Here is a 72089-nt window from a genome sequence, read left to right on the forward strand (position 1 = left end):
GGGATGCATATAACAGGCACTGTTGTTAAAAGCATGAGACAGACCCACAGCAGAAGGCTTGTATTAAATATTGACAGAACAGCCAGAAGTAGACAAATATCACAGCTGCCAAATATGAAAGGTGCTATGTTTGGTTGCTATCTCTGGTTTTTGCTTGTCTTTGTTTGTTTTATTTTTTTAAGTCCCTCCAAATTACTCCTTATAGGTACAGAAATAAACTTGGACTAGCTGCTCTGACCTGAAGACCATTTCATACACTGCAAAAGATTTAATCCTGTGTCAGTACTGGAGCTATGAGGTTGGAATTTTGTATGGCCCAGAATTCTCCTCCAGGCATCTTCTGCTATGCATAGGCCAATGACTGATTATTCATGAGTGGAGAATTTGTTCATTCTTTCCAGAAAATACTCTATCTGTTTCTCACTGCAAAGCTGATCAAATTTTTCATAGATATGATGCTTGTAAATGGACAATTGAAACTCTTCCTGTAGATGCAAACATGATCATGTAAGGTAGTGTATAGTTAGGACAGCAGAGATTTTTCTACAGATTTTAAGATAATCAACAGCAAATGATCTTGTCGAGCCTAGCATGGTCATTGCACTGGTTCTGCTGGGATGGAATTAACTTTTCTCACAGCAGTCCATACAGTGCTCTTCTTTGCAGCTGTAGCTGGAACAGCTATGATATCACACCAATGTTTTGTCTGTCACTGAGTGATGCTGGCATTGCATCAAGATTCTCCCCTACCCTACTCTACCTCTCCTGAAAGGCCAGCAGGCTGGAAGTAGATCTTGAAGGTCTTTTCCAACCTGAGCAATTCTATGATGATTCTATGATGATGATTCTATGTGGGGAGGGGACATCAACAGGGAAATTGAATTAAACTAACTAAAGGCATATTTCATAATATATGACATCATGTTCAGTGGAAGAATAAAAATTGAGGGACTCTTGTATGAAAGTTTTGGTCTTTTCAAGCAACTGCTATGCATATTGAGGCCAAGTTTCCCAAGGAGTGGTAGTGCATTGTTTTCTGATTGGAAGTAGAGAATTTTGCTTTCTCACTGCCTTTGTTTTTTTGTTTGTTTGCTTGTTTGTTTGTTTGTTGTTGTTGTTGTTGTTTCTCTCCTTTTGGTTAAATGGTGTCCTTATCTCAACTCATGAGCGTTTATTCATCATATGTTCTCCCCCTGTTACTTGAAGGAAGGGGACTGAGGCAGCTTATCTGTATATAAGTGTGAAACCACCATAGGCATGTGGAAACATGGGACAGCAGCACAGACTGACACAAGAATTCTGAAAAAGAATAGTTCTGGGAATCTGACACAAACCAATTAAAGATGCCATTGCAAAGCTCATCACAACAGAAACTCAACATATCCATCTGAGCAGTGACTGGCCTTCCACTTAGAAATACCTGTTTCTTCAAGAATTCAATAAAAAAATGTTATTTATGACTCTGCACCGAATGTATGTACAGCAGTACCTTTCTGTCGGCAAAGAAAAGCTCTATTGGTATTCTGCTTTCTTTGTTTCATAATTTGAATAAAACTTACTTTCAAGAGATCTTGAGTTTCTAGTGCAGCATGGCTTAAGCTGTTAAGATCTCATGTCTCTCTGGACAACCTGTTCCACTGCCCTGGAATTTGCAAAGAAGGGCTTCTTGATGTTTACACAGAATTGATTATGTTTCAGTTTGTGCCCATTACCTCTTGTCTTGGCAGTGGGCACCACTGAAAAGAGCTTGACTCCATCTTTGCACCCTTCCTTCAGGTATTTATAAATCCCCCTCAGCCGTCTCTTTTCCCAGCTGAACAGACCCGGTTCTCTCAGCTTTTCCTCATAAGAAGTGCTGTAGTTCTTTGATCATCTCGATAGCCCCACCTAAACTTTTTCTAGAATGCCCATGTCCCTCTTGTACCGAGGAGCCCACAGCTGAAAACAGTACTCCAGGTGAGACCTCACCAGTGCTGACGGCAGGGTAAGGATTGATCCTGAGATGTAGTGTTTTATTTGTAGAGGTTTGCATGATGCTGTGTTTTGGCTTTTGATGAAAATAGTGCAGAGCAGCACTTATACAGAATAGAGGACTTCTCTGTTTCCCATGTTGCCCTGCCAGTAAGGAGGCTAAGAATGAACAAGAAGATGGGAGTGGACACAGCCAGTTCACTTGATCCAATCTGGCCAAAGCGCTATTACATACCTTATACCCCATCATGATCAATAATAAAATCTGGGTGAAAGAAGGAGGAAGGGAAGAATGTTTGGAATGACATTTTTCTTCCCAATAAGCTGTTACGTGTGAAGAGCCCTACTTTCTTGACAACAGTCGAATATCTGGAAGGTAGCAAATTAATTCCTTGTTTTGCTTTGCTTTGATTGTGTGTGCAGCTTTTCCTTTACCTAGTGAAATGTTTCCATCTCAACCCACGAGTTCTCTCACTTTCACCTTTCCAATTCTCTCCTTCATCCCATCTGTGAAGAGTGAATGAGTGGCTATTATTGTACTGAGCTGCCTGCTGGGGATAAACCACAACACAGTGATACTTCATCTAAATTAGCCAAGAATACCATTATCCATCTTAGCAGCAAGGGCACACTGCTACTCATGTTCAACTTGGTATCTACTGGGACTACCAAGTCTTTTACTGGAGAGCTGCTTTCCAGCTAGGCAGTCACCAGAGTGCATCAGTGCCTAGAGGCATTCCTCCTGAGGTTCAGGACTTTCCATTCTCGTTATTCAACTTCATGAGATCCCTGTCAATCCACTTCTCCAACCCCTCAAGATCAATATGGATGTCAGCATGGTTCTTTAGTGAATCATGCACTCCACTCAGTTTTGTTTATCTACTGTAGGAAACCTGCTTTAGCAAGGGGATTGAGCTAGCTGATCTGCAGAGGTCCCTTCTAGCCCCTACAATTCTGTGATTATTTCATCCAATTTACTCAGATGACATTCTGCCCTGTGTCTAGATCATTAATTAAGATATTAAACAGAAATGGACCCAGTACTGATTTCTGAGGTACTCCACTCATCACTGACCTACAACTAGACTTCACACCACTGACCACAACCTTCCAGGCCTGGCTAGTTCAGCCAATAAGCTCTGGGAATCTCGAGGGCAGTGGTCTGCATATTCACAGTTTTTAGTCCAAGTCTTCATAACTGCTTAGTTAAAATACTGGGAGATGAAGAAGAGCATGCTTAGGAAATCATACAGTATAATGCATAAATCTTAGCAGCCAAAAGTAGAATGCAAATAAAATATAAAACTAGAAAATCTCCTTAAAAAGTTTATTTATATATTCCTACTTAATTTGTATTACATTAACAGTTATGGTTGGGAAAAAAAAAAAACACAACTGAGGATTTTTAAAAATCATTTTTATCATGATTAAAAATGAAAGGAAACCTTGGATGACTTTGCTTTCAGCTTATCTTTCTGATAGAAACACTGTTAATAAAGCCACAGGCAGTAAAGGATTCTTGATTTAAACTGGCACTAATTTATTAATGAAGCAGGATTTCAGGACATTTAGCTATCTCAGTAGTCTTTACCAAGTTTAGTGCATGACATGCAAGAAATTTCTCCTGACAGAAAGCAAATGTTAACATATTTTCTGCAGCAGTCACCTGCCTTTGACAGGGTCCCTCATGCCTTTGACAGGGTCCCTCATCACATCCTTCTCTCTAAATTGGAGAGGTATGGATTTGAAGGATGGACTGTTCGGTGGGTTAAGAACTGGTTTGCTGGTCACAGCCAAAGGGTTGTGATAAATGGTTCTATGTCAGGGTGGAGGCCGGTCACGAGTGGTGTCCCCCAAGGCTCAGTCCTGGGTCCGGTGCTCTTCAATGTCTTTATCAATGACATAGACGATGGAATCGAGTGCACCCTCAGCAAGTTTGCAGATGACACCAAGCTGAGCAGTGCAGTCGATACATTGGAAGGAAGGGAAGCCATCCAGAGGGACCTGGACAGGCTGGACAAGTGGGCCCACAAGAACCTAATGAGGTTTAGCAAGGCCAAGTGCAGGGTGCTGCACTTGGGCCAGGGCAATCCCAGGTATTTATACAACCTGGGGGAAGAACTCCTTGAGAGCAGCCCTGAGGAGAGGGACTTGGGGTGCTGGTGGACGAGAAGCTGGACATGAGCCAGCAGTGCACGCTGGTGGCCCGCAGGGCCAACTATGTTCTGGGCTGCATTAAAGAGGAGTGGCCAGCAGGGAGAGGGAGGTGCTAGTCCCCCTCTACTCAGCTCTTGTGAGGCCCCATCTGGAGTACTGTGTCCAGGCCTGGGGCCCCTAGCACAAGAAAGATGTAGAGCTCTTGGAAACAGTTCAGAAGAGAGCGACCAAGATGACCAGAGGGCTGGAGCACCTCTCCTATGAGGAAGGGTTGCGGGAACTGGGCTTGTTTAGCTTGGAGAAGAGAAGGCTCCAGGGAGACCTCATTGTGACCTTCCAATATTTGAAGGGAGCATATAAACAGGAGGGGGATCGATTGTTTGTGAGGGTAGATAGCGATAGGACAAGGGGGAATGGTTTTAAGCTGAGACAGGGGAGATGTAGGTTAGATATTAGAAGGAAGTTTTTCACTCAGAGGGTGGTGACGCACTGGAACAGGTTGCCCAAGGGGGTTGTGGATGTCCCTTCCCTGGAGGCATTCAAGGCCAGACTGGATGTGGCTCTGGGCAGCCTGGTCTAAGTGGTTGTCGATCCTGCACTTAGCAGGGGGGGGAGACTCAATGATCTTTGAGGTCCTTTTCAATGCAGGCCATTCTGTGATTCTATGATTCTATGATCAAATTGATTTGGATAACTATAATACTGTCAGGATCTCGTTCATTATTTGTGCATTCTGTGAATTATAGAAAGAAAAGTGGTTCTGTGAATTGTTGAATTCAGCCTCACAGGCCCTGACCTCACATCCTATAGACGTGTTCTATGATTTTGGTCAAAGCCATTTTGTGTTTAATTCTCTGTATCTGCACTACTGTCATACAAAGATATTCTGACAATTAATTTCACTAATGTTCACTAGATATGTAATGTGAGTCTGGTCACCAAAGCAGAGAGTTGAATGTAGGATTCTTAATTTTTTTTCTTTTCTTTCAGATCTTTTTCATTTGGTTTTATAATTTTCTTTGAACTTATTGGCAGGTTATTGCAACATTTGGTTAACTAGCTAATTAAATTTACCAGTATAATATTAATATTAGTTGGAAACCTACCTATCACCTTCAGAATGTATATTAATATAATGCAAAAATTGCTTCAGAATTCATGTTTAAATGACTTAGTACATCTTTTGCAGACTTTTCATTTTAATGTGAAAAATGTCTTTGAAGAAATTCAGTAATAACTCTGAAGTTCAGGAAGTCTGTATTATCACATAAGCTGTCATTCACAAATTTTAAGATATTCAGCAGACCTCAAACATCTCTGAAATAATAAAGCAATACTGTTTTGATTTTAGTAGGGAAAATGACAACAACAAAACAACAACAACAACAACAACCAATCAGATACAACTTCACAAAAGTTGGAGTGTCTTCCCCATGCTAATTTTTCTAATAGCTCCATTGGCAGTGTTTTCTAAAAGTAATTACTTGCCAGCAACCTGGAATCTAAGGCAGAGTGGAAATCATTACTATACTACTAAGGTTACAGTGAAACTGTTCAGCTTCAACTGGAAGTTGCAGAGCACAGGACATAGAGTACTAAATCATTTAACAGCAGTGAGAAATTCAGGCACATGACTGATGCCAGGTTTCTGCTCAGGGATCAAATCCAGCAAGTAAGGTAACTATTGCCATTAATCACGTCCCTGAAATGTTTGGTATTTCTGTGACTTACCAACATGTAGCAGCCTGTCTGATGACAGGAAGTAGAAAAGGAACAAGAGGTTACTGTGTCCCTAAATGATGATGCTGCAACAGTTTGTATTGGAAAAAAAAGAAGAAGAAAAAAAAAAGCCAATGAAAATATCCCTGCTCAGGCAACCCTACAGGCAAGATTTTGTCTAAACTCACACATCAAGTCTGGATACAATGATCCAGCCTGGCCTTCCATAGGGAATACATCCACCATGTTTGTAATCATAAAACAATATAGAAAAACTAATCAAGTTTATGAAAAGGTGAGATGCCATCATGCCCTGATCATAGGTAGACAAAGGGTATATATTCTGGAGTTCTGGTGCATTGTTAATAAGAATACAAGATTATGGCTGTTGTTCTCTCATCTTGATATTTTCTGGTGTTTTCTGACTATAGAGTATGACAGAAATATTCAGGACATGAAGTATCATTGGGAAAGGTGTAACTTTTGTGTTTTAGGATACTGTAATTCTCTTTAAAAAATACAACTCACTTTCTCAATATCTCCACCTTTCAAATTTTAGCTCCTTTCACTGCCAATGAATTCCTGATAAGTATTACACCAACTACAAGATAACTAGCACGCGGGCACTTCAGTGGTTTTCACACTGATGGCTAGCTAAGCTCTACCACACCGCTCTCTCGCTCCCATTCCTCAGAAGTAGAAGAGGAGAAAATGTCAGGTAAAAAGTGTTTGTGAATTGAGATAAGGACAGGGAGAGTGCTCACTACTTGCCATCGCATGTAAAACAGAGTCAGTTACAGGGAGATTAATTCATTGCATACTACAAATAGACTAGAGCAGTGAGAAACTAAAAGCAAGGTAAAAATATCTTCCTGCCCCTATCCACTCTCTTCTACCTCCTCCTCATGAGTACAACAGAAGAACAACAGGGAATAGAGTTACAGTTAGTCTGTAGAACTTCACCTCTGTCACTCCTTCCTCACTCTCTGGCCTTTCTCCAGCATGGAATCTCTTGCACAGGATGCCATCCTTTCCAAACTGATTTTGTGTGGGCTTCTGTGTCAGGGACGCAAAGATCCTGGCCAAAGAATGATCCTGAATTGGAACAAAGCTTTCTGACAGGGAGAATAACTGGATGGCTGCGTGACTAGAACCATGGGCTGCATGGCAGTTTTGAGGAAAAGAGCATTTGCAGCTACAGCCACTTGCCTTGTTTTGCTAGGTAGCTGACCTTGTTAGTTTATCTTGTTTTGCAAAGAACTTGTTTTCCGCAAGCAAGTGTTCTGCTTGGGCTCTGCATCATGCAGTGGCCACGCAGATGTGGTGTGCAAGTGGAAAAAACCCTGCAGACCCTAGAGAGAATAAAAGTAGGAGGGAGGCTGTGGTGGATTCAAGAGAGAGAAAGCGCACCTTGAAGCAGGGTACGCCCTGCTGATACTTAATGCCAAATCCACTACGGCATGTTTCTTCTCTTCCTTCTACTTGGCCTTTCACCCCCTCTCAAGGGTCGGTAAGTAATATGGCATTTTGCTTAAGGAGTCTTCTTCTCACTACTAACAGATTATCTGGAATAGATGCCTGTGTGTGAGTGTGTACTGAATAAAATTCATAACCCTCTGTGCCTCTCTGAGTGCATAGCTTGCTTGTCTCCACTCCTGATACATCCTGTCTCTCAGATCCAAACGTACCCTGAAACAGTTTCCCACAGGCTGCAGCTCTCCAAGCACTGCTGCAACACGTCTCTCTATTACAAAGCCGTACCTTCAGGAGTGGATTGCTTCTGCACTGGTCCCCATAGGCTGCAACTTTGGAGCAGGGCCTGCTCCTGGGGGGGATCTCCATGGGCTGCAGTTCCTTCAGGCCACATCTGCTACTGCACCGTGGGCTCCTCCATGGCTGCACATGGAGGTCTGCTCTGTGTGGCTGCAGGGGGACAGCCTGCTTCACTGCTAGCCTTCTCCACAGAAAAACTGCTCTGTGCTTGGAGCACCTCCTGCCATCCTTCTGCACTGACTGATTTTGGAGGCTGCAGGGTTGTTTCTCTTGACATTTTCCTCACTCCTCCCTCTCAGTTGCTGTTGTTCAGCCTTTCATCATCCTTTCTTAAATCTGCTCTTACAAAGGCTGAACCATCACTCATTGGCTTAGACCTGGCCAGTGGCAGGTCACTTCGGAGCCAGCTGGAACAGGGTCTTATCTAACACAGGGCAGCTCCTCGTCTCTGCTCACAGAGGTCGCTCCTGCAGTCCCCATGCTACCAAAATCTTATCGCATAAGCCCAATACACCACTAATCATTTTGTTTCCACTATATAATTGCATCACTTCCTCATCTCTGTAAACAATTCCTTTTTCCTTGATCCTTCATCACAGCTAGGGAAGAGAGGTGAGAAATAGGAAGGACTGGGAGATCTGAGAATGCATTCAAATATGAAATGGCAGAGATTAAGGGATGTGTATCTCTGGGGCATATCTGTCCTCCACTTTTCTATCCTCCAAATTTGTTTCTGAAGACATTACTCATTTTTGAATAGTTCAGAATTTACTCAGTTCTGAGTCTACAAGCATCTGTTACAAAAATTCTTCAGACTGAAATCAAAACTTAATTCACTTCCTATCTTTCAGCACTAGGCTGCAGGGTAAGGTCTCAGCGGTTCTCAGCCTCATTTTAACCCAACTGTCTGACAATAAGCAGATAAAGATCGGTGCCTTCCAGCAATTACTGTAATGTCACTTCTTACAGGGTTAGCTTGAGATTTGTTGGCAGCATAGTGAGTACAGTAGTGAAAAGTATGAAATTAATCTGAATAAAAATACAACATCACAGTATGAATATGCAGACTCATACTGTTCACAAATGATACTGATCTAGAAAATACAATCAATGCATTTAATGTGAGAACTGCAAAGGCACTGGGAAAAAGTTGATGAGAGTTTATGAAATTCAGAAAGCACAAATGCAAACACCTCTACCCAGGAAGAAGGAACCCTTTGCAGCAATAGGCTGGAGATTGACTGGCTAGAAGGAAGCTTTTCAGAAGGAAGCTGGGACCCCTGAGAAACAGCAAGCTGACTGGAAACCAGCAGTGCATCTTAACAATAAGAAAGGTCAGAAGCATCCAAAGCTGTATGAATTTGGATTTATAAAGCATAGCCAACTGATAGAAAGAGATGATAGAAAACGTATGATAGAGATGATAGAAAGAGTACTCGAGTACTGTGTCCAGTTTTGGGCCCCTTACTGCAAGAAAGACATTGAGGCCCTGGAGCGTGTTCAGAGGAGGGCGACGAAGCTGGTGAGGGGTCTGGAGCACAGGCCTTATGAGGAGCGGCTGAGAGAGCTGGGATTGTTCAGTCTGGAGAAGAGGAGGCTCAGGGGAGGCCTTATCACTCTCTATAACTACGTGAAGGGAGGTTGTAGTGAGCTAGGGGTCAGCCTCTTTTGTAACTAGTGACAGGACAAGGGGGGATGGCCTCAAGTTGCACCAGGGGAGATTCAGGCTGGACATTAGGAAATACTACTTTTCTGAAAGAGTGGTCAGGCACTGGAATGGGCTGCCCAGGGAGGTGGTGGAGTCACTGTCCCTGGAGGTGTTCAAGAAACGTTTAGATGTTGTGTTGAGAGACATGGTTTAGTGGGGTTATTGGTGGTAGGTGATGGTTGGACTGGATGATCTTGTAGGTCTTTTCCAACCTAGCTAATTCTATGATTCTATGATTTTTTTCTCCTTATTCAGTTTTTCCTAATGAGCATCCACAGAACAACCAGACTCCACAAATATGCACACACATGCCACTAGAGATGAGCCTAGGGGAATGATGATGGGACTGGGGGTGAGGCAATGGGCTCAGCTGAAGTGCATCTACACCAATGCATGCAGCATGGGCAACAAACAGGAGGAGCTGGAAGCCATTGTGCAGCAGGCAAAGTATGACTTAGTTGCCATTATGGAAATATGGTGGGAACACTCCCACAACTGGAGTGCTACAATGGATGGCTATAAGCTTTTCAGAAGGGATAGCCAAGGAAGGAGGGATGGTGGTATGGCCCTCTATGTTAGAAAGTGTTTTGATTGAGCTTGGGGGTTGAACTTGGGGCTCGGAATGATAAGGTTGAATCTCTATGGGAAAAGATCAGGGGGAGAGCCAACAAGGCAGACATCCTGGTAGGGGTCTGTTATAGACCACCTAACCAGGATGAAAAGACAGATGAGGTGTTCTACAAGCAGCTGGCAAAAGTTGCATGATTATTAGCCCTCGTCCTTGTGGGGGACTTCAACTTTCCTGATATATGCTGGAAATACAATACAATGCAGAAGCAGCAGTCTGGGAGGTTTCTAGAGTGAATGGAAGGTAACTTCCTGACGCAGCCGGTAAGAGAGCCTACCAGGGAAGGTGCCCCTCTAGACCTGCTGTTCACAGTCAGAGAAGGTCTTGTGGGAGATGTGGAGGCTGGGATCTGTCTTGGACAGAAAGACCACAAAATGGTAGAGTTCTTGATTCCTGGTGAAGTCAGGAGTGGGGCAGAAAACTGCTGCCTTGGACTTCAGGACAGTGGATTTTGAACTGTTCAGGACACTGGTAGGGAGAGACCCTTGGGAATCAGTCCTGAAGTGTAAAGGGATCCAGGAAGGCTGGTCACTCCTCAAGAAGGAAGTCTTACAGACACAGAAGCAGGCTGTCCCCCTGTGCCTCAAGATAAGCTGGCAGGGAATAAGACTGGTGTGGATGAAAAATGAACTTTTCCTGAGGCTCTAGGAGAAAAAGAGTGTCTACCTCCTGTGGAAGAAGGGATGGGCAACTTGGGGAGCGTACAAAGAAGTTGTTAGGATGTGCATGGAGAAAATGAGAAAGACAAAAGACCGGGCTGAATTCAACTTGTCTGTTGGGGTAAAAGAGAACAAAAAACTTTTTACAGATATATTAACAGTAAGAGGAGGACTAAGGAGAATCTCCATCCTCTACTGGATGCAGAAGGGAATGTGACCACTGAGCAAAAGGAAAAAGCTGAGGCTCTCAATGCCTTCTTTACTTCTGTCATTAAAAGTCAGTCCAGTTTTCCGCAGGGTACTCTACCCTCTGACCTGGAAGTCTCAGATGGGGAGAAGAATAAACCCCCCACAATTCAGGTGGAAACAATTAGAGATATACTAGTCCACCTGGAATGCCATAAGTCCATAGGGCCAGATGGGATCCATCCATAGGTGCTGAGAGAGCTGGCCAAGGTGATAGCCAAGCCGCTTTCCATCATCTATTAGAATTCCTGGTGAACTGGAGAGGTCCCAGAAGATTAAAGTCTTGCCAGCGTGACCCATTTTAAAAATTCCTCTCTCCTCATTTCAGATACATGGAATATAGATTTCTATATCTGGACTATTTGCATACATTACTGAATAGTCTTTGGAGAAAATCAGTTATAATGCATTACAGTTCATCTCATCTCTTCTAAAAAGAGTGCCTAAGACAGACTGGATGTATTGTATCACGTCTTTGTCTTCTTTGTCTGTTTACCCCCCCTGACTGTAAAGAGAGTTTAGGTAAGTATCTCAAATATGGATGCCTAAAACTGTCTGAGATTAATTCCACCCTGACTCAGCATTAATTATATATTGATTATCTTTCTGATACACTCTGTTAAACGTAGGGTTATTCACAGGTAATTTATTTGATAAACATATCCACACAAGTAATATCACCTTCCTCTGCCGGAGTAACTAACAGTACCACTTCTAAATGCTCTAACATTCATTTATTTCATACCACAGTGTAATTGACTCACAGATTTATCATGGAGGATTCTGAAGACTGAATATATACATATTTAATTTTTTTTTTTTAATTGGAAGTGGCTGAAATGAAGTAAGAGCTAAAACAATATTTTTGCAGCATAAGAATATAATCAAGCACATGGATGTGCTTGAGGGTGAAGAACCTTCAAGGATGGCATTGGAAGAATGTTCAAAATGCAGAGATACAACAAGCATCCATACTGCCTTTGGCAGTGGTTCCTGTACTTAAGCTGATACAGCCACCTGTCAGGTTCTGCTTTGAGGAACCTTTTTGAGTCACTTGATTTTGGAGACTAGGATTGAATAAAAATTGATTCACCAGCAGAGCAGGGTTTTGAGTCTTCCAAAGAGCTAAGAGAGCTTATTTTATAGTGCATATATATCCATAATGCTGTGAAAAGGGCAGAACAGAAACAAATATTATGTGTCTAATGGTTAACATTTCTGCAATTTTATTAAAGATGTCACATTTAGGTTTAAATTGAGATCAAAAGGAAGAAATAAGAGTTTTAGTGTTCATTTCAGTCATGTTATGTTTTAAAAATAACAATGAGAAGTAGGAAATGTATACTAAAAAGGTAGTCTAATATTTTTAATTCTTCCTTTTGGAGAGGCTTTAACTACATATAGAGGCTGAGGTGATGGCTTATCGTGATATACCATGTAGGATTTATGTTATCTTCTTGAGACATCTGCAGTGCAATCATTTGCTTGCAAACTAATCACCCAATGTCCTTTTGCACTGAACAGAAAGAAACTGACAATTTTATATTTCCATTACTTTGACTCTTCTCATTAGCGTAAGAAGAATCCTATCTGAAGTGCCTGGTTCACTTCATTGATGATAAAAGGAGTTTGAGTTTTGTCCTAGATGAATTGCATCCAAAAATACAAACAGGAAGTAGAAAAACATAGATTTATTTTACGGTGATTTGAATATAGATACTCTGCTTCAGAGAATAAGACCTGTTCATGCAGAGAAACAAAATCATTATTATACTTGGCCCTAATAATAAGCAACATCTGCATCCTCTTTCTGCTTTAACACTGAAGGAAAATTAAAAGTTGGTTCAAATGGACCATCAAATAATCTCACTCCATTTCTCATACTTCTATGTTTCAGAAAGTTTACACAGATAAATTATTTATCTTCATAGCAGATCTCAAAAAATCACGTTAGTATTATTTTTTTAATAAAAGAATAAAAAAATGTATATTCACTCATTATATTATATGTTGCCATTTAATTCCAAATGCTTAACAACAACAGTAGAACACAGGAAAAATCCATACAGATACAACAAAATATTCTGAATATTCCAGTTTTTATTTTGAATACCTTTGTAAGATCAATTATATGTGGACAAAAGATGCCTGAAGTTAAAAAGACAGATAATTTTTTATTAGTATGACTGCCTTTACAACTGGAACACATTTTAGCCGAATATCAATCATATTCTAACATCAGTCTTTTATTATTTGTCCTCAAATTATTACTTTCTTCTCAGTTTAAATGGAATGGAAAATTGAAATACTCTTTTACATTTTTATATTCTCCATGATAAAATTTAGAACTAATCTAAAATAAAGCAACCAGCAATCTATCAGCTTTGTCAGTCAGTACTGACATACTATTCAGTTCCTGTATGTATAATCTGCATGCTAATATCAAGATTTGGTCCTGCAAATGCATTCTTCAAATTAAACACAAGCCAAAAATATAGTTCTGATGTAATTCCAGTAGACAAATATGTATCATTCACAGTTTCATGAACAAAGTATTTATATTTCAGTGAGATTTTGAATGAAAAAAAAAAAAAAGCCATGAGAAATCTCTGCAGAAGATGAAGGTTGCATTTATACAGATTTTTATTCCAAGTTCAGATTTAATAATAAAGATGTAACTGCTGCATTCAATAGCTGGCTGAGGTTCAGCAGGATATTGAGCAGCCACATCCTTATTTAAAAAATTAGTTTATAATAAATATTTCCATCTAGAACACAAATCTTTGGGGACTTCCTTTAAAAAAAACTCACCAGAAGAAAAGAGAAAAAAAAAAAGACAATATTTAACATGAAAGTAGTTACAAGTACTTTTTTTTTTTAAGCAAAAAATTGTCTTAACTAGGAAGAGACATACAGAGGAAATTTGTCAAGTTTTTACATTTTACCTGCACTACTTTCCTTACAGGAAGGTAAACCTCCTATGCAGTATGTATAGAGGAGAAAAACACATTAAGTAAGCACTATCAGTTTGCTTCGATATAGATCTTAGGGTTTTGTACCAGCATGCATGGTGTTATACTCCACACAAAATATATTGATCACATTGAAGTTCTTAATGGACTTCATAGAATGCCTGGCTCTTTTGCCTTTCCAAATTTGTAGGATCCTCTGCTGGGAATTGATTATATACTGAGGAAGCCAGAGAGGAACAGCTGATGGCATGAATTCTGTTCTTGTGAGGATGCTCTCTAGGAAAAATACTCACATATGTTTATGTTGTCTATTTATGGCATCTATCAGTGCAATATGTCCTTTTTTTTGTTGTTCATAACCTGAAGATAAAGAAAAAAAGAGAAAATATTATAGTTTTGCTTTCATAACCCATATGTCATTATATTAAATTGTCATAGAAAAAAATGCTTAATTTTTCCTTGATACTGGGTTTTTGAAGGAAATATTTCTTTGCTCAGGTCTAAAAAAAACCTATAATCACAATGGCTGTTGCCTCTTTGTTAGCAATTGACAGAAAAACTGAACAACAAAAGAAAAATTACATTATCCTTGTAAAAACAATGTTTAAAATGTTTGCTGTGTTAAAAAATGTTTTTCTTTTCAATCAAAAATAACATATAAGAACTCTAGTTAAAGAGTATATTGGGATCAGGGAGGTTGCTTTACTTTGTGTGTCTGTGCAGGTGCACCTGTGTATGTGTATTTGTGTGTCTTTTCATGTAGAGATAATAAAGGTGATACTACAAAGGGAAGGGAGGAGAGTTTGCTAGAGCATAGCACTGTTAAGGACATAGTCAGAACACACAGAGTGACACCTTGAACACCAAAGAGAAGATATTTTACACCTCAGTGGTTCTGAAAAGGTTTACACAGGCTTGAGGTGATTATAGAGGCATTAAATGAGCAAGAAACTGATGAACATGATCCAGATCATCAATAAGCAATCCAGATGTGCAGCACAAGTTAATACAGAGATTGATGAATCCTTTAAATTGGGTAAGGAAAGCAGTAGGAGTTTGACAGGTTATTTACTGACTGCCATAACCTTTAATGTTGGTCCATGAATCAGCTAGCACAAAGTTACTGGAGTGAGAGGTTCCATCTTAGGGCAGAGACGCTACTGCTCCTACAATGCCCTCATCAGCTCATCTCTAGATTTGCACTCCACTCAGTTTTAAATGCACCTCTTTCTTGATCTTTCCTCTTCTAACAGAGCTTCTAGCGTAATAGTAGAAGGGCAGAAGGGCACATTCAAGACAATATTGATAAGATCAGGAAAAAGAGACTTAACTGCTTAACTGAGAGGTAACCTGCAGTCAAAGATCAGCTATTTATTAAGACATTTATTGTAACAATCCTGAGAAGTCTCAAACCCCTTTGTACGTGGTATTAAACACTATCATTGTCAAAGACAGCTTATAATTTATGACTACCCTTAGACATTCTCTTCTGAATCTAATTCATGAGGTTAAAGAAATTGCCTTCTTCAGTTACTGCTCTCTCTCCCAGAGAGTAAACTATGTGAGCACATCTTGTGTGCTTCAGTATGAACTTGGGAAGGAGCAGCAATCATATATATTCTGCTGACTGTGTTGCAGGATTACAAAGGTACAGCACAGCGAGTACAATAGCTTCACTGATCAGCTGTATGTCTACAGTAAATCATGTTTTCAAAGCGAACAATGAAAGTTTTTTTCTAGGAGGGAGAAATTAAACCTGCATCGCCTCTGTGGAAATAAGAAAATAGCATAATTCACATTGAGGTGGCAATATGTGCCAAATGAGTGAGAGGTCTAAAGGCAGAGAGAGGCAGCAGGGAAGATGAGGCCATACTGATACCAGCAAAAGACACACAGATCTATGTCTCAAAGATGATCAGAGGAGTTACTTTCCCTCTAATCACAGAAGGACTTTGTGGAGATGGATACACCAAAATGTCCTTGGAACATAAGTCTGAAAGCTAACCTAGAGGAAATGTGGTAGTTAGGGAGATATTTGTTTATGCACCTCTTTCTATCTATTCTGCACTCCTTCCACCTGCCCTGCCTGTAGTTATTGTTTAACAGTGCTTGCACAACAGCAAGGCTTTTATTTTTTCCACTCTGCTCCCTGGACAGCTGACCCCCAGCTGGGCAAAGGGATATTCCATATTGACTTCTGGATGGAGATCAACTCATACTGTAAAAATGCACATCAATAGCTTTACCTTTTAAAATGACTGTGAAATCATGTGGGAGATTTTGAATAACATAAAACTCAGTTTTACAAGTTAGAATTGCCAGAATGAATTATGCAAGCATGATCAAACTAACATGGCTTAGAATCACAGAATATTCTGAGCTGTAAGGGACCATTAAGTCCAGCTCTTGCATCCACACAGGACCACTCAATGACCATATTTCCAAAATCACTGTCCAAACACTTCCTGAACTCCAGCAGCCTGGGGCCATGACCGCTGGCCTGGGGAGCCTTTTCCAGGGCCCAATCTTCTTTTGCTTGTCTGACTTTTGCAGACAAAATATTTTAAAAATTGATAATGCTAGGATGTAGTGACAAATAAAAGAGATTTAATGGAAAATTAACAATAGCTGAAACTTCACACTGAAGAGGTAAATGACAAGAGATTTCTATTCAATTGCATAGCAGATACTCCAAAGCGTTCTGTTTCTGGCAAACAAAAGATATCATAACAAAGAAGACATAACATTGTGTTAAAATAAAGGAGTATCTGTATGTATCTGCAAGAGGAAAAACCTCTTGTTTGATCTGGTATCACTGAACTGAAAAGAAAATAAGAAGAGAAGATGCAAAAGACATTTCATGATTGCTGCTAAAATGATTAAGTGAAGTAAATAAAGAACAAAATAAATTGAGTACCAGGGGAAAGTGCAATTGGAAAGAAAAAAAAGCATATTAGAGATGAAAAACAGAAAATTCAGATGACAATTTTTCTTCTGTGTAGATAAGATTGTTCATTTAATAATGTGTCTTGCAGGGTACTGAGCATCTCTAAGATGGTCCAGCAGGAGTTCAGAGTGCTCCACGTTTTGCCTGATACAGCCCCTCTGGACAATTAGAAATAAGTAAGGGACCATATGAGATGGGATTTTTGTTTTCAAAGAAAACAAAATTCAGTATAATAATTAATGAGAAAAAAGATCAAAGTCTAGAATGAAGCTGACGGGCTTTGACAACTAGATCTCCATGCAGTGCATATAAACATGAGCTGCTATACCTGTCAGAATAGAACATTAGTTATTGAAATACTCTGTGAAGGTGAAAAGTTAGATTAAGAACAAATAAACTATCTTAGATTAAAATATGTCGGAGTCTTTTCCTTTTTCTTCTTTTTTCTTTTCCTCTCCTCTCCCTCTCCTCTCTATTTTTGTAAGGTTTCATGGAAGAGAGTAACGAACGTTGAATATGTTTTTTAGTTAAAGAAATGAATTCAGCCTTCCCAGCTTTTTCCAGTGAAAATACTCAGAAGAAGATTCCTTAGATATCTTGTAGAAAATATTTAGAAGGTAAACATATAGTAGACATAGAAGTATAGATATAGAATTGAACTATATGTAGAGGGACCAAAATAATGAAGAGACTGAAGTACCTCTCCTCTGATGGATGAATATCTTCAGACTGGAAGAGAGGAGGCATAGGAAGGGAACTTATTATTAACACCTGAAGGGAGGGTACAAGGATGGAGCTAAAAAACACAACCACAGATTAAAAGAAATGAGAGAGGTAGAGAACACTATCTTTACTGGTACTGAGAGCATAAATAACATTCACAGAAACCTAAATAACACATCTTAGATTCAGTCCTTCTTCCTAGACAGTATGGACTCAATTTCACTAGCAGACACACGAAAATCCTCCCTTCTTTGTCCACAGGCACATGCATATCCCCCAACCTTTTTGAACTCTAGATCACACTTCAAGACCAGCCACAGTTTGTGCCCAAAGCTTGGTTCTCATTTATCTTGTCACCAGATCTTACATAGGGTCTTTAAGAGACTGCTGGTCCTAGTTATTGTCTCATTACCACCTGTTTATTGATTCTGTGTATGAATCTTTAAGTAATTTCTTTTCCTCTCCCTCATTTTTGTTTCTAACCCAAAATACAAACGACATGTCTGTTCAGTCTATTTTCTATGTGCAATTTACCTCCCGCATATTTTTACAGTTACTTCTACAACATCTAGCCATTCATGGCACTTATACATTTAGCAACTAAGCCATCCAACTATTAAGAAAACATAAAGCCAACTGCAGATATTCACTTACAAAATTAAATGTTAATAATTGGCAGTACTTAGAATCACAGAATCATCAAGATAGGAAAAGACCTCCAAGATCATCCACTCCAACCATCCATCACCAATATTTCCCAATAAACCATGACCCTCAATACAACATCTAAATGTTTCTTGAACACCTTCAGGGTCGGTGATTCCACCACCTCCCTGGGCAGCCCATTCTAGCACCAGACCACTCCCGCAGAGAATAAGTATTTCCTAACATGCAATCCGAATCTCCCCTGGCACAACTTGAGCCCATTCCCTCTAGTCCTATTGCTAATTAAGAGGGAGAAGAGGCTAACCCCTACCTAGCCATGACCTCCCTTCAGTTAGTTGTAGAGAGCAATAAGAGCCTCCCTGAGCCTCCTCTTCTCCAGACTAAATAATCCCAGCTCCGTCAGCTGCTCCTTGTTAGATTTGTGCCTCAGATCCCTCATCAGCTTAAAACTGGATGTGAGTTTAGTCATACATTTGAACAGCAATGTTTTACTTTTTTGACTGCTATAGCTTCAAAAGCTTCAAGTAATTTTTGTCTTCAAGATGGAGACTTTAAAGGATACAATAATTTAAGTCAGGAAAGTGGAAGACTTGAAAGACTTGTATTTGAAAGATTAGTAATAATTACTGTATATTGCAATTCTGAGAATTAGCTAATTGCTTCTGCAATTGATATTTAACTCCTTCCATATTTTACATACACAGATGAATCAATACTATTTATGGGCTCAGCTAAGGACATGTTTTCTTCTTTCCTTTGGTAATTTCAGAATTTGGAAGAGCTGCTATGGTAGATTTTGATAAATTCTCTTACACACAGACTTTCATGTTCAGTCTACTAAAAATAATACAAATGATTGATTTGGGGAACTCCAGTTAAGGATTCTCTGTTTCCTTTTGCATTTTTTGTTAATTTTTGTAGTGATAAAGTAATGTCCGGAAGAGTCACCTTGATTCCAGGCACACTCCCTGCTTGTCTCCCCTGCTTCACCATGTCCCCCTAAGCAATAGGTTTGGGGTGCTGGAAATTGAAGGGGAAGTGTGTGGGGGAGGCAAGGGAGGATCTGCCTAGGAAGGAGCCTAGGGTGAGGTTGTCATCCCCATGCCTTGAGACTGCCTCTGCCAGTAAAGACAGAAGAGTCATTGTGGTGGGCTATTCCCTTCTCAGGGGAACGGAGGGCCCCATATGCAGACCTGACCCGACCCACAGGGAGGCGTGCTGCCTCCCTGGGGACCATGTCAGGGATATCACTCCTCTGGTTAATACCCATTATTGATATTCCAGGCAGGCAGTGATGAAATTGCTTGGGGAAGCCTGCGAGCTATCAAAAGAGATTTCAGGGGTTTTGGGCGAATGGTTGAGGGAGCAGGAGCACAAGTGATATTCTACTCTCTCTCTTCTGGGGCGGTGAGGGATACGGAGCAGTCTAGGAAAACTCAGACTTCGAATAAGTGGCTGAAAGGCTGGTGCCACTACAGGAACTTTGGGTTCTTTGACCACGGGGCAGTTTACTTGGTGCCTGGCTTGATGGCTGTGGATGGGCCTCACCTGTCTCCAAGGAGAAAGCAGATCCTAGCCAAGGAGCCGGCAGGACTGGTTGAGAGAGCTTTAAACTAGGTATGAAGGGAGATGGGGATAAAATGATGCTCGCTAGGGTGGAGCGAGTAGTTCAGAGATTTAAACTAGATTTGATGGGGGAAGAGGGTGGAGGTCAGTGGGACAGAGAAGGGCTTGGGGATGTTGTTGTTGTAGGAGATTGCAAGGAAAAACCTCTGACTCGTCCTGTAGGATCTGCTAGGAGCTCATCAGAGGAAGTAATGCTGCTGACCCCTGTTCCAAAACCTTCTCATGTCCCTCTAGGAAGCAGTGGGGGAAAACTTCAGATTTCCTTCGGAGGTTTGAGCGAAGGCCCCTCTAGAAAGGTAGTGTGCCAGAAAGCCCAGCTGAAGTGCCTTTACACCAGTGCACGCAGCATGGGTAGTAAGCAGGAGGAATTGGAAACTGTGATGTGCTTGGAAAATTATGATCTGGTTGCTATCATGGAAATGTGGTGGGACGAACCCCACAACTGGAATACTCTGATTGAGGGCTACAGACTCTTCAGAAGGGATAGACAGGGCAGGAAGGGAGGGGAAGTTGCCCTCTATGTTAGGAAGTGGACAGAGTGCGAAGAGCTGTGTCTGAGTAACAGCCATGACCAGGTTGAGAGCTTATGGGTTAAAGTCAGGGATCGGTCCAGTAAAGGAGATCTAGTGCTTGGCGTCTGTTACAGGCCACCTGATCAGGGGGAGCCTGTTGACAAGCCCTTCTTGCTTCAGCTGCAGGAAGTGTTGCATTCATGGGCTCTTGTACTGATGGGGGATTTCAACCACCCAGATATCTGCTGGGATAGCAGCAAGGCAGGTGGCAGACAATCCAGGAGATTCCTGGAGTCTGTTGAGGATAACTTCCTGGTCCAGGTATTAGATGGACCGACACGAGGTGAAGCCCTACTGGACCTGGTGCTCACCAATGTGGAGGAGAGCATTAGAGGGGTCAAGATTGGAGGCAGCCTGAGCTGTAGTGATCATGCCCTGGTGGAGTTTGTGATCTGGAGGAATGAAAGCCTGGCAAAAAGCAAGTCAGGACCCTGAACTTCAGGAGAGCAAAATTCCACCTGCTCAAGGAACTGTTGGGTGGGATCCCCTGGGAAACTGTCCTTAAGGGCAGAGGAACAGAACAGAGCTGGCAGCTCTTTAAGGACACCCTTCTGAGAGCACAAGTCCTCTCCACCTCCCAGCAAAGAAATCGAGCAGAGGAGGCAGGCAACTGGTATGGCTGAGCAAGGACCTGCAGCTTAATCTGAGGGGAAAGAGAGAATTGTACATGAACTGGAAGCAGGGTTGTGCAGCCTGGGAGGAATACAGGGCTGTTGTCTGCATGTGTAGAGATAAGATCAGGAAAGCCAAGGTGCAGACAGAGCTGAACTTGGCTAGGGATGTGAAAAATAACATGAAGGGGTTCTACAGGTATAGGAGGGCAGGAGGAGACAGGTCAAGGAGAGTATTCCCCCTCTGATAAATGAGGATGAAGAAGTGGCTTCCTCAGACATGGAAAAAGCTGGGGTGCTCAATAAGTGCTTTGCCTCAGTCTTCACTGGTGGTCAGACTCCCCATGTCTGCCAGGACCCTGAACCTTGAGGTGTGGGTGAGAGGAGCGGATTCTATCCCACTGTAACAGTGGAATAAGTCCAAGACCTCCTCATGAAACTGAATGTATGGAAGTCCATGGGGCTGGACGATATCCATCCTAGGGTTCTGAGGGAGATAGCTGATGTGGTTGCTGAGCCGCTCTCCATCATATTTGAAAAATCATGGCTGTCCGGTGAAGTCCCCAGTGACTGGAGAAAGGGAAACATTACTCCCATTTTTAAGAAAGGGATGAAGGATGACCCGGCGAACTATAGGCTGGTGAGCCTCACGTCTGTGCCTGGGAAGATCATGGAGCAGATCCTCCTAGAAGCTATGTTAAGGCACATAGGTGACAAAGGTGATCTGAGGCAGTCAGCATGGCTTGGTTCAGCTTGGAGAAGAAAAGGGAGAATCCAGGGAGACCTCATTGTGGCCTTCCAATACTTGAAGGGAGCATATAAACAGGAGGGGGAATGATTGTTTACAAGGATGGATAGTGAGAGGACAAGGGGGAATGCTTTTAAACTGAGACAGGGGAGATGTAGGTTAGATATTAGGAGGAAGTTTTTCACGTAGAGGGTGGTGACGCACTAGAACAGGTTGCCCAAGGAGGTTCTGGATGCCCCATCCCTGGAGGCATTCAAGGCCAGACTGGATGTGGCTCTGGGCAGCCTGGTCTAAGTGGTTGGCAACCGTGCACTCAGCAGGGGGTTTGAAACTAGATGATTTTTGAGGTCCTTTCCAACACAGGCCATTCTATGATAAACCAACCAAAATTATCTGTGAAAGCTTTTGCAGATGATGTAAATACAGCCTGTGGAACTGTGAATACTGTGAGTTCATTGCCCAAATATTTGATAAAATATAATAATACAAATAAACTGAAATGTATTTTAAACTCCTTTCAGTATAAATGTTATAATGTGACAGAGAAATGAAAATTTTTAAAATGCAGATACATACACTATAATCCTGTTCATTTTTGTACCTCTTCACTCTGCAGTATGCATTCTGAAAAGCAAAATAAATTAAGAAGTAAAAATTAAAAAAAAAAAAAAAAGGCAAGAAAGGCTCTATGTCAAGATTACTCAAAATTGCCATCAGAAACAAGTTTTGTTTTTGTTTTAAAGTGACACAGTGAGTTTCTTGTCCATAGCTACCGTTCCTTCTCTACCACTGTATGATGATTTTCTTGAGTAGCTAATCCAAATTGCCACCTCATTCTAGATAATCAATCCAGGACAAAATTCTCAGATGTTTTACTTTTTGAAAACAGAATCTGACCATTCAGTGTCTAAGAAATCATTGTTTCTGAGCAGTCATTTTATCTGGGCTCTTTGAAGTTATATGTGCAGGCAGAGAAAAATACTCTCCTTCCCCTTTCAGAGTTTCATTAAATAAATAAATAAATAAATAAAATCTTTGGGACTTTGATAAATGTACCCCCAAAAAAGGGCACATACTGTTCTATTTTGTGCATGGGGCAAAATTCTATACTTGTTTACACAGATTTCAGTAGAGTACGGTATCCTGAGGGAGTAAAAACAAAAATGGTCTCTGAATAGCAGCTGGTTTTGAAAGAATATTCTTACCACAGAGTATTGGTGATTTTCTGAATTTAGTTTTGCCTAGAATATAACCCCAGCATAGCAACCTTACCTCAGCTTGTTTTTTGAGGGATGGAGGCTGTTCTTGGTGCAATATGTTCCCTGTTATGTTTGAAGCAGAGCTGTCAAAAACAATGTCATGCAGTGGGTGGATTATCTCTGGAATACATTACAGTAGAGATGACTGTGGTCTCAGAGATAGACCAGTAATTAGATATTGATTGCTTTCACTAACACATTGTGTGCAATTGTAAACAAATGCAAGACCATTTCTGACTCCTTTGTCTTAAACCCAGATATTTGCCAGTGCAGTCATTTGAAAGATTACAAAATATGAATCAGTTTTTACTGCTGATTCACTTGGGCTTCAGTTGACTGTAATCCTAAAACAAAAACCTCCAGTTGAAGGGAATGTCAGAGGAATAAGCAGTTTCTCAACTCCTGTCCACAAGAAGGGCTTTTACTTCACATTATAGAAAAACAGAACATCTTTTTTTAAGGTAGGAGGGAACTTGTTCCTCCTTGAAGCTGAAATAAAGGTTGGAGGTCCAAGACAGACCACTTCTGACTTTGGTTTCTTGCAGTGAACAGATCTAACCAACCTTTGCCTTTCTGACCCTCTTTTATGCCTTTGTAGAAACAGTTAATGGAAATAGTAAAAGGAAGTATTGCAATGTTAATGCCTGGTGTATACTCTGAACCCACAAACTGCCTTTTAAATACCATCTATTAATAAAATTGCTGCCCTTAGTGTGAAGAGATAATATTCTGTTTTCTGAGCTGAGCCAAGTCACGGACAACGTATCTAGCTCTTTAGATGGGAGAGTGTAATGCTCTTTAACCCAAGTTCAAGTTAGGTAAGGAGACTGGTCCCACAAATTACTTTAGTGTGAGTAATGGACTTAGTGGACTTCAATCACAAACAAAGAGACTGCTTGAAAATAGGATAGTCCTTACTGCCCAACTTATAGCTTTGGCTTTTTCTTTTAAAAAACAACACATTGAATAGTATGTCATAACTATGCACCATAGTAAACAATTCCCCTGAAACTACTACTCCATCTGCTTTCTTAACAGATGGGCTATTTCTTGGAAATCAGAATATACCTGCCATTTAGCAGTGAAGTGTAAGACCATAAGGAGTTGTAAAAAACGCACTATTTGCCACCTCTAATCCCAAATATGTATAGATGGCCTGTATGCAACCTTTCCCAGTGTGACTTGTTCCCATTGCCCTTTGTCTCCTCCAGAAGGCCCTCTGAGTCTTCCCTAGGGTAAAAAGACCTGATCAATTCAATGTGAATACTATCACATGTGATTACATATGATAACTTGAAATAACAAAGATCTAGTACTGCTTCCGATTAACTCAATAGAAAAATTATCATTAACTTAAAGGCCAGGAAAATCAGACCCTAATTTACCAACAATTGTAAGTATCTGATTAAATTTTCAAAGGCCAAATGCTAAACTGATTTGTAAGCCTTTAATATCCTGCTGAAGTCAGTGTACAGTTTGGCAAACTATTTCTTTGACTCTTCATTAGGATCATGACAATTTTCTGTAGCTAATCATGTCAGGTTTTGCCTTATCATACAGCAGAGAATTTCAGCCTATAACTCCAAGCTTGTCATGTAGTGTTTTTTCCTCTTGCTTCTGTCTATTTGCCCTGTGGATAAAAGCCATCTCTGAATATCAGGAAGTTCCAGTTAAAGATCAACATTTCATACATATAATCCTAGGTGTAAAATTGTTGAATGACAATGAATGAATGCAGAAAAAAAATAAAGTGCATGAAGTATCCATTAAATACAAAATGAAATATCTTAATATCTGTAATAACAACTATTGTCATGTCATATAGGAAAACTCAGACAAAATATTTACATTATATACATTCATAAAAGTACGGTAATACTATTGCTGCCTGTTTATGTCTGTTTGCTTATCTACTTCTATGTACACTTTCCAGTAAGAGCAAATAATTATGTACCAATTTGAAAGAACCCATTTCAAATGCTTAAGGGACAAATCACCAGCATCAGACTCTATTCTTTTTTTTTTTTTTTTTTTTTTGTAATCTCTTACTAAATGAAGGGGAACTATTTGATGTTCTGGTTCACACTAACAAAGCTTTTATGCACCTAAAGCTATTTTACTTTTATAGAGAGAGATCATATACATATACATCACATACATGTCTGTAGGTCACTCTAAAAGTAATGCCTCCTCTTTATCTCCGTGGAGACTACAACAGATTGTAAGAGCACAGTAACTCTGCTTGATAGAACAAATTCTCAGCTACAACACACTCTTTTTCAATATAGTTAGCACTGTTAGCTATGCATTTCTGTCAGCAATGAACAAGAGCCTGCATTCCCTGCTTATAAAAACCTGCACCAGAGGAGGTCTCCCACTGTTGCTTTTGTCACTGCTGAAATGCACCACCCACTACCTCACTGTGCTCACATCCACTGTTTGGTCTCCATAAATATTCAACAGCCATTGAAGAATGTCAGTGGGTGTCATTTTTTCTACATGGAGGAATTCAGTTCCACACCTTTGTTTCATACGCACTTCCATGTCAGACGCCTTTCGGTCAGGCTGCCCCTCTGCTACCATCTGTCCCACAGCAACAAAATGTGATGGAATATTGGAGGGAAGGTTCAACCTCTACCACCATATCACCAACATCTGCCTCTTACATCATGGGACAACATATGGAATAGGAGCCATTATTTTTGAAGTGACGTATGTATGCATGTACACTGATACATACAAATAGGCATACTCATGAATATACATATACATCTGAATATCTGAACTGTGTCTGGACTTGAAAATGATTCCATGGAACGTAGATGGCATGTGGAGTGAGTGCTATATTATCTCCCACTAGTCCAATCTATTCCAATCTGAATCTTAGAAATCTTATTCATTAAAAACATACAGCTCTTTGCAAAGGAAGACATCTATATGAAGAATGAATTCTCTTACTAGTTGTGCATATAGCAGGAGTCTTGGATTTAAGGGTTTTTGCAACAGTATTTTCAGCCAAAATTACCAAGACTCCAGTAACGGTGTTGTGCTAAATTTGGATGCGCATTTTCCTGCGGTCATCTGTGATTACACCAGAGCAAATGTGCTTTATCTCTGTTTATCATCTTATACTATCAACAAAATGTTTCCTAACTTTCTGTGTGCTTAGCCTTGTCCTGTATGACCATTTCTTCATCTACAGGAAAGGTTCTACAGTGTATTTAAAAGTATCTCATCTATGTCTACACCATCATGCAGCAGGAACAGTCTGGGTGAAACTCAGATCATCCAGTTCTCCACCCAATTCTTTAAGGCACAAAAATGGTTTCTATTATTTGCTTTAGACAAAGCAGGAGCTTTGGGAAAATATCTCCAGGACAGTTCAAAATTCCTTTAATCTAAAATGATTAATAACAATTAGTCAAATACTTTGTTGTGGTAGTGGTTGGGAATTCAGCCCCAAACTCACAATCCATGCAGACACTAGCTGGGAGTTCCTGGACTGCATGAAGAATTAATGACACTGCCTGGGCATGAGTGCATAACCCTGATACCTATATAGCTCGTAATTGTACTCACAGGAGATGCTTGAATTTCATTCTCATGTCATGTTGCAAATTAAATTCCATAATCCTTTCCTATGTTTTCACATGGGAATTTGTAGTATCTCCTGGATCAGACATGTACCTTGCTTTAGAATTCACCTTAATAGACACTCTGGGAAATATTGGAAAATATCCTTGGTACAACTCCTCTTTGCAGTTACTTAAACTTTGATTTGTACCCATGTTACATGGGACCTTGGAAAACTCCAGGAGACTTGTTGCTGAGTGTCCTAATTATATATTCAGTCTCTATATATTATAATATAATCAGTCACTAATATTCAGATTACATGTGGGTAAATTTGGATGTCAATCCATCGTTCTGAATTTCCCCCAAATCTCTTTTCAACATCTTCCACTAAAAGAATATGCCAAACCAGCAAATTATTGTTATTTTGAATTACTCAAAGAGCTCAGTTCCAAGTCTTTCTCTGAGGTTGCTATGTTTTTGTTGCTTTGCCTGGGAGTATGTCTGAACCCTTCTTTTTTTTGGCTCAAAGCTTGCTTTCTGAGGTATCTTTTGTGATATGACTCTAACTGACTTACCAAGGAGGCGAACGGTGGGTGTCGCTGTGAAGCAATCAACATCACTTTGTGAACACTTGAAAGCATTTCCTTCAGACCTGTTTGCCTCTTTTCTCAGGAAAAGAGTGCTCAGGAGTGTTTACTGGCAGAAGATCTGGCCTGTGACCAAATAACTCCAGCTTGGTATGGGAATGATACCATCGTATCCTGTGAAAAACAGGATGCAGGTGGGCACATCCCTGCTCCCTCTTATCTGCTGCTGGCAAGGCTCGGAAGATGGGAACAAAGGAGTTTCTGCTGAGATCCCAAAGCCAGAAGCTGCCACTCCAAAGAAAGCTGACTCAACCACTTTGGATTTGAGCTGTCATTTCAAAGAGAGCTGACTCGACCACTTTGGACTTATTTATAAGTTCATACTGCTGTTGGAAGTTATCATCATAAATAAGTTCGTACTGCTGTTGGAAGTGGTCATCAACCGAAGCGGTTGTCAACCAAAGCAGTCGTCAACTGAACAACAACCCCCAACGACCAATCACTACTGAAGATCAACGTCTGCAGTACAAACAATGCTGGACACATGGTGGTGACTCTCTCTCTTGCTTTCTACAAGGACTCCTTGCTTTTGTTTCCTATCTCTTTTCTATCTCCTGCCTTCCCTTCTCCATCTCCCTAAGCAACTAGGATTTGTAATGAACTGGTTGGGCTAACATTTGACCCGTTGTGTCTTAATCTTGACGTCAGGTATGCATGTATTAAAAGAACCTCTTCTCCCTCCTATAAATTGGAGCGAGACAGACTGTTCACAGCTCACATGAATCAAATTCCGCTACATGTTTGCATAATCATAGTGTGGTGGACTAATTAGATTTTGGTTGCTTTGACAAGACAGCTGTGGCTATCTAGTATCTATCAGATTCCTACGAAGCATAACAGAGTTGAAGAATGGGGTAAAGAGGCATAAGGCAATGAAAACCAAAGCCCCAGAAAGTCAGGAATAACATTTATTGTAGATCTACTATATAGTAACTTATTACTGAGTTTGGAAGATAGAAAACTGTCCACAAGATATTTTTTCTACCCTATTCCTTTCTTTTTGTATCCAAAAAAAGAAAGTTGTTTTTTTTTTTTTAATATGTGTAATAACTGTAGACCATAAAATAAATAGGGACTCTCTATTGGGTGATAACAGTTAAGAGCTGCTTCATGTCTTTCTCATTAATATATTTTCTGTCAGAAAATGCTGATCACATGAAATTAAAGCATTTTTCTGGAACATATCAGTTTTATCATAATTGCCAAGAGGATATTATCAAAGCTCCATTTCAAGTTTATTGCTTCAACTTTAGTGCTTCAACCCGTATGTGTTATAATATAATTGAGTGATGAAAAAAGCAAAAATGTAAGATTTAATCCAAGCAAAGTCCATCAGTAAAATAAACCAAGTATTTGCTTCCTCATCTGAAAATAAATAAATAGCTAAAATAAATAATTAAAACATTTTTAGATTTCCATCACAGTTTAAAATGAAAGCTCATTTTAATCCTGCATAGTACTGTGTTGAACATAAATTTTGTATCTAGTCAACTCAACTATTGCATTGCTTTTAAAAGCCTATTGAATGTCTAACTACCACTGCTCTATCAAGAATCTAAACTTTTACATTTGGAAAAAGGAGAATAAATCAAACCAAGATATTACTTGACAGTGGTTTTATCTCCTTGCAAAGTACACCTGATAGTATTTCTTCTCATTTATAGATGTCAGTGGTTTACAGGCCAATTCAGCCTGGTTCCATGACTAGTGGGGCAGGGGGACCCACAGACCCATGCCCAAGGAAGGGGGAAAGGGAAAAAGGGGAAGGAGTAGGGATATGGGCCTAAAAACAAAACAGTGACAACCATCTGAGGAGAAACAAACTAATTTACTAAATAAGATATAGGAATGCAAGATAACACAATATAATACAATGTAGTTGGAGTTGAGGCTAATGAATCAAATAAAATGAGAGAGAGTGTGTCCAAAAACCAAAGGCCTTACTCTAATGATGAAGGCAAGACGACTACGGAGCACACACACTGCCGGGACAAGCAGAAAGGGAAAAGAGGACGTCTTGTGATATGCAAACAGTTTTTCCCTCTGAACAGAAAATGGAAACGCAAAGTCCTCTGGGATATGTAGTTCTTCTTCTCTTCTGAGACAGGTATATCCAGAACTATCAATAGTCCATGGTACTGGAGCATTAACTCTTTAACTCCCAGTGAATTACATGATATTATGATGTGGAATACCAATAACAAAAAATCATAAAACCATGACAATAGACAGAAAAAATAGAATAAACTACCATTAGTTTTCAGTGTCATGAGAATATACATTCCATATAGCTTTCTTTCAGTGAGTTTTGCACTGGTTGAGGATAATCTGACAGACTAAATGCTGTGCAATGATGGATTCACTAAGTAGTCCTTAATTTTACCAAATTATGTCCTTGAAATCAATGGCAATTGGATCAGTCCCTAAATCAAACAAAAAAAAATTGCAATTTTTCAGAGGATGTTGCAGTTTCACATTTTGTAAAAGAAGTGGAAACCATAATTTCAGGCTTATAATTTTGTATTTGAATGTGGGAGTGTGGAAGACAAGAACTGTTTTTTCTTTTGCCTCAAAGCTTGCTTCATTAGGCCTTTTTTTGTGATAAGACTCTAACTGACAAATGTGAATTATCGAGGGGGGTGAGCAGCAGGTGTCACCGTGCCAAGGTGCTTCTGCTTATGATCGTAAAGATAAGCAGAAGCAGGACAAGCAGACTTTTTCGGGGGTGCGGCTTGAAGGAGCTGACCACTGCAAAAGGTGATAATGCTTGTGCATGGCAACACCCCCTGCTGGCTTATCTGTTGGGCCAGGTGTGTCACACTAACAGAGAGAAAAGAAGAAGAAGAAAAAAAACTGTGAAACAGAGGATAAAAGGTCCCCACTAAACTAAGAACTTTGGAGGAGAAGAACTCCCAGAGAAACAAAACCTCTGGGGGAGAAGAACTCCCAAAAGAAAAGAAACCTTTGACAGTGGAAAGAACCCCCCGGGGCCTGCTTGCTGCAAAGCTTCCTGGCTTTCTTCTATCCCCTGCAGGGATTGGACGAGTTCCTGAGATCAATGGAGGCACTACAAACAATGCTGGACGCACTGTGGTGACTATCTCTCTCTTGCTTTCTGCAAGGACTCCTTGCTTTTTCCTACCCCATCTCCCTAAGCAACTAGGATTTGTAATAAACTGGTTGGGCTAACATTTGACCCAATGTGTCTTAATCTCGCCATCGGGTATACATGTATTAAAAGAACCTCCTCTCCCTCCTATAAATTGGAGCAAGACAGGGAGTTCATGAAATTCAAGCAGGGGGACTTTCAACTATGAGAGTACTAGTTTTTACCAGGATATTCCAGCAGTCATCATCACTATTTTAGAGCTTTTTCAAACACTTTGGAATTTGTAACACCCTTTTATTTTATATGAGTTAAAAAAAAAAAAAAAAAACCTTTAATTTGTAGCATCCCAGGAATATTTTATTTACCTACTTAAGGTCAAAGAGATAATTCTGTTTATGAGTCAGATGGAAAGAGAAGGTGGTTGCTTTTTTTTCCCTCTCTTTTCTGTAATCTTCATAGTGCAGGAGCTCTTTTTGATTCAATAATGACATTTGGTTGTAATCCCAGGGGAGCAATAATTTTGCCTGAAGACTAAACCAAGTGAGTGGTGATCTTCCATACTGTCAATGACCTATAGATGACATTTTTTACCTAATTAATTAGATGTCTTTCTTTTGAAAGAAATGGTGAATCATGCATAATTAGAAGAGGCATCAAAGCTGGAGTGGGTGGCTCATTAATTTAATGGAACTAGCCTATGGCACTTAAAGATCATTTGCATTTTTCATGATGTTTGTGTTATTTTATGAACAATTAACACTCACATAAATATAAAGCCAATTATCTTCCTAGTTTTCATTTTTTCTGACACCCAAACAAAAGATAGATGTTTGTTTAGAATATGTTTAAAGCTATAACCTCTAACACTCAGAACTATTCTGATACTAAGCTTCACAATATGGGTGAAAATTAGCTGAAATACAACACTTTATTTCTTTTCTACGCAAAGAATGGGAGAAATCTCACATAACTGTAGCATTCACAGTCAATAAAATTAAAAACTGTTAAAATGGAGGAAATGGCAAATTCTGTGATGCCTTTTTGGTGACATCTTATGAACTAAGAGAGATTACCTCAATGTGGGTTACATAGTGCTTTCCTTAAAGAGTAAAAAGGATATTTTGTAGTTCTCTTTTTTTTTTTCCGAGTTCCCTACCATTAATTAAATTCTATTTTAACAATAATTTTGAAATATAGAGAATGATATAAGACACAGAGGATTTTTTTATAAACCAGATTCATTAGCAGAATTTCTGGAGTCTATCCAAGACTTCCAGAAGTTAAATTTCACTTTCTACCCACAACTTGCCAGACTGGTCTATAATCCCTTATAATTACCTCTCCAGAGAGTCTGACTACTTCAGATTTGCTAGGATTTGTTCCTATAGAATGTTTGGTTGTCTCAGTATAACCATGTCTCACAGAAAACAATCTACATAAACTGAACAGTACTTTATCATCCCCTCAACATATTAAAAACGAACATACCGTGCTTTGGAAAATTAGGAATCATCTAGTAGTTTTGGGCTTTAATTTGTAGTAAACCATTAGACACATAACTGGGCTCTTAAACATATGTATATATGGATATTTATTTGAATACACTTGTGTGAAGACATCTTAACGTGTATTAGTTGAATAAGAAAGCATGTATTTTCTTCAGAAAGGAAAAACATAGACAAATATGCATCTTAATTAGAACCCCAAATCTCAATTTTATCTTTGCATTCAGCATTTCAAACAATTCTACTTCATTACAAATGTAAACACTAATAAAAATCTTTACATACAAGGTTTTGCTGAATCTGTCAGCGTAATATGGTGATTTTGTTTTATGCATTTTTTGCTTAAATTTTAATTATGACACCTCAAATTCCCTCAGACAAAGACTATATAACAAATAAAACAAGTGTTATAGCTTTACAGTTTTTATCCAGTAAACATGTTCTCCTGACTTGGTCTCATACTTGCCAACATGTAAAAACTGTTAAAATGATCCCTGTCAGAATTTTTAACTGTGTCAAGTGTCTATCTCCCAAACAGTTATAAGCCAACACACAGTATCCAAAAACTGTTCTCAAACACTGTTTTGGAGGCTTAGAGATTTTAATAGCGTGAATACAGACAAACTTACTCTATTAAATTCAGAACCAGTGAAAGGATTCCTGAAGCTCTTTTGTTTACTGCTATACCTGTAACTTTTTATGTTTGTAATAATAAAAATTTGTGCTGGGCTATTTATGGCAATTATAACAGGTAAAGACTTAGGTATTGATCTTTGTTCTTCACCAAGACTGGAATTTATACATTGATAATCTATCCTCTGCTAACTTGAGCTAACAGAAAATCTGAGATCAGTGGGGTAGTCTTTCTTCTGTGTGATCTTAGCCTTTTCCACGATGGCTCATTTATGCTCATTTACAGGCTCTCAAATCATCTGCTTTGGCCTCCTGAGAACTATAGTCCCCTCTGTACCTCTCTCCATGGCCAGGCAAAATCTCCGTTGTGTTTTTCTTGGCCCAGTGTCATTGTTCCCTTGGAGAACGTCCACAGTCAAATTTAATTCCATTTTTAGCTTTTCTCGGTTTCTTTAATTCCCCAATTTCTGCCTTTGTTTACTTCCCAGTAATACTCTATCTTCATTCTTTCATCAGTTAAATCATACAGGTTCTTTCTAATGCTTTTCATCTATTAAATCATGCAGTTCCCTTCTAAAGCTTGCTCAAATTAAACGTTCCCTGAGAGCACTGGGAATGCTCCATGGGAGGAAAAAATCCATGATAATCTTTGTCTTCTTGCAGTTCATTATTTCTTTCTGTCTGACCCCTCTTTACTTTTTTCCTCTTTTCTCCTGTTTTGCACTTTTATCTTTTTTTTCCCTTTTTTTTCTCTTCCCTGTTTCCTTGCTTTGCCTCACTTTCACAAGCAGAGATCTCCATTCTGTCTAAAAGTTGTTAAACAGTCCAATCTGAATTCACAGTAACGGGAAATGCTATGTATTTATAGGCAACTTTTGTAATGCAATAGAATTATAAATCAGTATGTAAATTGAATATGTAGTAAACTGCCAGCAGTATCTGCTTCCTTCAAGCTGCAATAGATCCTACACAAATCTCCTTTTCCACAAATTGCTCTCTTTAGCTGACTTTGGATTCCTTTAGAGCATCATTCTCTACTGGATGTAAATAAATGATGACTCATTAATGGACTGGTGCAAACAAATGTATTTTACAAAGGAACAGAACAGAAAACTGCATTCCTTGCACCTGACATTTACAAATGGCAATAATGATATTGAAATAGGCCAAGGTATTTTTAGAGTGAACAGAGTTTTATTCCAAAGTTCATTCTGACTGTGTTCTTACTGCAAACTTCTGAAATGTGCATTACCAGTGTCTTGATTGACATCTCCTGGAGAAAGTAAACATGATTACCCACAGTAATTTGCTAGCAAACTGCGACAAGATATTTGCAGATTCTATTCCTGCTTTTTCTTTCTTTCTTTCTTTCTTTCTTTTTTTTTTTAAATCTGTCAGCAATTGGAGATTTATGCAGCAGTTCTATTTCCTTTTCAAGAGCAGTTTGATCAAGATACAGCATTTTTTCCACACAGTAGCACTTGCTGAGCTGACTCAAAGCCCTTGCATAGTGACATAGTAACAGCCATGAAACAATGCATCTATTTGTCTTTATTATTACATCTTATGACTAGATGTCTCATGAGAGCTACGCAACTTTATCTTTCTTCCATTGGCGCTGGGGTAAATCAAAAGAGACTCTACAGAAACCCATGGACCAAAGCCTGAAAAACCTGTTAGAAGAAAAATCAAGCCAATGCATTGTAAATAATGAACAGATGAAATTAGTGTAACTTGAAAGGAAAAGATAGCTTGTGGTCTGCTTTGTCTGTCAATCTGCTTTGGTCTGCTGCTGTGTTTTCTACACTTCTTTTCTGCACAGTAAAGCCAATCCAGCAAAATTTCATCTGAGAATCTGGATTAAATAAATATGTTGCTTCATTTTCTTCAGAGAGCACTAGTAGAAAACTATGTCTCCCAGATCCTATGAATCAATCCAAAGTGATTCACCTCTGGTTAAATTAGAAAAATAGAAATGGATGAGGAAACTACATAATCTACTATTTTCAGTTGACAAGTCTTTCCTTTTACTTTAAAACTTAAGATTCCTCAAGATTTTCCTTAAAATATGGAGTGTTTAAGACATAGTAGGTTGGCCTACTATGTCTAAATAAGACTAAATAAGTCAGGTACATGGGTTTAATTAGAAAGTAAAAGAACCAGAGTTTAACTCCTGTGACTGACTTAGAAATTCTCAGTTACTGTACTGGCAAATACATTTATCAAAATCCATAAAGAACTATGTAGCATATTTCTGGCTTACAAATCAGTGATTTAAAAAAATAGTAATTTTCTGTCTTGATGTTTTTTTTTTTTTTCCGGAATTGTTCTTTTTTTTTTTTGGTTTTTTTTTTTTTGATGCTGTTTTAAAGGCTACAGTCAGATTTATAGCAGTTATATAATAATAGTTTTTCAATTCATGAAAACAAAGGGCATCAGATACTCATGTTAACCTTAATAAAATATATCACATATCAAGAGATATGGAGTAAGACTTCAAGATCTGACAAAGTTGCAGCCATAAGGCCTGTCAGAATTGTCAGTGAGAACATCAATTCCCTTTTTATCTGAACAAAGAGCTGATCAGGTATTTGGAGAAAAATATATCTCCAAATTTATACCACCAAATGCATGTTCCTGCTGTGTTGTAGAATCCTTTTGAAAGGCTTGTGCCACAGCAAGTGCTACTGAAGTGCAGTGCATCAGATTTCTTTAGCCTAAATCCAAACTAATGGAAAGTATTCAAACCATTTATTGTCTCTAAAAAGCATTGTAGGTACTCAGCAAATGATCATCTTTTCCAGGTTGGGTCTACTCTTTATTAGGAGCAGTCAAAACATTGATGTATGTTGTAAAATAAGGATGCAAGTAGAAGGCTAAGAAATAGATATTACACTAATGCTACTCCATTCAACCTTTAATCCTCCAAGCCTCTTGAGTTCAGAACATATTGAATTCCTTCATGAATGCGTGAAAGAAAAATGAATCAGTTGTTAAACAATAATCTCTCTGTAGATGAAATGTAGAATCACAGGATAAAATCATCACAGGAAGAAAAAGTGCTAGGATTGTGACATTTTTGCAACACTTGTTCAAAGCATAATGATTTATTTAATGCCTTCTTTCCTTTTTTTATTCTTTCCCTTATATTCCTCTGCCTTTACTTTTCTTCCTTTCTTTTCTTCCTTTTCTTTACTTCATTTTATTTTCCCCTTTTATTTCCTTTTCCTTTCTTTTTCTGTATAACCTGGACTTTTCTTTGGAACCTAAGTGAGGATTTGGACTTGTGCTTCCATGTAACTGTATGAGCTTACATAAGATATTGAAAAATGTATCACATTTTCATTATTGTGTATGTCAAATATTGTTTCAAAAGCAAATTTTGCAATGAATTATATGTTCTTGATAGAAAAACTTTGACTAAGAAACATGACATTTATTGATTATTCATAGCGTAATATTTTATTTGCAGACATTGCAATTTGTCTACTGACTCTTCATCTCTATCATTACTGAAATTAAAATATTTTTATTTTGTTTACTGAATAATTGTAAGATATCCAGCTTTGTTGATAGGGAATATGAAAGATATTTATTTGAAAAATTGTGCAATTATCAATGGAGATATGAACTAGACAGTGCTTTTAATCATATATCCAGAATTAAATTTAAAAAATCTAACAGACAGAAGTAAGTTTTTTCTCTGAATGAATGCACGTTATTGTCTAGACATGAATAGATAAGTCTTTGTAGGAGTTTACATTCCACCTCTAGTGAGTATGGAAATTCTGGTTCCTTATTCCTTTTTGTAGGGCATAAAAACATTTAAATATATATATATATATTTAAAGGGAGCCTTTAATTTGAATATTTTTGCAATGTTAAGCTCTACCACTGTAGTTCCATTAATGTTCATAGTTGGATCCTCTGTGTGTAAGACGTGGCATACGCTAATATTATATTTATATATTTGGTGAGAAACCTGGCACACACAAATAAGACATCTGTTTTCATATATACTTCAGTGGTAAACAGTTGAAGTTAGACTATGTTGATACTAGTAAAAATAGCGACAACAAAAAGATTAAAATCAGATGTCTGTACTCCACAAGAACACCTATAAAGAAAACTTGCTGCAGTCTACTGATACAGAGCTAAAAACAAAGGAACAAAACATGTTTTTTAGCAAGAATATAACATAAAAGCTACTTCTCTAGTACTTACCAAAGGTTGATATGTCCTCATTTTTTCAACAGTAATAGTTCCTTAGATCTAAATTTGTTGGATCAGTTGCTTTCTGGATGACTGGAATGGAAGGGCTATAAGTCAATTTTTATTTATGGACTTCTGAATGGGTTGTCTCATATCTAACTCACATAGACTCTGCTTAGCTTGCAGGTTCCAGAAAATCCAATCTTTAGGCGCTTGGCTCTTCTTTATATCATACTGGGAGCCAAAACACTTATTGCCTGTTGAATTTCCAGGAAGTGGGCTGGCAAACAAAAGGCTGTTCCTCATGCATAAAATGAAGAAAAAAATAATTCCTAAGTTCATGAACTATAAGAATAAGTATGTATAAGATTGAGAAGTCCTCAGATATTGCACGAATTACATAAAATATATTTAATATAGTAGAAGTATGGAAAAGTTAGAAATCAGAAACAACTTCTTTATTGCCTGTTAAGCAGGGTACTAAAAAATATACAGGTACTTTGAAATGTTCCATTCACTCACTCAATTGATCAGCTGGAAAACTGTTGAGTAAACCAGAATGCTGAATTAATGTGAGGAAATAATGATTTGTATATAGACTTTTTTTTTTTTCCCAAATAGAAAGGATTAATTAAGTAAGGCATTTATTTCAAATTATTTACTCAGGCTTTGTTGCTTAGAGTTCAGCAGTTTTTGCACCCATAACTCAGACACTTCAGCAGTAGTCAGGACAATACATATTTAAGTTCTTGTTTTTTTTCTGAAAGTAGATGTAACTTAAGAAAAAAATAGTGTATAGTAGATAAAATGATTAGCCTACATAACATTCTATATAAAAGAAAAATCTACCATTTCCCTTTGGAGCCTGGGATGCATCCTTTTGAATCTCATGGACTTGTGGACCTCCAGATGGTCTAAAACCCGATCTTTTCCTGTGGTGCGTGGGACTTTATTCCCTTAGTCCCTGTCTTGAGATTCTGTGACTTGGGAATTATGGACTGAGCAAGGCATCACCATGTGAAATGGCAAGCAAGGGAGTGCAAAACTGGCTTGTAGAAGGTGAGTCAACATAGTGATGGTGGTGATGCCACACAAGAAATGCCACAAAAAGTACCTCATACTAGCTGATTCAGCCACCTCTAAGGGTTTTCTCAGCCTAAAAGGACATTCTAGGACAAAATGTAGTTTTCCCAACCCTGTATGCAGAGGGTGCCAGAAAACCCCTTTTTGTGTGAATTTGTGTGAATGGCTTCTCTAAGTTGCTTATGGGTATGGAGAGAAAACAGTTATCAAAAAAAAAAGACAAACCATAAACTAAAGAGAGGGAAAATGCATGCCAAGGAGTTGAGTGTAAAAGTGTGACATTGTAAAGTTCTGCTAAAGCCTCTGGAACACTTAAAGTTGCCCAAACCTGTCCAAGTTGACCAGCACAAATCTGCATCAGCAGTTTAGGACATAATGTGGAGAACCTCCAAGAAGGCAATGACTGTTCTATGAGGACAACGATTATAGAATTATATACATTTGCAAAACAAAAGACGCCTTGAGTAGTTTCCAAACATGTAACAAGAAGCCGCTTGTGCCTCAGTGTGACCCCATGTTCCTAAGTAAATAGCTGGTGTTTGTGTCCAAGCTGCGCCCTGAAGGGCTGTGGAAGGCCCCAGACAATCTGATTTAAATTGGAAGCAGGCTTTAAGCAAGGGTTGGACTAGCTAAATCCAACTGACTGGTCCTTTCCAACTGAAATTTTTCAATCATGTTGTTAATATTCTGAACATTAATATTGAACTTTTACCTACAGATAATATATTTCCCAGTTTGTAGTAGAAATTTATTTGGTTTTAGCACTGAATTAATTTATGTGCTGCTTACAATTATCTAAGTACTGGGGCCCTGGTGATCTCTGATGTGAATGTCTACACATATCCATTATTAAAATAAAGACTGACTATTCTGTGTTTTTGAAGACGAAACATGGATGAAGAAGTAAACACTGTTACTACCATTTTGAAACAAACAAACAAACGTGCTTTGCACACCTAAATCATTTTGCTCATATTCCAGCATTCATGTACAGGCTGTGCTGCCCAGTTCCTTTATGTCTAAAGCCAAGATGCACTTACTATATGTTATGAAGAGCTTTATATTGAGCTTTTGCACAATATATATATTTAATTTCCACAATAAAGTATACATGAGAGCTGTAAAATATTTCTGACTTTATTCCCTGTTCAGAGGGAAATTGCACCAATACATTCACTGATCAAGTCAGATAAAGAGCTTTGGTAGCTATTGAAATGCCAGTGAACATTCTGTAATAAAATATATTGTTTTGTTTTTATGCTGCTTGATGATATTTTTTTTCACCTAATAATGCCACTGAATAAAAAATGCCAAGGGAGGTTTTTTTTGTAATTAAATAAAAATAATGCAATTGAGTAAACTGTTGAACAGTTGGGTAAGTTAAGAGAAGCAGTATATTAGAATATATATTCCATGTTAATCAATAATCTACTTAAATAATAAATTTCCTAATAATATACAAAAGGAGCTGGAAAGTAGCTCAAAAAGCAAGAAAGTTTCATCAATGAATACAAAATCTAATATACAGATAGGAAGTAAAGAATATTAAGTAAGTACCTAGTTAGGGTCTGAAAAAATATCGCTAATGTCCATGTCTACTATATAGGTCTTAATCACATCTTCTTTAGTTTCTTGGAAATTCAGTCTTAATTTGACTTCACATTCATCCTTTTAATCAGAAATTGTGAATCTTCAGATGGAAAGATGTTGTTCACTTGGCATCAGTATCAGGGTTCTTATTAAATACTTCAGTTCCTTTCCCCAAATAATATTTTGTTTCTTATATGCTTAAATATTTGGGATTTAGTTTCATAAAAATCAGTTTTATGACTGTACATTTCGTAAAATTCTGAGATCTGAGATTCTGAGATTTGTTCCATTAAAGCAACAAAGAAAACAGGAAAACCAAACTGAGTAATTTAAAAACAAAACAAAACAAACAAAAAACCCTTCTATGTATGTATGATGTATTTACAACACATAATTTGATTAGTTATGAGTTATTAGTTTACAAGCTCAGCCTGAAGGATGTAGGATGAATCTAGTTTGCAGCCATGTTATTGTTCACTGTAACATCATAGAAATATTTCAGAAAAAACACTATTTGTTAGTAGTATGTAATATTTTAGGAAATGATAAACTCTTTTACAGCGATATTTTATAAAATGTGGAATTGTATTCTTTGGATTTTGAAAGTCTTATATAAACTGATTAGAAGTAATGATATATTCTTAAACAGGTACCAAGTTGAACACATTTGATTTTTGGTTGTTTTTCCTGTTTCACTGTAAGATGGTATATATATGTTTAAATGACATTCAAAAGCAAGATAGTTGACTGCCTTTAAACCGAAGACCAACCTTTCTGCAAAACAGTAGAAAATAACAGCATAGAAATATATTATATATTCTCCTGCATCACTGCTTGAATTTTGTGAATCTAAAGAAGTTGTGATGGCAAAAAAAAGAGAGTGAAGGAAAAGGGGGAAAGATGTGACAGATAGTGAGGGTGAAATTCTTCTGGAAAAGTGTAAATGTCTAAACAGGTGGTTTCAAGCAACACAAAAGTAGGATACTTTTTTGAACTAGTTATGAAAATAAACAGATTGTTGTTGTTTTTTTTGTTAAAACAAGTGTGAATTAAAGCATATAAAGTTGCAGTATCAGTTCAGGATTAAATAAACTGATACTGTCAGTAAAGCATCCCTCAGTCTCTCAGTTGTTTGCCTCTAGCTTCTGTTACCATCTTTCTAACTGCCAACACTGAGTTCATGGATCTGCATGATGAACTGATCTGGTTAAAAATATTTTTGTCTGGCTTCCCAAATAGTTCCCTTGGGATCACTTCTCTCAGCAGCAGCTTAAATTCAGAATTCAGGAAATGAAAGGTACATATCCATAATGATTTCAACAAATCTAAATTGAGGCTGCTGTGATCTCAGCTGCCTCTTCCATCCCCAGCTGTGTACTCTACTGCATTGCTCTTGCACTATGTCTTCTGTAATCACATTTTGAGACAATCTGGGGAGCCAAATGGATGAAAAATCTTCTGGCAAAAGAAAGAAAAAGTGTTAGTCCTTATCTGGCTCAACTCCTTGAAACAGCTTGTGTTTCAGGCCCTCAGACAGCGCAAGGAAGAAAGAAGGGATAAGGAAGCAATGAGTAGTGGGGAAAAAAATTGGACCATGGTATTTAGACAAGACTGCTGTAAGCAATTGCTATAAACATCACTCTAAGACATTACAGAATCACAGAATTGTAGGGGTTGAAGGGAATCTCTAGAGATTAGTGAGTCCAACCCCCCTCCTAAAGCAGGTTCCCTACAGTAGGTCGCACAGGTAGGCATCCAGGTAGGCTTTGAATATCTCCAGAGAAGGAGACTCCACAACCTCACTGGACAGCCTGTTCCAGTGTTCTGTCACTCTCATAGTGAAGAAATTCTTTCTTTCATTTGTATGGAACTTCCTGTGTTCCACTTTCTGACTACTGCCCCTTGTTCTGTTGCTGTACACCACTGAAAACAGTCCACCCCTATCAACTTGACTCCTGCATGTTAGATGTTTATGAACAGTGATGAGATCCACTCTCAGCCTTCTCCATGCTGAATAGTCCCTGATCTCTCAGCCTTTCCTTGTACAGAATATGCTAGAGGCCTCTAATCATCTTTGTTTGGCCGCTCTACTGGACTCTTTCTAGGAGATCCCTGTTTTTTTTGTACTGGTGAGCACAGACTGGACACAGTATTCCAGATGTGGCCTCACCAGGCCAGAGCAGAGGGGGAGGATCACCTCCCTTGACCTGCTGGCCATGCTCATTTTAATGCACCCCAGGATACCATTGGCCTTCTTGTCCCAAAGAACACATTACTGGCTCATGGCCAACCTGTTGTCCACCAGGACTTCTAGGTCCTTCTCTGCAGAGCCACGCTGCAGCAGGCCAGCTCCTAACCTGTACTGATGCATGCGGTTGTTCCTCTTCAGGTGCAAGACTGTACTCTTGCTCTTGTTGAACTCCATCAGGTTCCTCTCTGCCCAACTTGCTAGTCTGTACAGGTCTTGTTGTATGGCAGCACAGCTTTCTGGCATGTCAGTCACTCCTCCCATCTTTGTATCATGAGCAAACTTGCTGAGGATGGACTCTATCCCTTCATCCAGGTCACTGATGAAGATGTTGAACAAGACCGGACCCAGCACGAACCCCTGAGGAATACCATTAGTTATATACCTCCGATTAGATTCTGTGCCACTGAGTTCTGCTTTTAAAAGATAGAACTTCAGTTAAAAGTATAAATACAACATTATTTCCTGTGAGATGTCTGACTAAAACTGGAAAATGTAGGTTAGAATTTGAGCACTGGCAGATACATGGCTATTACCTGATATAATAACCAGTTTGAAAGGCTGGCATAAGGCTCTGTGTTGAATCAGAAGACCATGATGCTCCTTTTCACTTAAATTAGCAGCAAAATTTCCCACCACCAAGGAGTTAGTTTGCAGATTAATGATCTTCTTTTTTTAACTGGAATCTTTGTACAAACCAAAACTTCTTAAGTCTTCTTGTCATCAAGCTGTAAAAAGGAAGAGTATTTTAAATTTCTTCTTTTCTCTGGCAAGGTAGAAAACTGGTAAAACAACACTGAGCACTTATATTTTCTTAGACTAGTGCCAGTATTACCCAGCTTCAGGCATGAGAAGAGACAGAAAAATCCTGGCTCATTTTTTGGATCACCTCTGTACTGTAATGAACTTGCCAGACTGCTTACAGCAGCTTTGGGGCTAGTTTGCACTGGATTAGGGAAAAGCATCACTAAAACTTGGTCCTCCATCTCCTAATAAAAGCAGACTCCATGCTTATTTTTCTATTGCAGTGGCTGCATCAAGTCACAGAGCAAAAAAGAAAATGTACTGCAGAAAACAGAAAAGACATGGAAATATTGCCTGTATTCTTCTGTGCATTTCTGCTACCCATTATCTTCTTAATTATCAATTACTTTCAGCTCACTCCAGTAACTATATCAGCTGCCTAGAGGGGTAAGAGAAGTGAGGATCCCAAAACGATTTTAAGAAGGCAAGCTGAATTGCAATAGTGTATTAAATATTTCCTATATAGATAAGAATATGGCCACATTTGTTCTCACTGAAGTCCTCAAAATCTCACTTCACAGAGGCTTACTCAGACTCTAAATCAAGGAAGCTGAGGATGTTACCTTCTAACAATCTGTTCTTTCAAGTTAAAAACAGCTGAACATGATCTTGCTAGCTCCCAGTGTGGTGCTGTGGCTGAAAGGGCTAATGTGATTCTTGGCTGCATAATCAGGGGAATACTCAGCTGGAGTAGGGAAGTTATATTACTGGCATAACAGCATAAATGTTTATGTTTACTCTGGGGCTTGAGGTACAAACTGTAGTATACACATCCCCTAGAGAGGCAGGTATCCTCCATGACTGCAATGTTTTATAAAAAACAAAACAAAACAAAACAAAAAAAACACTAAAACAAACAAAAAAAAAATAGAAAAGGAAACTGTTTACCACAATAGAAAAACAGCTCACCTGAATTTAGGTGCCAAACAATAGATGTTAGGATCTGAAAATACTGACATCTGCAATGCTTTTGTTAGTCTCATGTCACACATACAAGTTTTTCCTACAGCAGCTTGAATAATGGATGAGGAACAATACAGTAAGAAATATATATAACCATACTGTATCTGGGCTTGATGCTTTTAGCCTTCTTAAAAAGGGTTTTATATATAACTGCTTAGAAATGCTTGTTATCTAATAACACAGAAAAGAGAAAGAAACTGAACACTAATGTGTTTAAGTATGAATGTGTATACATTAAAAAAAAAACAACACAGAATAGATAGAGTTCATGTGTCTATTTCAAGTTTCTCTCCAGGTGTGCTTCCCTCTACTCATTTGCTGGTAAAGCACTACCTTCATCTGATACCAGGTCATGGTAAAAACATCAAATTTTACATAAGCTTTCTATTATGAGAGTGAATTTACAGACAGAAAAAAAAAATGAGCCACGTTGCTGGAACCACTTGCTGCAGGCCATTAAGAAGGACAATAAATGACAATGGAAACCCCTGGAAATCCCAATTTTGTTTTCCTAGATTAATACTTACCCACCAGACCATGCTGCATCTGTGAGATCACAAGTGCATTTTGTCTTTGAAGCATGTTATCCATTACCTTTGAAGAGACTTCTTTTAATAAAACACAAATCAAATACATCTAAAATAAATCAAACAGAGCATGGCTTTGAACCAGATCCCAAGAGGTCCTGATAACATACTCTGCATTTAAATATGTACTGATAACATACTCTACATTTACAAATGCTGCTGATCTCAATGGGAGTTAAGGTTGTTCAGGATCTCAGGATTTGAATCCAAAGAACAAAATTCAGATAATAATAAAATAAAAATTATACATAGGGCATCAAGGTGAAAGGTTGAAATACACGGTGAGCTTATTCTGCCCCTTATATTGAAAACAGCAGTCAGCCACAGGCACAGTCTGAATGCCTCATCTTTTAACTACAGAGAGGCAAAATTTGGGCCCTCAGGCTTCCTATTCTCATAAGTCAAAAATGCTAATGATGTGTCTGCCTACCAATGTGACAAAAAAGTGCCACTGCTGAGAACCTTTATTTGAAGGAAAGTACAATTCTAAAACTGTCATTTTGTCATTGAAAATCCCTGCTAAAGCTCTGACATCTTTTCTGACCTCTCATAAAGTGCTATAATGTAATCCTAGTGGGAACATCAGAAGTTCAAAATCTACTAAACCCGATTAAAGAGTTAACACAATAATGACTATTATATATATATTTTTTTTTAAATAGTACATTACAAGCCCAAATGTGCTTTTTTTTTCTCCAAAAGAAATCAACCCCTGCATAATTAGTCTACTCTTTATTTTTTTAGAAATGGACATATGAACCCTCTTCAGTATATACCGAAAGATCCCAGTGTGCTTTACTGAAATCTTAATTGCCTTTAGCCTGAATTATGATAATCAGAAATGAATGCCAAGTTGAAGACTTTGTTTACAGCTATGATGCTGAATGACTCTTAGAAAAAGAACATTCCTAAAGAAGGATTATAAATTAAATGATGTCAAGGTTCTGAATGTGAAGTTCAATGTCAAGATGTTACCTGAACCAAAGCAATTTGAACAGACATTCATTTTTTTTTCAAACATGTACCATTTATATCAGGCAAACAAGGTTACTGGCTTAATGAAATTCTCATTGCAATAGAAAATATGGTATTGAATCATCTGATGATTTCAATGTTCACCTTATATTGTAAAGGGTTTTGAAAGATGAAGAATAGAATTTGCACTGAAAGACGACAGTAAGTGATGTGAAACCACCAATTTTCTATTCCACATTTGAGCAATTTAAAAATGAAAATAATAGCCTCATTAACTGTCAGTCTTCAGAAGCATGAAATTCATGTTAAAGATCCATATCCTCTGTGCTAGTTATCAAGAATACAAGACACCAGGAACTATGATTCTGCCTAATTTAAAATCTTTGTGTCAAAAGAAGAAATGAAAGATTAGATATGACAGAGGTGAATGAAGCTGTCGTTCTTTTAATTTTATTTGACTTGCCATAACAATCTTTCTGGCTCTGTTGTTATGCCTTTATGTTTTTACTTATCCAACAGCACCACCAAGTGTCACTGCAGATTTTTTTTTTTAGTAACACAAGATTTTATTTTATTTTTTTTTTTAATTAAGCGTACAGTTCTGAAAATGTTAAATCTTATTAAGGACTCAAATAAACCGAATTCCAGTGGATTTGTGGTTCTGAGAGCTTCAGTCAACAGCCTTTGGAAGTTTGTCATAAAGAGTTATCTTTTATATATGAATTTGCAATAAATAGCAGTCTACATTCAAATCAATGTATTTATATATTATACTGACACATTTAGAATTATATCATCCTGAAAGGCTGATCTTTAGTGTCACAACACCCAGTATATGCTTCACATCACCCTGCCTCCTATGCAGTTTTCTGTTATGTGGCTAGTCAGTACTTCAGGCTAATTCAGGGAGTATGGCTAGAGGTAGACTAAGCCTTTCAGTTCACTTGGGCTCATGGGTTCCACGTGTGCTCCAGAGAACTCTTTCTAATACACTTCATGCTAATGCTTGCCAGCTCGTTTCAGTTTGTGAGTCACTTCACAGCTTTAGGGTGACACACAACAGGTGCTGAAGGCAGTGAGAAAGGCAAGGGGTCTCTTAGACTTCTTCACAAAGTGTAATCTTTCAGTGCCATCACCTACACAAGTTCTGCTTTAAACATTTAAACTCTAGTTGATGTTTTGAAAGTCTTTGTAGTTGCTTTGGAGATGGCTTCTGAGTTTAAGGATGAGGCACGCATGCCCCGTGGAAAGTAAAATCTCTGCATCATTTTTCATTGGCAAAGCATTAATAGCATTCTAGCTGAATGCAGCATTTCGGATCTCCACTCTGAGGTGTCTCATCATATTCATATCCTGTGCAGGGAGCCTAATTTCCAAGTGTTCTATCTGTTATCCAGGAGCCAAAACATTTTACTGGCTTTTGCATGCTGTCTCTCCAGCCTAATGAATATTTAGTGAGGCTATGCACAGTGGAAAAGATTGAGCAGGATGACTGAAATTACCCCATTGCAGTACATGCCCTAATTTAGTACATTCATATGGGAAGTGCAGGTTACAATCCCCAGAGGCAAAGAAAGGAAATGAGTCTTGGTTTCTGATATCCTGAATGGATTATTTATTCACTGAGCAATCAAAAAGGAGCAGGGTGGAGGTGTGTGCTAGCTTAAATCTAGTAGATATTTTGTGAAATTATCCATCAAATGAGACTCAGAAACAGAGAAGATCTGCAGCTATGTCAGGTACAAAAAAAGAACTAAGAGGAACTGAGTACTGCTGAAACAAAGGCATTTCTGTACATTCTTGTTAGAACTTTATTAAGAAAACACGGAACAAAGAATGATAACAGCAAAGTAGATGTTTGGACTGAATTTTAAACTTGGACATCTAAAGTGCGAAATAAGAAAGAATAAGACAACAAAATAATCACTTTATGAATCTTAATTTTTTTTTAATACACAAAGGGGATTAGATGAGAATTACTGTTTGGGGATTCTTTCAGCACTGCAATATTGAATTGTGTTTCCTCTAGTTCTAGTGTGTTTAGAAAGCTCTCGTTTTCCTCCTTTTATTCCACCCATTCAAAAATAGTGCAATGCAAATTCATTTCAGTATACCTTCTCAAACCTTTAAGTGGTGCTACATCATGGAGTTTTATTAAGAAAAAGGGTGAATGCCCAATAAAAATACAAAACAAACTTTTCCTTAGTTATTCTTAATAAATTGTTCTCTTAAACTACATGGCTTAAGTGAATACGCTTTGGGTCAGAAACTCTATGTGACTTACCAAATGTGTCCCAGATGTTCTTACTTAACTTCATTAGAGCAGTTACGAGAAAACAAATATTCTGATAATACTATTTGCAGACAGTTCCTATTCAGGAGACCTTTCAAACCCTAACAAGGACACAAAGATAATGAAAGGCTTGAAAAGTTGAATAAATTGACATACAAAGCAAAATGAGACTAAGGAAGGGAAAATTATGTAAGTTACCACATCTAAGGAAAAAGAATTCTGAAACACCTACGTTACACTCAACAGGAGGGGTGAAACATGAAGGTTACATAGACCAGGGTGTGATGATAGGCAAAAGCTATATATTAATTTATGCAACATGACAAAAAGCAAGTGTAGTGTTATTTATGATAGCATTTAAAAGAAACACTGAGTCACAGAAGTAACTGTTATTCCACTTAGGACACAATCACTGAGCCTGGGATAAAACAGTGCTACAGTATTATAGCACGAATTTGAATAATCAATATATGCGTGACCTATTTTTCATGACGCTCTGTGGTGTAAGCAATCTGCACCATTTTAAGAACAGCTGCTCTTGTACATAGTTGCAATGGCTTTCTATAGTTCTGCTCATAACTGAGCTGCTTGGAGTCAGCTGCAGTCTCCCAAACAGTACCTGGTGTAATTCACAGTAGCTAAAACAGTAATAGCTACAGACTGCTCCTAGCAGTAATTGTAGATGTGATTTCCTGCTTAGTGGTATGGACACATTGCAGGCTGTGCCACAGGCCAGGGTATCTTTTAATATACAAACAGCACCAGAAGGCCAAGGTCTTTTGTCCTATTTACCATTACAGGCATACGCTAAGCCAAATCTACATTGCTGAGTGCATTGGACCCAGGGAGTGATTCCCAGCCCTAGGATATGTACAGAAGTGGTTTGCAGTAACACTGCTCAAGGCTTTCTGTAGAAAAGAAAGGGATTTGATACACGTATTTACTGTGCATAATACACATAGTAATGTGTATGTATAAATATACATATTTATGTGCAGCACTGGCTCTTTCTGTGCCTTACACATCACTTCTTGGACTCTAAGATAAATTTTTTTTTCTTGTTTCTTTTTTCCAGTTTAGTGTGTCCAAAACTTTGTGATAGCTGTGCTACATCTAGCATGAAATTTTGCTATGTTTTACACGCCATGTGGTGTATATATATATATATATATATAGGGACATATATGTGTGCCAAACCTGCCAGGACAGTTTTGGAGCACTGCATAAGGTGTAAGCTAAACCAAATATTTGTCTTGTCTACATTATTTTTGGTTTTTTTTTTTTGTGACTAGTCTCTAGAGTCAGAGTTCAACCTATGCTTTATTTAGGCATATTCCAAATCCTTAAATCCAAGAGAGACCTCAGGAATGAAAGAACATGTTCATTACTTAGCTCATCAAGGGAGTGGGTCCATTATCCAGTAGAGGAAAACTAAATAATTTCACAACATAGCAGTGTCTAATTCGAAAATCCAGGTAACTATGGTAATAAGTACAAATCTATTGTTATGAGGACATTTTTGGAAGTAAATAGTATCCATGCCTTGACAAATACAGCAATACTACCTCTGAACGTCTCTGTAAACAGGATCAGATTACTCAAAAGTAATCTCAAGTTCTGAGCTATGCAGTTGCCTCAGTAAATTATAAAAAAAAAAAGAAAACTTCTTAGATATACGTCAAAAATTAAAGTGAAAAACTGTTGTTAACTGGAACTTTAAAAGAAGATGTGGCTCAGATTGACAGTCTGATATTTTGACTAGCAAATATAGCCCAAATTACTCTGCTGTATGAAATGAATAAACGGAAGAAAAAAAACTTGCTTGAGAATTTCAACACTGAATCGGATAAGCAACTAGAAAAGAAAGCTGAAATATTTAAAATTAAAAATGATTCTTAGACCATCTTCAAAATACCATTGCAAGTGATGACCTTCCAACTTTGATCAAAAATTGTTGCAATTAATTCCTTTAAAAGTGAGTAATCTGCAATAATTCTATTTTTCAGTAACAATGGCTTATTCACATATATTTTTATATATACATGCATATATATATATATATAACTGAACCCACTGTTCTAAGGAAAATTATCTTCAAAGGACAAAGTAAGGTATATTTTCTGTGTTGTCAGTATTGTCATTATTCCTTTCTAAATACGCAAAGACACAAATACATATACATACACATTCTCCTTCAGAAAATGAGACCTTAATGAGAAATTAAACCACTATTGTCAAAGGACATTATTAATACTATTTATGTTTTAAAAATATTGCACAAAATTAACTGCTTGTAGAAGTTTTCAATCATCTCAACTGAACAAAAAGATACTTTTGGGAAAAATTGTAAAAATAGATTATGTTTTCTTTAGAGTAGTTTCTTTAAAGTATTTGCATGTGGAAGATAAGAAGGTTATCAGGAATAGTCAACACGAATTTACCAAGGTGAAATCATGCTTGACCAATCTGATAACCTTCTATGATGTTATGGCTGGCTGCGTAGATGAAGGGAGAGCAGTAGATATTGTGTATGTTAACTTCCATGAAGCTTTTGACACTATCTCCTATAACATCTTTGTAGGCAAGCTCAATAATAGTGTGATAGCAAAGTGGACCGGGAGGTGGATTGAGAACTGGCTGACTAGCACAAGTCAGGATGTTGTGATCAGTAGTTCAGAGTCCAGTTGGAGGCCTGTAGCTAGTGGTGTTCCCCAGGGGCTGATACAGGGTTCAATCTGGTTAAACATCTTCATCAGTGACTTGGATGAAGGGATATAATGCTGATGATACAAAGCTGGAAGGAGTTGCTGATGTGCCAGAAAGCTGTCCTGCCATTCAACAAGACCTGGACAAGCTGAAGAGTTGATCAGAGAGGAACCTGATGAGGTTCAAAAAGGGCGAGTCCTATACTTGAGGAGGTATAACCTTATGCATTGGTACAGGTTAGGGGATGACTTACTGGAAAGGAACTCTGTGGAGAAGGTCTTGGGTGTCCTGGTGGACAATAGGTTGGTCATGAGCCAGCAGTGTATCCTTGTAGCCAAGAAGGCCACTGGTATCCTGGGGTGCATTAAAAAGAGCATGGCCAGCAGGATGACAAAGGTTATCCTTCCCCTCTACTGAGGCCACATCTAGAATATTGCTCCTCAGTTCAGGAGAGACAGGGTACTTCTAGGAAGAGTTCAGCAGAGGGCCTAATCAAAGATAATTAGGGGCGCAGGAAAAAGCTGACAGCTGGGGCTTTTCAGCATGGAGAGAGAAGACTGAAAAGGAATCCTATCAGTGCTTATAAATATATTGAGGGCAGGAGTCAAATGAATGAGGCCAGGCTGTTTACAGTGATGTTCAGCAACAGGACAAGGGGAAATGGGCACAAACTGGAAGTCCATTACAAACATGAGGAAAGACTTCTTTGAGGGTAACAGAGCGGTAGAACAAGCTGCCCAGAGAGGCTGTGGAGTCTCCTTCTTTGGAGATATTCAAAAGCTGCCTGGGTGCTTTCCTGTGTAACCTAATCTGTGGAACCTGCTTTGGCTAGTGGATTGGACTAGGTGGTTTGCAGAGGCACCGTCTAACCTCTATGGTTCTGTGATTCTGTTTAAGAGAGAAGATATAAACTTATATTAATATGCTTTGATGTGCAGATTGATGAGAGCTATTTAAGAATAGCATTATGTAAATGAATCAAATCCAAACTTCATTTATGCAGCCTGTTGTTATTAAAAGCAGAACAACTAGATACATACATTCATTATTCTTCCTTGCATAAATATGTTGCAATTAAACAAGATAGCTCTGGAAATTTTAAATTTGTTTGAAATAAAATTTCTCCTATATACAACATTTTCTATGCTGTAATTCTTGTAAACCGTTTTCCAAAACTCCTGTTTCTTGACAGACAACTATTTTTCTTTTTTTCTATTATAACTTAAATCCAAGTAATTTTCATGATTTGTTTTGGTATCATCAAGCACTGTGTTAATTCAATTGCCTTATGCTGGTATTTAATAGAACTCTACTCCTGAATGTCATAACATTTTCTTCTTTAATATGAACAATATGTGAGCACAACTTTTTTTTTACAAGATTTGCACATATTTAAAATATTTTAATTGCACATCATAAGGGAAAAAAAAATGTTATAAAACTTGTCATGAAAGACCTGTAAGTAATTTGTTTTGAAAGATCTTCAAAAGAATCATAAATGCAGTGTCAAGCAGTTAGGAGGGAAGAGAAGAAGAAAGGAAAAAAAAAAAAAAAGGGGGGGGTGGGGGTGGGAGCCTGTTGCATTCCTTTTGTCAGAGTGGCTTTTAAATTACTTTTCATTATTCCTAACAGCTGGAAAATATTTCCTATGTCCTTTTTACTTTTTCGTTTGTCAATTTATTTTATTTCACTTCAATTCCCCTTTCTCTCCCACTGCTGTAGTGAATAGAATTGAAAATGAAAAGGCTTTTCTAAAATAAAAAATGAAAAAAATACAATAAGAAATTCCATGTATATAATACTTTGTCCTACCAAAGTACATTGAATAAAATAATCTTAAGAATTGTTCCACACAGAAAAGTCACAAAGACAGTCTTCTATTTTTATTTATTTATTTTTAATGAAAACAAGTGCTAAATGACAGCAGATTTTCTTTCAAGAAATGTCATCATTTAGGTAATTTTAATAGAGTGTGTTTAAAGACACAGAGCACACAATTCTAACCTAAAAACACTTATGGTCACATATCTCAAAAGAGGATCTCACACATATATGCATAATAGAGGAAGAAAAAACACAGCAATGTAGCTAAGGATTAAAGAGAAACAACTCAGAAGAGGAGCAAATCCAGAAACTTTGATTCAAGTAACCAAATTCAAGATAATAGCACTTCTCATCTAGTCACTTATCAATAGAACAGGATATTCAGCTGTCTCTGTTCATGGTTAACTAATAGTAGATGTTTAACATATGTCATATTCAATAGTTAGAATATCTTAGGGGTTTAACCTAATGGTTATGTACTTGAATCAGTGCTACTTCTCTTTGTTGGTGGTGAAAGATCGTTCATGGTTGTATGTCCAGCTATGAGAGAGATTAATCAAGTTTGGGGGACATTGTTTGCTTTGTTGAGCATACAAACAGAGCAACTAGGTAGGATGGTCCAGAACTCTATCTTTGTCACACACCTTTTTTTCTCTTTTTTGGCGAAAGTCATTGTGAGCCTTTGCCTTCCTTATTCAGCCTTTATCCTTTTAAGTCCTCTAGCATTTGGCTAACTGAACTCTAAAAGTCAACTAGAGCTCATTGCAAATTTTTTATGTGCAAACATCAAAACTGAGGCTGTCTATATTAAAGGCTAAAAAGCATTCAACTTTATTCTGAGCTATTGCATGCTAGGATGTTCTCCATGGTAACAGGAAATTGTGGTCAAATTGAAGGATGTCTTAATAGTGTAGTAGGAAGAGTGCAATTCCTTAATAGTGTAGCATTTGGGGAGTTATCAATAAGAAAGTGAATAAAGTGTTTTTTGTTTTAGTCTGAACCATCTTTGGACAACCACTGAATTTTAAGTGGTGTGCAAAGACAAACAAGAAACAGTCCACTTTTACTTAAGAATTGAGTGTGGCTCATCCAGATTTTCTCTAGTCTTCAGTCAGGCTTCAGAAATTTATCTGATTTAGCAACACATTTGTTATTAAACCCAAACTGCAATACTTGTTAGGCAGTTGAAATGCAAGCTAGCTGGCAAGAATACGCAAAACTTTTATGAACTGCATGAACCAGCTCAATGTGAAAATGTTCTGATTAGAGAAAATATTGAGATAATACAGGATGTATTTAGAAGTTTAACATGTCTATTGACAAAATCACTCAATTAACATCGTCTTTATCAATTAACAAAACCGTTGACAGACTAGTAATGTGACATCCATCCTTACAACATGCAGGCAAGAGTTTTTAGAAAAAAAAGTGTGGGTTGCTGCCAGGATGAAGAGGAGTCATGGGAATGCAGCTGCAAACCCTCACAGAGCAACTGTGAAGGCAATGAAAAATCACTGCTGAGGCGAGGGATAAAAGAAAGAGAGAGGTTTGTAACCCTGCTATATAAAAGAAAGAAAAAGGTGCAGAGCTAAGAGAGAAAGAAATCAAAAGAAAGAAGGGAATATTAACAGAAGAGAAATGGAAGAAAGGTGGTAAATCAACACTGCCTTAAGACAATTATATTACTTTTAATTGATTCAAATAATTTCATTTGTTATATTTCCTGTGGTAGAAAATGGAAGAGCTAGGGAAGAGCTGCCAGGCTGACAGTAGTAGGGAGAAACAATAAGGCATTGTCCAGACAAGAGTAGAAGAAAAAGAATCTTCTCAGTAATTTTAACTTTTGGTATTCATGGGGGGAAAAATGGTCATGTCTTCAGGCTGTGATATCTGCATTGCTTATTGCCGTGGAAATGAATGATACACTAGCATTTCAAAATAATCAATTTGCTGTAAGATAAAATGCAAGAAAGATTATTGGCTAGGAAGGGAAGAATCTCTTTAAATGCGAATAATTTTGTCTTGGATTTTTATTTGAAAAATAAATAACCCAAAAGATTTTATAATGGTTCTAAGATACAAAGAGTCAGTATATATGACACCGAGTAAAACAGGGGAAAAAAATTAGTTTCCCTGTTTTATTTTAGGAAATTTACCTGCAATCAATGAAATCTAATAATTATAGTACTCTACTAAGCAATAATTCTAGAGGCAAATCCAACAGTTTGCAGTTTTTTGCTTTCACCAAAGTATTATAAAAACTAATTTTTTTCAGGTAAGAGCAGAAAATTGCTAGAGAAACAAGACCTAGGATTATATCCAAAACGAGTTTCTGTCAGCTGACTCCTGTAACAGAATTACTGAATTACTTACTCAGCACCTCTATATAAAACAGGGAAATCAGCATGTCTCTTAGATCTGAATCTTAAAATTGCTATGCTGAATGTTGAGTTATCCACGCTGTCCATTAAAAATGCTATATATATGCTGCTTTCGAAGTTTCTCTTTACTTTAGCCCTCAGTGTCCCTTTCTGTCTTTCAGTTTATGCTTTCAGAGCATTATGTGTATATGAAGGAGCCTGCTGACAAGGTCTTGTTTCTTTGGGTGCAAGAAGCATTGTGTTTGCAGGCTTTTATCCTAGTGGGGGATTTCAGCCAGACAGATGTCTACTGGAAAAGTAACATGGTGGGTTGCAAGCAATCAAGGAGGTTCCCGGAGTGCATTTAGGATAACCTGCTGGTGCAGGTGTTAGACAGATTGACCAGAGGAAAAATGTTACTGCACCTGGTGCTCACCAGTGCAGAGATCAGTGAAGAGGTTAAGACTGAAGACAGTCTGGGCTGTAGCTATCATGCCCTGGTCGTGTTTGCGATCTCAAGTGTGGGGGGAGATTTAACAACAAAGAGCCCAACAGACTCTGGTAGATCTTATCTCTATGATGCCTCCGGAGTCTGGAGACAGGGCTAAGGTGTAAACAGAATAGTCTTTACTACGCACAGCTAATGTGGTCACTTCTGGGACAGTTAAGCAACCCTTTGTTTGTTATCTACGTTGTTGTGAAGAACTTAAGGATAATTAACCGTGAGTGGATTTACTGCTTACGAGTGAAGGATATATAAGGTGTGTGTAAAACACAGTAAGAAGAACTTGCTAACTTGCTATTAGGAGAACTTGCTATTCTGATGCCACACTGACTGGGGGAATTCTGTAACGGGACCAAGCGCCGACACTCAAGGAATATGAACATTGCAAAGATCAAAGTCAGGACCATGAATTTTGGAAGAGTGAAATTCCAGCTGTTCAGAGAATTAGCAGAAGAGATTCCTTGGGAAACTGTTCTTAGGGACACAGGAATGAACCACAACTGACAGCTCTTTAAGGACATCACACAGAGGGTGGTGACGCACTGGAACAGGTTGCCCAAGGAGGTTGTGGACGCCCCGTCCCTGGAGGGATTCAAGGCCAGACTGGACGTGGCTCTGGGCAGCCTGGTCTAGTGGTTGGCGACCCTGCACTTAGCAGGGCGGTTGAGACTCAATGATCTTTGAGGTCCTTTTCAACCCAGGCCATTCTATGATTCTATGACATCTTTCTTAGAGGCCAAGAGCTCTCTGTTTTCCATGAGTAAGAAAACAAGCAGGGAAAGCAGAAAATTGGCATGGCTGAGCAAGGTACTGCTGTTCAAACTGAAGTGTAAGAAGGAAATGTGCTGGCAGTGGAAGTGGGAACCTGTGGCCTGGGAAGAGTGCTAGGGATGCTGTCTGGATGTGCATAGATGGGATCAGGAAAGTCACATCACAGGCAGAGCTGAACTTGGCAAGGGATGTAAAAAATAACAAGAAGGGATTCTACACATGCATTAGTCAGAAGAGATTCCCTCCAGTATTCCCTCTGGTAAGTGAGAAATGAGAACTGGCAACAGACAGGGAGAAGGCTGAAGTACTCAGTTAGTTGTTTGCCCCAATCTTCACTGACAATCAGGCTTCCCATTTATCCTAAGTCCCTGAACTAGGGGCTGGGGGAGCAGAACACTCCCACTGTAACAGAAAATCAGTTTCAAGACCACCTGATGAAACCAAACATATACAAATCAATGGGGCCCAATGGCATGCATCCCAGAGTCCTGAAGGAACTATTTTAGCTAGTTTCCAAGCCACTCTCCGTCATATTTGAAAAGTCATGGCTGTCATGTGATGTCCCCAGTGACTGGAAAAAGGGAAATCACTCCCATTTTTAAGAAGTGTAGAAAGGGAGACTTGAGAAACTATCTGCAAGGGTTCTCGTGCACAGAAAGCTGGATATGAGCCAGCAGTGTGTGCCCGCAGCCCAGAAGGCCACCTGCATCCTGAGCTGCATCAAAAGAAGGGTGTACAGCAGGGAGGCAGAGGTGATTGTCCCCCCTACTCTGCCCTTGTGAGGCCCATTCTAGAGTACTGCATCTGTATCTGGGATCCCCAGTACAAGAAAGATATGGAGCTCTTTCCTTCCTATCTGGAGTAGTACAGTCTGCAGAAGAGATGGCTCTGAGCAGACCTCACTGTGGCCTTGCAGTACTTAAACAGGAGGAAGATCAACTTTTAACATGAGCAGTTAGTGCTAGAACGAGAGGGAATGGTTTTAAAACAGAAGAGTAGAAATTTAGATTAGATGTTAGGTGGAAATTTTTTACTCAGAGGGTGGTGAGGTATTGGGTCAAGTTGCCCAGAGAAACTGCAGATGCCCCAACACTGGAGGTATTGAATGTGGCCCTGGGGAACCCTGCGGTGGCACTCCTGCCCATGGAAGGAGGATTGGAACTAGATGATCTTTACGGTCCCATACAACACAAGGCATTCTGTGATTCTGCGATTTTCTGTCTTTCAGAAAATTTAACTTCCTTTTTATTTATTTATTTATTTATTTATTTATTTATTTATTTATGCTGTTCCAGAATCAGAGGAGAGACCACAACACCTTCATTTCTAAATTCAGTAATAATGGCAGTCGGGCTGATTCTTTTCCCTCCTCCCCTTTTATGATAATCTAGGTTAGTCATTTCAACATTTATGGAGTCAAAAAAGTGACGTATCTTTAATTTCATCTTCACATCAAGACATTCAAATTTAGATCCAAGAATCCTCAGAAGATTGTCCTGATATGCAGAAAGAATTAAAATTGGCATTCTCATTTCTTTCTTTAAAACCCTTTGCATCAGTAATTAACATGAATTAGCCCAGAGAGATAACAGGACAGAAATTCATTACTTCCTAATTTTAAGTATTGATGTATAAGCTAGGGGCTGCTTAAGATAATGCACTGAGTGCAAATGTCAACTGAGATGTCTCATCATGGCTGCAGCTGCGACTTCAAAAGGAAGTGGGGCTCATGTCTTTTGTCATATCTATCTTCCAACCATGTACAAATGCTTCAAACATTTCAAGCAGCATCTGACAACAGCAACTCAGAGTATTGCTGTGTACTACACGTAGTCATTTCTAGCTTCAGCTAGATCATCATACCAAATACAAGCTTAACTCAGAATTTTTTAATCTATATGAGATCCATATTATATCCTGAGAATAGAGATAGAATTCATTATACATAATGTAGCTCCCTAAAAATTAAGTCTAATCTAAGACAGTTCTCTGGGTTTCCTCACCACCCAGTAGAGAGAAGCTGGCATCTCTAAAGAGGAGATTCAAACATTGTGTTATGGGGAAAGTGGGAACTACTGCTTTCTGGAGCCACTTATCTCTACAAACTATATAGGGAGTAAAACAACTATGAGATGAAATTAAACAAAGTTAAAATTAATAGAAGTGAATCTCACCCAGAATGTCAACCATTTCTTTAAAGAGTTAGAAGAAGATTTGTTCTTTCAAGTTAAAAAAGAATTGTGCACTTTACATCAGGAAAGCTAATTTTTCGTGTCTAATACATATTGTTGGTTATAAGAAAGTGGAAGATGGAATCTGAAGCCACTGCAGTTGAAATGCAGCACATAATGCAAAATTCACAAGATTAAAAAGAAAGCCAGCTACAAAACTGCATAGAAAGAGCTGACTATTACTGTAATAAAGTTCCTATGAAGAACAAAATGACTTTAATATGAAACACTGAGCTGTTTTGTAGAGCCTGAGCCTCTTGAATTTAATACCTTAAGTAATAGTTCTTTTCTCTTATTATTCCCTTAAGTTGAAGTGACTTTAAACAGTATTGAAGCTCAATCTTATTTTAAATAAATGACGTCCTAAACAAGTATTGTTATAGGAAAATAATAATTCCATTCCAGAGTAAGTCAGATTCTGTGTAGTTGCCTGTAGCACATTGTTATCATGGTTTGCTTAAAAGTAAAATAAAAAACAGTCATCATTTTTATATGTTCTTGTGTTCGTAGGATTATAACTTTCTTCAGACGTTAAGTGGTATTCTCCAATAGCAACAAAAAGGATTTGACATAGACAGCTAGAAAACTAATTTTCAGAATATCAGTAGATAGGTTTTGATATATATTTCTGCCACTTCAACCTTGCACAAAACAAGTTTACATTTTCCGTGCACATCATGGCTGTCCTTGGAGTGCACAGATATGCAAACTGTATGTAGTTGACATGGAAACTACATCAACAAAAAACAAAAAGTATTATGGGTACAATGCCTGTTACTAATGTTTTGGTTTATTTACATATAAAGAGTACTCTTAACAAAAACTAGACAAAATTTTGCTGTACTTCATTAGACTAATTTAACCACAGTGTTAAAAAAAAGCTGGTGTTGTATTGTATTGAACAGGAGAAACTGACCTGGCACTCATAACTAAATAAACAGTCTTCAGAATATGAGAGAAAATGTGATTACCCTTCATGCATTCAGTTTCACAGATTTTCACTGTATACTGTGATTATGATGTTCAAGAAGCTTGAGGTCCATTTTCTAATTTGAGGTCAGGACTGCAAATTTGAACTTAAAAGCTTTATTGAGACATCAAAATCTGCTTTGATTTTCCACAGAATTCAAGAGTTATAAAAAACAATTTGTGTATATTCAGGCCAACAATTTACAGCATTGAGGTCATATGTTAGGATCCTAAATTCATCAGAATATAAGAATCCTGCCAAATGATGAGCATAGGAGTATAGCCGCTTACTCTTAAATATGACCTCCAGAAAACATTGCTCCTACATTCTGACTTCAATGCTTGAAAAACTGACTTCAAGAAGAATGTGCATCTGAAATGGTACATGCAATTAACTCATATTTAGCAACATAGGTTTCTAAGTTTATGCCCTTTACTCTTGGATGTATCATCTAAATAAGAACTCTCCAAGGTCAGAGTAATCTTTTTTATTTTTTTTTTATGATCAGTTTAGATAATTTTTTCTTTGCTTCTTCTCTTAGCAGTAGTCATATTGTATGTAGAAGACAGTACTTAAATTATATCTGAATTGATCTACAAATTAAATCATTCTTTTATTTTTAAAAGATAAAAAAATAATTTATTACATATGCACAGTAGCTATTTTTAATTATTTAATTATTTCATAATTTAATCTGCCTGGAGGTAGAGAGGCCCTACAGAGAGATCTGGACAGGCTGGATCTCTGGGCTGAAGCCAGTGGGATGAGGTTCAACAAGACTGCGGGATTAAATGGGATGGGTGGTGCCTGCGAGCACCAAGGGAGGAATCGGGGAGTCACGGCGGGGGGTGCCTGCGAGCACCTGGGAGGAGCAGGGGGGGTCACGGGTATATGGGGCAGTCGCGTGTACGGGTATAAGTAGCCTTGTTGTGCAGCATTAAATTGGCATTTCGGCGCTACATACCGTGTATGTGTCCCATATGCCCCTGCACGCGGAGGTGCAGACGGAAGGGAGGCCTTAGTACGTTGTTGTAGACAACAAAGACCAAGTGCCAGGTCCTGCACTTTGGCTGCAACAACCCCGGGCAACACTACCTGCTTGGGGCAGAGTGGCTGGATGGCTGTGTGAAGGAAATGGACCTGGGGATATTGGTCGATGCTCAGCTGAGCATGAGCCAGCAGTGTGCCCAGGTGGCCAAGAAGGCCAATGGCATCCTGGCTTGTATCAGGAACAGTGTTGCCAGTAGGAGTAGGGAAGTCATTCTCCCTCTGTACTCAGCACTGGTGAGGCCCCACCTCGAGTACTGTGTCCAGCTTTGGGCCCCTCACTGCAAGAAAGACATTGAGGCTCTGGAGTGTGTTCAGAGGAGGGTGACGAAGCTGGTGAGATGTCTGGAGCACAGGCCTTATGAGGAGCAGCTGAGGGAGCTGGGATTGTTCAGTCTGGAGAAGAGGAGGCTCAGGGGAGACCTTATCGCTCTCTATAACTACCTGAAGGGAGGTTGTAGTGAGCTGGGGGTCGGCCTCTTCTCTCTTGTAACTAGTGACAGGACGAGGGGGAATGGCCTCAAGTTGTGCCAGGGGAGATTTAGGCTGGACATTAGGAAATACTGCTTTTCTGAAAGAGTGGTCAGGCACTGGAATGGGCTGCCCAGGGAGGTGGTTGAGTCACGGTCCCTGGAGGTGTTCAAGAAACATTTAGATATTGCATTGAGAGACATGGTTTAGTGGGGTTATTGGTGGTAGGTGGATGGTTGGACTGGATGATCTTGTAGGTCTTTTCCAACCTAGCTAATTCTATGATTCTATGAATCTAAGATGATGAAAAGAATAAACATAGCAAGGCAAAGCTAGTAGAAGCAAGAAACATGGGATGAAGCTGAGGCACGAGGGCTACTGTGAATGTTCAGAAGCCAGTGGAAAAGGAAACCATAGTGGAGTGAAGCTGCAGTTTCTGGGACAGAAGTGCTTTAATTCAGATATCCGAAGAAAATATATACACCATAACATACCATACATCACTTACATGTCATGAAGGAAGACTGCTCAAACTCCAGCTTAAAGGGAACAAAATATCTTCAACACATCAGATAAACTACGAATATTAACAGGAGGAGAAGAAAAGTATGTTATACACATATCTATAAAGGATAATTTATGTGTAATAGGTAAAAGGGTGAGGTTTGTTAATCAAATTGAAACTCAAGGTTTGCTTTGTAAAAGCCCCCCTTGTCAGGACATCCAGTAACCTAAACAGTGTTGCAACAACGGGAATCAGAAAACCACGACCTTGCTCACGGCACCTGGTTCAAATATGTGAGCGGCTGAAAGCAGTGAAGATAACTACGAACCTTCATCCCAGCGTCCACCAGGAGGCAGATCCCGACCCCCCCCAGCAACAGCCCGCGCAGATGCAGAAGCAAGGCAGAGTACCCCGAAAGGGCCACGTATACAGGAGATAAGGACTGCATAAAAAAAGGGCTCAAACCCCGTTTAGATTGCGAGCCGTTGGCGGAGCACTGACTCCCCGGCCGCCCAGCGCTGTTTTGCTCACTTTGCTGCTTGCTTAGTTGAATAAACTCTCTCTTGCTGTGTAGCAAATTGAGACTGATCTCATTTGTTGCGGGACTTTTATAACAATGCATACAACATATATTGGTGGGAATTTATTTCCACGCAGTCCTTTAGAGTGGAATATGGGCATGACATTTTTCTATAAAAACAGAAGATGCAAGAACAAGATTAAGTTATATTTATCATAAAAAAAATTGAAGTGGTGATTCAAAATATATTCTTATCATTGGACTTCTAGAGAACCTTAATCCTACTAAATGCTATTTTAGCCCGCACACTGACAAGGAGCTCACTGTGTTATACTGAATTTAGTAACAGTAGAGCATTTAAATAAAGGCAATGAGACAATGAGAATGTAAAACTCTACCTGTAAAATTTCATTGTGCAGTTGTTATTTAAAGAGGAGACAGCAGTAATACAGTGTAAAGTTCTTGGTAGGAGTTTAAAACTTACTATTCAGTTTTTGTTGTTGTTGTTATCCAGATAAACTGCAGCCTGTAAGTAACTTTTTGGACAGACATTTTGTTGTGTAGCTCTGCTGAGTTAATTAGATTCTAATGATGGGAATAAAATGGGCAGAAAAAGTTACTTGAGGCTTATGTACCAAGATAATCTTAGTATACAGTACGTTATGCACATCTTACAACACTAATTTGACTTGAATGTATTAAATGGTATATAACAAACAAGAAAAATTAATGGCAAGTAAAAAATCGACTTTCTCTGAAGGTTAAATTAAAGCTGCAGTGAATCATTAATTCATGCTAATATCAGACAAATTTCACAGCTCCCACAAATGCAAAAGGAAAACACAGTATCTCATAACTCCTGTCTAGGAGCTGATAGTAACTCAAATTCAGTACATCCTCCATTCATGGAAGCTAAGTAATTCTTCTCCATGGTTTAGAGCAACATGATTGAAGTTAAGTGATTGTCCAAGTTACTCTCTTGGGCATGGGAAAGTGGTCAACCACTTGAAGAGTGGGCCCCAGAAAAGGAATGAACATTGCAACTTTTTAACAGTAGTCTTAAAGGCTGTCTGTCTTCCTACAATATTTTATTTCCCATTTCTCCATACTCAACAACAGTCAGCATGTGGGAAAAGAAAACAGATGAAAATCTTTTTAAAACCACAGAATTTTATACCTAAGTTCAACACACCATCATGAAAAAGGATAAGGAGGCTCCAGAGATTCTTGCCTTAGCAAAATACTAAGTATTAACAAAATCTAATCATTTTTCACACTCTGGATAATTTTTTGTAATGCTTCTGTGTGTCTGTTTTACTACTTTGAATCCATTACACAGGACACCTATAATGTCTCATACTCATTAATCTCTTTAATCTCTTTAATCTCATCTGGGGAGTTAATTTAAGTTTTTTTGATGTAGTCTAATTTTAATCTTTTCAACATACTGTAAATGTAGGATTCGATCAAAGTGATACAAATCTGGATATTACAAGGAATTTTTTTAGAGCAGAATATAATTCTTTTTCCTTATATAAGAGGTAAAGCAGTGAAATTTATTTACCTCTTTAAAACTCATTTCTGATTAGATGATTAGATAAAGCCTTCATTTTTTTTCTGGTAGAATTAAGCCCATAGAACTAAAAGGCTGTGAAAATAATTGTTGTTACATAATATCACATACATTTTGTATGGTGTGCTGCTGATAGTACAGGGAGATTCCAGATTTTCCCCAAATATCAATCAATTTATTCCATATATATCTGTGCTCATGTTGACTAGCTCTGAGTCTCTCATACTAATTAATTCTGTATGCCTTTGTCTCATACCAATTAATCTTGAGCTCCCACAAACTTGGAACAGTTTTCTCAAATACCAGTAACAAGGACCAAAAATCCTATGTTCTACATAGTCTTCTGCAAGAATGTCAGTCTAAAACACGGCATCATGAAAGCATCTACAAAGAAAATTAACAGCCAAAACCATGACATTCACAGTGAAGTGTTTTGTGAAGTTTGGAAGAAAACTCCTGTTTCAATTTTTGCCAATTACCACTTTCCCCCTCTCTGAGAACCACTTAAAAGGGGATGGCTCTGTCCTTTTGGCATCCTGCCTTCAGGATACGTTTATATATATTCAGAAGATCCCCAAGACTTCTCTTTTCCAGGCTGAACAATCCCAGCTCTCTCTAAATTTTATCATAGGAGAGATGCTCCATTCTCTTAACCATCCTCAAGTCCCTTTCTTGTACTATCTCCAGTAAGTCTGTGTCTCTCTTATGTTCAACTTAGTGTCCATCAGACTCCTAGGTCTCTTTCTGCAGAGCTGTTTTCCACATGAGAGGCCCCCAGAATGTACTAGTGCCTGGAGCTGTTATGCCCTACGTGTAGGACTTTGGACTTCTCCTTGTTGATCTTCATGAAGTTCCTGCAACCCATTTCTCCAGGCTGTCAAAATTCATCTGGAGGGCAGCACAACCTTCTGGTATATTGACAACTCTTTCAAATTCTGTGTCATCAGAAAATTAGTTGGATGTACACTCTATACCATTTCATCTAGACCACCAATGAAGACGTTAAGCAAGATTGGATCCCTGGACTACACCATTATTTGTCTACTACAATAGTAGACAACAGTCTGACATTCAGACCTGACCAGCAAATGTAAGGAGAACAATATCCTGTCAGCCTCACTAATCAAAGAGAGTATGTGGAATATGGGAATGTTTAACCAAGTATATTATCAATAATTAAACAAGGGAAAAGGGGGATTTGGTGCCAGTCAGTAGAGTGAGACAAGAGGTGTGGGCACCCTGCCCAGAGGCATCAGCTCCTGCAACACTTAGGGTCTCATTATCAGTTTCTAGAGTGGGTGGAGGTTTTCTGTGTACAGTCTGGGCTAGAAGAAGTGTGTGTCCCAAATCCAGCTGCCAGTGGATAGGAAGAGTAATGTGAGTGAAGGCTCTGTGGTGGCTGCTGGAGCAGGGCCACAGATCACACAACCTGTGTGCCTGGTGCCAGCTACTGAGGCAGTGTCTGTGTCTGTCTCAAATTAGGTGTGTGTGGGGTGTGTGAATGCATTTGCTGGCAAACCTCATGCTGAAGGATGTCTTGGCAGGGGTGTCCAGCAGACAAAGGTCCTGTGCTGTTATCTGGGGGGACCTGTGAGTGCCTGTGAGAGGAGTGTAGGAGTGTCACATATGTGCAGCAAGCTGGGCTAGGCTACAGCAGCCCAACAGAAGCAGTCCTGAGCCAGCGCGCCTAGAGGAGGTGGCTACTTCTAACCTGCCTTAATAGAATGGAAATGGCTGTATTAAAGCTAAAAAATTACTTTACCTTATTGTGCTTCAAGGATAGTCTTGGAAAGAGACAGAATACAGCTTAGCACATTCTTTTTGCTCTAGAAGGTTGGTCATTATGTCATCTTTCCTTAAACCTTCAGTTTGCATCTGCATAGTATTTAGTTAAATGCTTCTAAGAACTTGCACCTGTTTACAGATAATCTGTTAAAAAAAAAAAAAAAAAGGTAACGAACAGGAAATAATTCTGAATTTATCTCCTTCATAAATGACTGGTCCAAAATACCTTCCTTCCCTAAGTATACCATCTGTTAATTTAGTTTGGCAGAGGATGAATTAAACTCACAGTTTTGAGAGTTTCTTAAATTCCATCTTGAGAAGTTGGATTTTTAGCTGGTCAAAGGACTTTAAAGAAGAATAAAAAACTACTCTAATATCTGTACCTAAATCAACCATACAAACAGCACTAATTTGGGGTGAATTATTGTATCTCAACTTATAATTAAAGGTATGGGGAGAAATGCTAGCCAAAAATATACAGAATAAAATAAAAAATAAAAAAAAACGCAGAACAGATACAGCATTGTGAAAAGATTGACACATTGTTATCCCAGTTGCTAATTCTGCTTTCTTTTGGATATTTGGACAAGGCTAGGATCAGACTCACAGGAACCCCATAGAGAAGAACAAGAATATTCTTCCCTCCACTTGCAACTATTAGCAATTCAACTACTAATTTTACTTAGTGTTCATGTCCTTATCGCTTACCTTTAAAACAGCAGTCCTTGTTTTTCCTGCAGGAGAATGGAGAAAATGAATCTCTTTGTTCTGGTTTCTTTCACAGTTTTGAAAACAAACAAACAACAATAACAACAACAAAAAACACCCAGTCACCCAGTCATTATCAGCTGTTGTTTACAAATATAGATATATGTATATCAGTTTTTCTGCCAAGTCTCCTATGCTTTAAAACAGTGAATAGGACTTCAGTTACAAATATTTTTTGTATTCCAGTGGGAGTCTAAGCACTGAAAAGAAATGTGTAGAAGCTTATCTTGGTTTAATGACACGTAATAGAGATGATTTCCTCCATTTGTATCATGGGCTATATCTACATAAAGTGCTCTTTAAATAAGGAAAAACCAAGCAAGGAGCTTCAGCCCTACACTGCTTACCTATTGTTTCACTGCCTTTGATGCTTTCGGGTCACTCCAGCAAGTTGTCCCCAAGAAAATTCTTATGCTGAGAGAGTAGTACGCAAGTGAGCTAGACTATGTTGCTTAGCTGTGGTGTTCTATTAGTTGGTAACACAATGCAGATTTGCAGACAATGTCTATACTAATAAAAGAAATAGTCTAGTTTCTGTCCTCTGGCTCTGAGGGCATTATATGGAAGGTGTTGAACTCTAAATCACCAATTTAAAATAGATAGCCTCACCCATACTGCCAACTGGAAATATGTTGCTATTATGTCTTATACCCATGCCCAATATCGATAAATGCTTTTGTCAGATGTGCCAGAAAAGTGGTTCAAAAAGATACAAGTGCATAGCTGATTTAGTTTACTACTAAGGCTGATATAGGTTGTGCTCTGGAAAGTTCAGAGGCTCATTACAGAATTTTTATGTGAGGGGTTTCATTCCAAAACTGTTTCTAGATGACCCAATAGTTCGGGTTAAGAAGCCAAGGTAGGAAGCTACTTATGATGTATATCTCATTAGACATATACTGGTTTAAACTAGTACTATAGAACTCCTAGGCTCAGGTGAACTTCTGAATTTCATATAGTTTTCAGTAGTTCATATTTGTAGAGTAAACTTATGTATGTATATCACAATATTATATGAAATGCTCAAAGTTTGATATCAAAGTTCTACCTTGTGCAGTCCTTCATCTGACTGTTATTTAAAAATAACTGTTCCTTCTAAATCTATCCAAAGTTTAGAGCAAATGGCAAAATTGCCCATCTTGCAATTAAGATGTAATCTGTTACAAGATGAGAAGGGAAAGAATGCAGATTCAGAAAAATAAGTCAGTTTCATCATTTAGGAATGTAAATCGTGAAGCTGTAATATTCGATCTGATACTTCTTAATGATCAGTTACTAAAATAGCTAAACCAAAAATGTCAGTCTTACAGCTGCAGCTTCTTAAAACTGAATAGAGCTAAACTCTATGCTCTCCATGCACTCCAAATTTTTAATCTGAGCTGTGCATCTTACCTATCACCTATTTCTCCTTGTGCAGCAACATTTGATCACTGATCAAGATTCTAGATGCATACCAGTAATTAACCCTTCTTCCAGGTACTTTGTTAACCTCAAAAACCAGATAATGTTTCTAACAGTTATCATTTAAAACAAAGCAACAACAAATAAATGAACATACATAAGCAAAGAGGTTTTGAACATGTTAGCTCATTTCCACCTGAAAATATAGCAAGCTCACTCACAGCATTTGATCATCCAAGAATGAGTTAAATATATTTCATTTCTTCATTTTCACAATCATACTTAACATAAAATGGAAACTTTAACCTTGAGTTACTGAAAAAGAAGCCATCCTCTTCACAAATCATTGTTAGATTTTTCTTCCTGAAAAGTCTTGGCTTCAAAGTAAGGAATATACAGTGTTGTAGCACTTAACTATCAATCTTAGTCAACATCACAACAGGAAGGTTAAGTAAGCTGTTAAGAAGTTTATCATCAGCCTTCCAGTATTTCTCATTTGCTTCATTTAATGGGACACTTTTTGCCTGTTGTCTCTACTGGTCTTCACAGATCCTTCCCTGGTAGGCCACCTATTGTATCAGCATCTAACACATTGTTTCTCCTTTGGGAAACAGACTGCATTTGGAAGGGTGTCTGCACCTCAACCACTGAAGGGAATAAAATTCTTTTAAGCAGTGTCTCTGAGTATGGATCCTTTATGCTAGCCTGAGGAAAGTCTACATGAAGCTGACTCATTGATCATAGTAGATGACAGTTCTCTCGCTATAGTTCCAAACATTAATATATGTAGTCTTCTCTGAAGTGTTAAAATTTACTGTAGTTTATCTAAAAAGTAGTTTAGAACTGTCATGCAAGAAACATTTAATCCAGTTGACTACCCCTGAATATCATCTGACAAGTAACCTCTTTTTAGGCAGTCCTTGGGGAAAAGATCTGCTTTTTCATAAGCAGTGCCAGCGAAGAGCTTCCTACTCAAGAGCAAAAGAAGTAATGTGCTTTGCATCCAAAGAAATTCTCCCTTGTTTCACCTAGAGAACATTACCAGAGTAAATGATAATGGGATAAGAAATATTCATTTACTCAGAGTTTAGTTGTATCTGGTGATTATAGATACTCTTGTTTCAAGAATTATTTTCATATATTTGCATGCTACAGTAAATGCTACAGTTTTGTACATTTGTTTTCAATTACAGATCTTCAAACTACTTGTTTCCAAGGTGAATCTTTGTAGTTCTTTTTTGTTCATAAAAGACATTCAAAGAGGGAACTTGAAAACATCATTAGTTGCAACTCATCCTTAATCCTTTCATCTCTTGGAGCTTATTTAAACTTCAAAGTCTTGACCCATTCAGATGATTGAAATGAGTGTTCTGAACTTGAACAAGATACATGACAACCAGTAAAACTGCTCATAACGCAAGCTCTCTTCATTGTGAAATCTCCTAGTTAAGAATGACAGAGAAAACCTGTAGTATCTAAGAAAAAAAAAGATTAATTTTATGAAAGAACAATATGGACCTTAAAATGTAGTTAGAGTATTTCATTTTTATTTCAGCCTAATAAACAGTGGTTTAGTGTGTTGATTGTATTTGGCATTGTGATTTTTCAGCAAATATGGAACTCACACTCTCTTTACAATGGCCAAATTTATACAAAAACAATGAAAGGTAAAACAGTGATGTGGCCAATCATACCTGAATGGATGCATTTTGACTTATTCAAAAAATAAAGAAAAGGAGATAAAAACTCATCAGCACTTTTAAATTTAGTGTTTTTCTTTTCATTTCTATACTCATCCTTTCTCTAGTTTTTTTTTTTCCCCCTTATAACCAGTGAAACAGAAATGTGATGTTATTTTTTAAAAAGCTTAAACTATGGTTTTATGATTAACTGAGAATTTTGGGGATTACTGAGAGATGATATATTCATTTTTATTGCCTTTTTAATCATTTGTAACCCTTCTTTGCAACCAAGAGAAACTTGAAGAGTGGACTGGAAGATAACAACTAGATACAGATTTTTTTATTTTTTTTTTAAATAGAAAAAGCTAGCATCAGAAGGCCCTAGGCTGGGATTTGTAATGCAGTAGCCCTGAGCTAATTTCTAATGACCATCACTACCAACCTGCTTCTAAATGATGGTGGAATAGAAAAATAATCCTCCCTTTTTGTATGGCCTCCATAAAGAATTACCAGCATAGCCACTCTTGGGGAGTGAGGAAGCTGCTTAGAAGAGTTTGTTCTTCTCGTTCTTACTTCTGGGAAGGGATGCAGTACATGTCATATGTAGTAACTTGTTTATTTGCTTTCATTGCTCATTGTCTTGTAGAACTTATGGGAATTTGGTGCACTGCACAGGTGAGTTCCAATGGGGTGAGTATGCTGCAATCTTTGAAAAGTTATTTTAAATGATGCTTTCAGCACTGTAATGCTGAAGATCTAATGTCCTTGAAGTTAATGTAATTACAAGTTATATCATAAAAACTCAAGAATATATAAAAATGTAATGACTGTATATGTACATTTTATGTCATTTTATCCCTAAAAACTGAAATGCAACCAATCCCTCTTTGTTTAAAGGAAAGTGTAAGTAGCTCCCATTAATGCTGTTGGTCACTATGGATCAAACTGTAGTCATTTTCTTGACAAAGAAGTAAGAAAGAATGGCAAAAAGTAGAATTGGCCAGCTTTGTCAGAATGCAGTTCCTAACTGTATCACATAGCTACATCCCATCTTCTATATATGCTTTCATTTATTTCATGATGCCTTCATTTAGAAGCGCCTTTAAAAATCTGCAAGCTACTTAGGTCACTCTAACATGCTTGTATCTTTCTCTAGCTCCTTTATTTTTAAATACAGTTCTGTAGTGGCTAGTAATATTTTCTAAATCCACTACTAACTTGAGATAATTATTAAGCACTATTGTTGTCTATGTTGTAATTTCATTTATTAAAATGAATGTGTAAATGTAGTTTTGTGTTATGTTAGGTGTTTAATATGAGTTAGTTGATACAAGTTCCTTCACTAAGTTGAGAAGAAGCAGGATCAGGCTGCTAACAAGGGACAGAGGAATATGAATCTATTCCCATATTCCTTTTCATGTTGTGCTATGGCTCTGGAATCAATAAAAGCCCCCATCACTGGCATATAACTGTGCAAGTAGTTTCATACATTCTAGCCCTGAAATTGTCAGGTTTATTCCTTCCGTTCAATTGAAGTGAAAGTCACGATCTTTGCTAAGAATTTACTTACTTTCTCATTTTGTACTAACACTTAGATATGAGGCCTTTTTCTATACAAAATATGTTTCAGTATCATCTAACAAACTTCCTAGTTGAAAGCACAGGAATATAGCTTTATTTACAAAGATGATGAAAGAGTAGCAAGTAATAGTTAAATACACTGTTTTCTTTGTACAAATCACCATTTAAACCATTTAAAACATTTGAACAGCCATTTCCACCACTTAAATTTCTTAACACCATAGACCTTAGACATCACCCTCCTTTTTTATTTTGTAATACTCTGCTGACACCTTCTGGAACTCTGCTTTGTAACTTCATAGCAATGATGAAGTCAATAAAGTACGATTGAGTCAGTAAAGAAAAAACATTCTGATGTTATCACATGTGCTATAACACAAATATCACTGCACCTTTTGTAATACTAATTTCAGTTTCACCATTTTAAAAGTATTAGAATGATAGAACAATTGAAAAAAAAATAAAAAAATAAAAAAAAAGAAAGAAGAAGAAGTTTTCTAGATTGAGAGAATGAAGTTACAGGAAAATGTGTGTACTTCTAATGTCTGATATCTGATGCAATTTATAAAGACCTAGATACTGGGCTGAAAGGATTAAGGAAAAATCTCAAAACATCATTGCAACACCTGTCTTGTCTTCTGCATATAATCCCCTGTATGTTTCACTCCCCATCAGCATACATATCTACACGTGGAAGTCTTGAAGCATGTTATATTTTACCACTTGAATGTGAATATGACTTAGTTACCCGTGACCTCTGCAGCAGGCTGGTAAGCACCACACAAGATTTATGGGAAACTTTCATCCTTCTGGAGCTGCAGCTGGAGGCCATGTATTCAATTCCTCAAATGTCAACAAATATTTATAGACTCTGAATCCCTCTGTTGTTGTATTCAAAGATATTTCACAGAAACCTAGTTTACTTTTTTAGTCATTAATCCTTAATGATTAAAATAATAAAGCTTCTTTTTAAAAAATATTCTAAATATTCTAATAGTGAAGAGAACATGGTTCATAAAGTTTAGTGTCTTACATTTGTGCCTTTAGGCAATTACAATGTGTGCAATAATCATGATAAATCGTTTTTAAAAATTTATTTATTGGTGGCAATGTTGTTTTTTATTTTTTCTATTTTTGTTAAATGTGTCTTCCCCTTATCAATGTTTAAAAATTGTGACAGAACAGATTTCCAGTAAAAAAAACAGTAATTTAATTAAATAAAAAATAGCCATTGTGTGTAATTCATATAAAATACACATCAAATCATCAAATTATTTACTATGATCTTATGTAATGAAGATGCATATTTAATGATAATTACACTGTACTCAGTTAGCTATACAACAAGAAGTGTACCTACATATCAAAAAGGACTATAGAGACTTAGGGGTTGAATTAAAAGTTGCTCATGTTGTTTTCTTCTCGATACTGCCAATCAAAAGAAAGAGTTGGCAGAAGCAGACATATCATACAGATCAGCATCTGGCTGCATAACTGGTGTTGTCAGCAGGGTTTTGGCTTCCATAATCATGAGATGCTTTTCAAAGACTGTGGGCTACTGTGGAGAGATGGGGCCCATTTATCAAAGAGGGGCAATGATATTTTTGCTACTAGGCTAACTAACTTTCTGAAGTGGCTTTCACTTAGATTTTTTGTGAGCAATGTACAAAAGCTGGGAGACAATCTGTGACCCATGTGACAAGGTGAAAGTGAAATGGGAACAGATCCCCTACTTTTTTCAGAGACGAGGGATGGATGACAGAACATCACAAGTGCACATATGCTAACATTTGTATTCTGGGAAACAAACAAAAAGAAATTGAACTCTATGTGTATTTGTAGAATAACACTGTCATTGGAAATACAGAAGATTGGTGGGATTGTTGATCTAATTGGATTTCTGCAATAGAGAGGTGCAGATTATATAAGAAAGAAGTGTGTGTGTGTTAGGGGGGATGGTAACTCCATGGAAAAGATCAGTTTGACCATCTCAAGATTAGACATAAGTAAGAGGATAGATATATTGATCAGATAGTGTCACAGATGGAAACTACACTCATAAGAGAGAAGTAGTTATATATTTATTGAATAGAATATAGTGAGTAAAAAAAAACTCATCATAAATAAGACAACAATTTAACAAGATTAAAGATGCCAAAGTACACTTGATTATTTACTG

General features: G+C 38.1%; 1 long non-coding RNA gene across 1 annotated transcript; it reads right to left on the reverse strand.

The window, feature by feature from the left end:
- On the reverse strand, window positions 13768–18517 carry LOC110396111. The gene is made up of 3 exons (XR_002436792.1): window positions 18480–18517; window positions 17481–17576; window positions 13768–14193 (listed from the first exon to the last, which is right to left on the reverse strand). It is a non-coding gene; the product is annotated as an uncharacterized LOC110396111 (long non-coding RNA).

This window comes from Numida meleagris, chromosome 1 (genome assembly GCF_002078875.1).
Source record: "Numida meleagris isolate 19003 breed g44 Domestic line chromosome 1, NumMel1.0, whole genome shotgun sequence".
In the NCBI taxonomy this organism is placed as follows: Eukaryota; Metazoa; Chordata; class Aves; order Galliformes; family Numididae; genus Numida; species Numida meleagris.